The sequence below is a fragment of the Haematobia irritans genome, chromosome 4 (assembly GCF_050003625.1).
Source record: "Haematobia irritans isolate KBUSLIRL chromosome 4, ASM5000362v1, whole genome shotgun sequence".
NCBI lineage: Eukaryota > Metazoa > Arthropoda > Insecta > Diptera > Muscidae > Haematobia > Haematobia irritans.
The window spans coordinates 129,075,159-129,135,396 of NC_134400.1; the positions used below are offsets into that span (position 1 = coordinate 129,075,159).

Here is a 60,238-nt window from a genome sequence, read left to right on the forward strand (position 1 = left end):
TATATATATATATATATATATATATATATATATATATATATATATATATATATATATATATATATATATATATATATATATATATATATATATATATATATATATATATATATATATATATATATATTTACATAATCTATTTTATTTCAATTTCAACAGTAAGTAATTATTCCATATTGACATCGTGCCCATCAAATGTACAAACGCAGTCCTCATGTAACTGCAAATAAAAATAAATGATCCATATAGCAAAATGCAGAACAAAAAACAGGTACATTTTTTCAACTACACTTTCCTTTTTTGCGTTCACATAAAACCACGTGCCACTTTTGAATAAATAAATTAACACAAAACACAGTAAATCCGTATTCTCCGTCCATTTCAAGAAACAATCAACACACGACTGACGCGCAAAATGAAAATCGTGTGCAGCTGTTCAATGTTTTTATAAAATTCTTTTCGCTGCAAAAAAGTTAAAAAATTAAATGGTCACAAAAAAAAATGTAAATGGTCTTTATGGCCATGTAATGATTCTAGACATGTCTATATTTAACCTATAAAAATACTTTTTTCCCTGTAAAAAAGTAAAAAAAAAATTGAATGGTCAGATACATGATTTTCTCGACCATTTAATGGTCTAAAATTCTATCATTTAAATGATAGAACATGTTTGCGATATTTGAGAACCATTCAAATGCTTATTGCCACCATACATTTTTCTCCGCTCGAAAACTATTTTTACATAGACAAAATACGTGGTCTTCGCGGCAATTACATGCTCTAGATGAGCATTAAATGGATGCGGCAACCATGTCCAAACATGGTTTTTCTGTGCGTGTGTCTAACAACCATACAAAAATTGGTCCACATCGGTCCATAATTATATATAGCCCCCATATAAACCGATCCCCCGATTTCGCTTGCGGAGCCTCTAAGAGAAGCAAATTTCATCCGATCCGGCTGAAATTTAGTACATGGTGCTAGTATGTGGTCTCTAATGACCATGCAAAAATTGGTTCACATCGGTCCATAATTATATATAGCCCCCATACAAAGTTCTTCTAAAGGCACGACTTTAAAAGCACTTCCAAAAATGTGCTCCCGAAGATGTTCTCAATTTTAACTACAGAGGGAGGTCATTTAGGTTAAAACAGAGTAAGAATTAATAAATTGGTACAAATTATTAAAATTTTGTCGAAAAAATGCAAATGTCAAAAAATTTTTGAAGTTTAACGTTTCAGACAATATATAAATTATTTATTTGACAAAATATCACAAAATTGTTTCACACCCAAAACACTGAATTCGGATCACACCTTAAGAAGTGATACAAATTCATTGCAACGGCTGTGGACATCCGTCCTATGACAAGCCTATGTTAAATTCATCGCATCTGCGCCAATTTTGCACCACTTCCGGATCCAAAAAGAAAATTTTCACTGCTTTTTTGGCGAACATCTCGAGAAGTTCAGTTTCAGTTTTCATGTTCCTCTTTATTTATTTTAGTTAATAATAACAATCCATTTAATGAGATTTTATCACAGGAGATATAACAACAAATGAGAATCTTATTGAACATATACACTAAAAAAAATATTGTCGTGAGGTCAAAGATTTCATGTCTTTAAAATACGAATACAAATTTTGCTTAGCATAGAAGACGCATTTCTCTAAAATAAAGTTATTTTCCTTGTTCAAAAGTCGATAAACTTTTCAATGAAGTCGTATTGTCCTTATAATTAAGTGATTTGACTTAAAAATGGGTATCTTAACATGAAAGAACAAATTTATAGGCTAAGGTCAACTTGACTTTAATTCAGAAAAATTCTTTAAATTTAATGAAATTGTCTTTAAATTTTTTGTCTTTTTGCATCTTGACTACAAAGCAAAAAATTGTTCAAATATAGGACATGTTTTTCAAAACTTTATTTTAAAGAAGTTTTTTTCAAACATAGCATAATTTCTACTGGAAGTCGAGTCCTAATTTGGAAAATAAAGTTGCCGTTAACTCGTTTTTAAAGGACTTTGATAGCATATGAAGAAAAAAAGCTGAGAAAGGGAAAAATTAAAATTTGCTTTCTAGAAGCAAGTACACAAAACCTAAATTTAAAAGAGAATTGTGTCTTAAAAGTATCCTTACTTGTATTCTCCGCTTCTTTGGCTCGGAATCAATACCAAATTTTTTAAAGTAAAGACAAAATCTTTGGAACCGAGTATGCTTTTTTTTAGTGTACATTATATTAGTTATATATACTAGTTTTAAAGGTAAAAACCTTTATATGAATTAAAAAAAAAATCAAATATTGTTTAAAAGTTATATGAATGTAGAAGATTATTAAGCTTAATAACCTAATACAAACATATATTTTCTATTTCATAATTGTGCTGTATACATAGAGTAAGTTAGTTTGGTCGTTCCACACAGGTTCTTAGTTAGAATCATGCCTTATTGTCATATTACGTTCATATCACCAACATTAAGATTGAATGCATCGTGTTCCATGGCGTTTGCAGCAAGGTGTGCTAACACATACCCAGCAAAAAAATGGAAGTTGTTCCACAAACATTTCTTTTAAAGCGCACCCTGAAATCCCCCACCAATTTTTTCCACTTCCGATGTAGTTCTTTTGGACAAGCCTTAGAAAGTACGGAATTAGGCCGTTTTAAGTGAAAATTTAAGTTTCGGACAATAAAATTTCGCAAAAAAGAAAAGAAAATCAATAAAAAAAGTAAAAAAATAATAAACACATCTCAGGAAGTAGTTAGAACGGTCATGCCGTGGTGTCGTATTACACCCATAGAAAAAATCATGAACGGCGTGGTCATTTTGAAGCGATCCGTTCATGAAAGTGAATCAACACACATGTGTTGTCAAACTGAGAACAGAAGGGGACAATCTGACAACGTAAAAATGACACCATAAGTTTTCAAAACAACAACCAGCGTTCATGATCTGAAAACGTAATGGTTACGAATTTATAAACAAAATTAAAAAAAGATTTCCCCTACCGTGACTCGAACCTGTGTTGCCTGCACGATACACGTTAACAGTCGCCTTAGCACATTGCACCAACGGCGGAGTTGACATAACAACGTCTAACGATTATTTTAAGATATTTCATGACCAAAGAAAAACGAATGCCGTTCATGAAATCGTGAACGCCCGTGGACGAAATCGTGAACATTCCGTTTTGATTTTTTGTGAACGTTTCCGTTTCATTTTGACAACGTCCGTTCACGATTGTGAAACGCAATTTTTTCTATTAGTGTAGGTTCATATCACAATCATTTGAATAGACAGACGTTTTGATGCATCGTGTTCATGGGGTTTGTGGTTGAGTGAGCTAACATAAGGCGTTCTGTTATGGTGCCAAAAGACCCATGTTTAGCCCCCGGTGGAAGCGATAAAGTTTTTCAATTTGTAAAATTTAGATAATAAGAAAATAAAAGTGTAAAAAAAAAAAATACTGATAAAAAAATAAAAGTGAAATTGGAAAAATAATGTCGTTTTTTAGTTTTATAAATTTATTCATCCAAATGAACTTGCAAAGCACAACTTGTAAAGCAATGCAAAGGATCCAAAAATGGAGTACTTCCGTCCTATAACCAGCCCATGTTAAATTCATTGGAGATGATCCAAGTTTGCACTACTTCCGAATCCCGTAAGTTTAAATATGTATGTTAAGTTTACATATGATCGGCTAATACATGTACATTTGAAATTTGAGCAACATTGGATGAGTATTATGGCCAAATTTGAGAAAATCGATCGATGCATATATATGGGAAGTATATCTAAATCTCAACCGATTTGGATGATATTTTCTAGATTTGGTTGATACCACAGAAGGTTAACTTATGCCAAATTAGAGTAAGATCGAGTGGCGATCTTAAAACAGGAAAATGCAACGTATATAACCTAGTAAATAAATTTGTATTACCACCACGGTTGCCACACTTGGTAGAATTCAACCAAAAATAGAAATTTTATTTGTTAAATCTCTCTAGAAATAAAATTTTGGAAAAATTTTCGATAAACAAATTTTTTTTGGGAAATTTTTCTATAGAAATAAAATTTTGAGAAAAAATTCCATAGAAATAAAATTTTGAGAAAATTTTATATAGAAATAATATTTTGAAAAAAATTTCTATAGAAATACAATTTTGACAAAATTTTCTATAGAAATAAATTGTTGACAAAATTTTCTACAGGAATAAAGTTTTGACAAAAATTTCTATACAAATATTTGTTTGGTAGATTTGTGGTAATCTTCAAATTTTGTTAGATTTTTTTTTTTTTGGCACGAGTGGTAACTGTTGTTACCACACATTGTTAAAGATCAAGCCTTGCCGGCTTCTAATTTCCTCCTCTAGAGCCACCAAAATGTAAAAATTATTACAAAATGTCCCTACATTGTGGCCCTACGTCCCTACAAGACGCTGAATATTAGAAAAAACCTACATATAGGGAATTTCTCCTACTTCTAGCAACACTGGCTGTAGTTGATATTGCACCTACGGGGTTAGTATGCCACAAATACTCGTATTGAGCCCATTATTAAAAAAGAGAAAATCGCTCAATTAGTGTGGGTAATAAATCCAAATTTGTAAAAATCTAGCAATATTCTTATGTAAGAGCTATAAGAACGTATAAATACGATCGGCTAGTACATCAAAATTTGAAATTTGAGTAACATTGGTTAACAAATAAAAGTATTATGGCCAAATTTGGGAAAATCGAGCGATGCATATATATGGAAGCTATATCTAAATCTGAACCAATTTGCATAATATTTTGCGGGTTTAATTAATACCACAAAAGGTTACCTTGTGCAAAATTTGAGTAAGATCAGTTAAGAAATGAGGCCTGTATGGTCAAACATAAGGTTATTAGGGGCAAAATTTTCAAAATCGGGCGAAACATATATGGGAGCTATATCTACATATGAACCGATTTCGATGAAATTTTGCACATACCGTTAGTACTATAGAGGACTGGATCTAGCCAACTTTGAGTAAGATCGGTTGATAAATAAGGGTTTTTTGGCCAAATTTGTAAAAATCGGGCGATACATATATATGGGAGCTATAACTAAATCTGAACCCATTTCGATGATTTTTTGCACATATAGTAAGTGCTATAGAAAATTAGATTTGGCCAACTTTGAGGAAGATCGGTTGATAAACAACGGACTTATGGCCAAATTTTGGAAAATCGGGCGATACATATATATGGGATACATATATAATCTGAACCGATTTCATTGAAATTTGGCACACTTAAAGAGAGGTCAATTGGATTACTTTGTGGCAAATTTGATGTCAATTGGTTAGTAAATGAGCGAAATCTGACCCCAATTTATCGAAATCTGGCGATACATATATATGCGAGCTATATCTAAATTTGATCCGATTTTTTCCAAATTCAATAGCGTTCGTCCTTGTGCCAAAAAAACGCCACATACCAAATTTCATCAAAATCGGTTAATAATTGAGACCGGAATCCTGCGGACAACAAGTACATGGACGGACGGACACCAAGCGCTAGATCGATTCAGAAGGTGATTCTGAGTTGATCGGTATATATTTTATGGGGTCTAAAATCAATATTTCTGGTAGGCACATTTTTTGGCAGATCAAAGTTATTATACCCTGACCACTGTGTGATTTAGGGTATAACAAGTATATACGGCCGTAAGTTCGACCAGGCCGAATCTTATGTACCCTCCACCATGGATTGCGTAGAAACTTCTACGAAAAACTGTCATCCACAATCGAATTACTTGGGTTGTGGTATCTTAAAACTTCTTAACGTCGTTTTCTAAATTGTGAGTTAGTCCATACGTGGTATATATTAGACAAAAAAGTTATGTATAGGTAAGTCTACAAATAATTACGAATCGACATGGACTTTTTCACGGAACGTAGAGAGTCAGAATTGAAATATGGGGGTCGCTTATATCGGGGCTATATAGAATGATGAACTTGATATGGACCAATTTTTGTGTGATGGGATCGATTTATCTGAGGGATATATATAACTATAGACCGATATGGACCTAGTTAGGCATGGTTGTTAACGACCATATACTATCACAATGTACCAAATTTCAACTCACTCGGATGAAATTTGCTCCTCCAAGAGGCTCCAAAACCAAATCTCGGGATCGGTTTATATGGGGGCTATATATGATTATGGACTGATATGGACCACTTTTGGCATGGCTGTTAAATATCATATACTACCACCACGTACCAAATTTCAACCAGATCGGATAAATTTTGATTCTCCAAAAGGCACCGGAGGTCAAATCTGGGGATCGGTTTACATGGGAGCTATATATAATTATGGGCTGATAGGAACCAATTCCTGCGTGGTTGTTGGATACCATATAAAGGGTGATTCTTTTGAGGTTAGGATTTTCATGCATTAGTATTTGACAGATCACGTGGGATTTCAGACATGGTGTCAAAGAGAAAGATGCTCAGTATGCTTTGACATTTCATCATGAATAGACTTACTAACGAGCAACGCTTGCAAATCATTGAATTTTATTACCAAAATCAGTGTTCGGTTCGAAATGTGTTTCGCGCTTTTTTATCGACAAATTTTGTTCAGCGATGAGGCTCATTTCTGGTTGAATGGCTACGTAAATAAGCAAAATTGCCGCATTTGGAGTGAAGAGCAACCAGAAGCCGTTCAAGAACTGCCCATGCATCCCGAAAAATGCACTGTTTGGTGTGGTTTGTACGCTGGTGGAATCATTGGACCGTATTTTTTCAAAGATGCTGTTGGACGCAACGTTACGGTGTATGGCGATCGCTATCGTTCGATGCTAACAAACTTTTTGTTGCCAAAAATGGAAGAACTGAACTTGGTTGACATGTGGTTTCAACAAGATGGCGCTACATGCCACACAGCTCGCGATTCTATGGCCATTTTGAGGGAAAACTTCGGAGAACAATTCATCTCAAGAAATGGACCGGTAAGTTGGCCACCAAGATCATGCGATTTGACGCCTTTAGACTATTTTTTGTAGGGCTACGTCAAGTCTAAAGTCTACAGAAATAAGCCAGCAACTATTCCAGCTTTGGAAGACAACATTTCCGAAGAAATTCGGGCTATTCCGGCCGAAATGCTCGAAAAAGTTGCCCAAAATTGGACTTTCCGAATGGACCACCTAAGACGCAGCCGCGGTCAACATTTAAATGAAATTATCTTCAAAAAGTAAATGTCATGGACCAATCTAACACCCAGAAAAAAGTGACCCCTTCTTTAAGTTAAAATGAACTCATTGTGAAGAAAGTTGAACTTCGTATAGCGCCAAAGACATTTTTATTTGTTTGAACGATGTGATTTTCGTAGGAATTAGGAATAATGCATTCCATATATTAGTTAACATTTCCCTATATGTATATACCACTATACTACAGAATGAAAAAATTTAACTAATTTGAATTCATATATGGAATGATTTTATTGAAATTTTTTCATTAATTTCGACAAATCTTACACATTTGTGGTAAAACTTTTACTTCATAATTAGAACTGCTTACCTTCGTTTTTAAATACAATTTTATTTATTTCTATAAGCAATTTTATCTTCAATAAAAGACATGTTTTATTAATATATTGAATATATTTATTAAGAATCAACAGCATCGAATCTCTTTGAAATATTAGTTTATTATTCCACTATTTCCAATTTCCGTGTGATATTATCAACTGTAAAACGCACTTTTTCTTCTTCTTGTACTTTTCACTATTAATAAGTTGCTGCCTAACGATTTTGTCCTCCTTTTACAATTTCAATACCTACAAATATAAAAAATCATAAAACATTTTTGTTGCAAAAGGTTAGCGTCACTGAATATTACCTGATAATTGAAGATTCCAAAATGAAGACAAATGAAAGGGTTGTTATTCTGCTGGCGTTTTCTTTCTTTATACACTATCACGAACATTGATAGATTTATTTAAAAAAAACGACAATTTTTCTCACTAATTTAAAATAACAAATATTTTATATATTTTATTTGTTATTTATTATATTATTTTACCATATTATTTTTTAACAATCTCTCCGTATACCAAAACAACGCGATTCCAACTAAAGAACAACCGACGCGCAAATATATCGATTACACCCACGCGCAAACACATCGATTATGATGACAGGTATCGATTACAGGTAGACAATAGAAATTTAGGAAAATTTCCTATATTCTAACAAGTGTGTTTCCTTAAGTTTTGAAAGGATTGCATACTTCTTAGTATGAATGAACTAAAATATTTTTCTATGCCAAGTGTTGTTCGTATGTATGAAAAACTTTCTATTATAAAGGAAGTCGCTATTATCATTTTATAAGAAATTTTACTAATTTTGAGGAAACTTGGTTTTAGTTCGGTTTTTGTTTATTTTTACGAATGCTTTGTTATCGGTGAATAAAATTTTCTTTTTCAGTAGTAAATTCTTATACCCAGCGAAGAAAATAGTATAAGTAAAATTCCATGCCTTATTCTAGTTAATGAACTATTCCTAACTGCTTACAGTTTAGGATTTTTTTACTGAAACGAGTAAATTTTATTATTTTTCACAAAAATTTACCTTAATGGAAATAAAATGGATAAACTATATTGATGAAAATTTTTTCCTTTAGTTTCGAAGGCACTTTTTTCTGGGTGAACGTTTCAAATAAAGAACCGATGAGATTTTGCAAATTTTATGCGTTTTTTAAAAAAAAAAGTTATCAAGCTATTAACAAATCACCCTTTACTAACATCACGTACCAAATTTCAACCGAATGGGAAGAATTTTGCTCTTCCAAGGGGCTCTGGTGGTCAAATCTGAGGATCGGTTTATATGGGGCCTATGTATAATTATGGACCGATTTCGACCAATTTTTGCATCGGAGTTTGAGGCCATATATTAACACCACGTACCAAATTTCAACTGAATCAGATGAATTTTGGTCTCCCAAGAGGCTCCGGAGGTCAAATCTGGTGATCTGTTTATATGGGGGCTATATATAATTATTGACCGATGTGGACCAATTTCTGCATGTTTATTAGAGCCCATATACTAACACCATGTACCAAATTTCAGCCGGATCGGATGAAATTTGCTTCTCTTAGAGGCCTCGCAAGGCAAATCGGGGGATCGGTTTATATGGGGGCTATATATAATTATGGACCGATGTGGACCAATTTTTGCATGGTTGTTAGAGTCCATATATTAACACCATGTACCAAATTTCAGCCGGATCGGATGAAATTTTCTTCTCTTAGAGGCCTCGCAAGCCAAATCGGGGGATCGGTTTATATGGGGGCTATATATAATCATGGACCGATGTGGACTAATTTTTGCATGGTTGTTAGAAACCATATACTTACCCCATGTACCAAATTTCAGCCGGATCGGATGAAATTTGCTTCTCTTAGAGGCCTCGCAAGCCAAATTTGGGGGTCCGTGGACCGATATGGCCCATTTGCAATACCATCCGACCTACATCAATAACAACTATTTGTGCCAAGTTTCAAGTCGATAGCTTGTTTCGTTCGGAAGTTAGCGTGATTCCAACAGACGGACGGACGGACATGCTCAGATCGACTCAGAATTTCACCACGACCCAGAATATATATACTTTATGGGGTCTTAGAGCAATATTTCGATGTGTTACAAACGGAATGACAAAGTTAATATACCCCCCATCCTATGGTGGAGGGTATAAAAAAAATAAAAACATCTCAGGAAGTAGTTAGAATGGTCATGCCGTGGTGTCATATTAGGTTCATATCACAATCATTTGAATAGACAGATTGGATTGGATGAGTATTATGGCCAAATTTGAGAAAATCGATCGATCCATATATATGGGAGGTATATCTAAATCTCAACCGATTTGGATGATATTTTCTAGATTTGGTTGACACCACAGAAGGTTAACTTGTGCCAAATTAGAGTAAGATCGGGTGTTAAATAAGGCTATTATGGTCAGAAATACAGCTATGGTGGTAAATTTTTCAAAAATGGGCGACACATTTATATGGGAGCTATATCTAAATCTGAACCAATTTGGATTATATTTTGCAGGTTTTGTTGATATTACAGGAGATAACCTTGTGCTAAATTTGAGTAGGATCGGTTAATAAGTGAGGCCACTAATGGTCAAAAATAAGGTTAGGGACAAAGGGGCAAATTTTTGAAAATCGGGCGCTACATATATAGGAACTATATCTAAATCTTAAACGATTTGAATGATATTTTTGCACACATAATCAGTGCTACAGAAGATTAGTGTAAGCCAAATTTCAGTTAGATCGGTTGATAAATAAGGGTTTTTGGCCAAATTTGTAAAAATCGGGCGATACATATATATGGGAGCTATAACTAAATCTGAACCGATTTCGATGATTTTTTGCACATATAGTAAGTGGTATAGAAAATTAGATTTGGCCAACTTTGATCGTCAGATCGGTTGATAAACAACGGACTTATGGCCACATTTTGGAAAATTGGGCGATACATATATATGGGAGCTATATATAAATCTGAACCGATTTCAATGAAATTTGACACACTTAAAGAGAGGTCAATTGGATTACTTTGTGGCAAATTTGATGCTAATTGGTTAGTAAATGATCCATTCAGAAGGTGATTCTGAGTTGATCGGTATATATTTTATGGGGTCTAAAATCAATATTTCTGGTAGGCACATTTTTTGGCAGATCAAAGTTATTATACCCTAACCAGTATGTAGTTTAGAGTATAAAAACACAGCGCTTTGCTTCACATGGGAACCACCGTAACATATGGCAATGGTAAGCATGCCCGCCTGTATTCAAAGTGTCATAGATTCAATTCCATATTCGACCGAATACCAAAATAATCATCAGCGTTGGTTTATCCCCTCTCAGTAATATTGGAGCGATTTCTGAGAGTTTCACAGCTTTTCTAAGTGGTTTCACCACAGTGTAAAAGGTCGTACGGACGGACTTGACGATAAAAACGAGGCACTCATTGATAAGAGAGATGTTCACCACTGTGGTATCACAATCGACCAAATAGCCTAAGTGATCCTAATACAACGGGCACAGTGGCACTATGTTAGGTTAGGTTAGGTATAGTGTGAGCCCGATATTTCAGGCCCACTTAGACTATTCAATCCATTGTGATAGCACAGTGGTGAACTTCTCTCTTAGCACTAAGTGCTGCTCAATTATAGGTTAAGATAAATGACAAGGGATCTCCTTCTTATAGCCGAGCCCGAACGGCGTTCCACATTGCAGTGAAACCACTTATAGAAACTTTGAAACATTCAGAAATGTCACCACCATTACTGAGGTGGAATAATCCACCGCTGAAAAACTTTTTGGTGTTTGGTCGAAACTGGGATTGAACACACGACCCTGTGTTTGCAAGGCTGGTATGCTAACCATTGCACACGGTGGCTGCCATTATACTTAGCCTACTTTGATGCATTACATATCAGCCACCCTGTATGTCCATCCGTTCGTTTGTTAAAATCAAGCTAACTTCCGAACGAAATAAGCCAATTACTTGAAACTTGGCAGTGGTATTTGTAATCGGTCTATGTTAGATCGGATGGTATTGCAAATAAACCATATTGGATCACGGTTTACTTTCATGTAAACCGATCCCCTGTTTTAAATTTTTTGATCCTCTCAGAGTAGCCAATTTCATCCGATGAAGTAAACCGATTTACTTCTTTTTCAGTATAAATCACAGTGCAACTGTTCAACCACAATCTCTTTAGACTTACCTTCGATTAATTAAATAAACGATTCCTTCATAAAAAGCTCATGTTAATTAAATTGTAAATAATTTAATTAAGGCATTCGTCGTCCCACACAAAAATAAAATCCCCAGTTGGAGCATTTAAAAACTATTTGCCAACGATTATTATGATAGTTGGAGCAAATTGGCGGTACAACCAGCTGCTTAACTATTTCGTCAACAAAATAATTGAAAGCAATTACTGGCCACAAAGGAATACCATTTTTAAAGAATTGGATAAAAAGAAGAAAATAAATTTTATTTATTCGTTACTCTAACATGGCATACATTTTGGCTGGTCTCTTTAAAATGGAGAAATTATCAAACATCTGGACAAGGGTCATTATCTGCTTGCTCATCTTCTTCTTGCTTTGGAAATTGTGTAACTTATTGTTTGTTCTAACTCTCATTATCATTTTGAGGTTTCCGGTATCATTGCCTTTGCTTCCCTGAGATGCAAATTAACACTAATAACACCACAGACGTTAGGACCAACATCGATGATGGTTGTCTGCTTAACGCTGGCGAAGATGATGGGACGCATACTTGTCGTATGGATTCAGTGTAAAGGCCGCGTCTTGATAGTAGATTGCGTATACTGCGAATGACCTGCAATGAGACAAAATAAACGCAGATGTGAAAAGCAAATCGAATAGATGAGCAGCTACTATTGAAGTAATTAAAAACCACTTTGGTATGGAGAAGGTTAGATTTAATTAAATTATTTGTCATTTTACACTCAATGTGATGCGAAGAAAAATTAAAGTTTTTATAAATATTATTTAATGAATGATATATTCAACTAAGAAAAGTTCTTGTTTGTATAGTAAACACAACATAAAGGTCAGTTCACATGGAATTATCTAATAACAAGTAAGGAAAGTCTAAAGTCGGGCGGGGCCGACTATATTATACCCTGCACCACTTTGTAGATCTAAATTTTCGATACCATATCACATCCGTCAAATATGTTGGGGGCTGTATATATAGGTTTGTCCCAAATACATACATTTAAATATCATTCGATCTGGACAGAATTTGATAGACTTCTACAAACTCTGTAGACTCAAAATTTAAGTCGGCTAATGCACTAGGGTGGAACACAATGTTAGTAAAAAACAAGTAAGGAAAGTCTAAAGTCGGGCGGAGCCGACTATATTATACCCTGCACCACTTTGTAGATCTAAATTTTCGATACCATATCACATCCGTCAAATGTGTTGGGGGCTATATATAAAGGTTTGTCCCAAATACATACATTTAAATACCACTCGATGTGGAAGAATTTGATAGACTTCTACAAAATCTATAGACTCAAAATTTAAGTCGGCTAATGCACTAGGGTGGAACACAATGTTAGTAAAAAAAAAATATGGGAAACGTTTAAATCTGAAGCAATTTTAAGGAAACTTCGAAAAAGTTTATTTATGATTTATTGCTCGATATACATGTATTAGAAGTTTAGAAAAATTAGAGTCATTTTTACAACTTTTCGACTAAGCAGTGGCGATTTTACAAGGAAAATGTTGGTATTTTGACCATTTTTGTCGAAATCAGAAAAACATATATATGGGAGATATATCTAAATCTGAACTGATTTCAACCAAATTTGGCACGCATAGCAACAATGCTTATTCTACTCCCTGTACAAAATTTCAACTAAATCGGAGTTAAAAATTGGCCTCTGTGGTCATATGAGTGTAAATCGGGCGAAAGATATCTATGGGAGCTATATCTAAATATGAACCGATTTCAACCAACTTTAACACGCATAGCAATAATGCTAATTCCACTCCCTGTGCAAAATTTCAACTAAATCGGAGTTAAAAATTGGCCTCTGTGGTCATATGAGTGTAAATCGGGCGAAAGCTATATATGGGAGATATATCTAAATCTGAACCGATGTCAACCAAATTTGGCACGCATAGTTACAATGCTAATTCTACTCCATATGCAAAATTTCAACTAAATCGGAGCAAAAAATTGGCTTCTGTGGGCAAATGAGTGTAAATCGGGCGAAAGCTATATATGGGAGCTATATCTAAATCTGAACCGATTTAGCTGATATTTTGCAAGTTTTTCGAGACTCATAAAATATTCGAATGTACGGAATTTGAGGAAGATCGTTTGATATACACGCCAATTATGACCAGATCGGTGAAAAATATATATGGCAGCTATATCTAAATCTGAACCGATTTTTTCCAAAATCAATAGGGATCGTCTTTGAGCCGAAACAGGACCCTATACTAAATTTTAGGAAAATCGGACTAAAACTGCGAGCTGTACTTTGCACGCAAAAATACATCGACAGACAGACAGACAGACGGACATCGCTAAATCGACTCAGAATTTAATTCTAAGCCGATCCGTATACTAAAAGGTTGGTCTATGATTACTCCGTCTTGGCGTTACATACAAATGCACAAACTTACCACAGTAGTGGTGAAGGGTATAAATATGGGAAACGTTTAAATCTGAATCAATTTTAAGGAAACTTCGAAAAAGTTTATTTATGATTTATCGCTCGATATATATGTATTAGAAGTTTAGGAAAATTATAGTCATTAGTCATAGGCACGCATAGCACCAATACTAATTCTACTCCCTGTGCAAAATTTCTACTAAATCGGAGTTAAAAATTGGCCTCTGTGGACATATGAGTGTAAATCGGGCGAAAGCTATATATGGGAGATATATCTAAATCTGAACCGATTTCAACCAAATGTGGCACGCATAGCTATAATGGTAATTCTACTCCCTGTGCAAAATTTCAACTAAATCGGACCAAAAAATTGGCCTCTGTGGTCATATGAGTGTAAATCGGCCGAAAGCTATATATTGGAGCTATATCTAAATCTAAACCGATTTCAACGAAATTTTGCACGCATAGCTACAATGCTAATTCTACTCCCTGTGCAAAATTTCAACCAAATCGGAGAAAAAAATTAGCCTCTGTGGTCATATGAGTGTAAATCGGGCAAAGGCTATATATTGGAGCTATATCTAAATCTGAACCGATTTCAACCAAATTTCGCACGCATAGCTACATTGCTCATTCTACTCCCTGTGCAAAATTTCAACCAAATCGGAGAAAAAAATTAGCCTCTGTGGTCATATGAGTGTAAATCGGGCAAAAGCTATATATTGGAGCTATATCCAAATCTGAACCGATTTCAACCAAATTTGGCACGCATAGCTACAATGCTCATTCTACTCCCTGTGCAAAATTTCAACCAAATTGGGGTAAAACTCTGGCTTCTGAAACCGTGTTAGTCCATATCGGGTGACAGATATATATGGGAGCTATATCTAAATCTGAACCGATTTCAATAAAATTTGGCACACTTGACTATAGTACTAATTGTTCTTCTTGTGCAAAATTTAAAGTAAATTAGGGTAAAACTCTGGCTTCTGGGGCCATATAAGTCCATATCGGGCGAAATATATATGGGAGCTATATCTAAATCTGAACCGATTTGTTCCAAAATCAATAGGGATCTATTCTGTGCCAAATTTGTGCCAAATTTGAAGTCGATTGGACTAAAACTGCGACCTAGACTTTGATTACAAAAATGTGTTCACGGACAGACGGACAGACGGACATGGCTATATCGACTCAGGAGCCCACCCTGAGCATTTTTGCCAAAGACACCATGTGTCTATCTCATCTCCTTCTGTGTGTTGCAAACATATGCACCTGCTCCACACTGTTCCACAGTATAAAAATAATATGCATTTAATACTAGCGACGCCATCTATGTGTCAAACCGGGAACTTATCAGCCAACCTGTTATGTAAAACGGTGAATTTTAAGTGTGGTTTGTCAAGGAAAGGTATCTTTCTCCTCAACATATCTGAAAATTAAGCACTATATTATAATAAAATACAAAGAGTTACTGTTTCCCATCCAATAAATCGGAAAAAGCAAAAGTAGTAAAAAATTTTACCACATTAAAATTTGCTAAAATGTTGGAAAATGATGCATCCTTTACGTTGACTGCCAATTTCATGTAAATTGGCAGCCTGTGCACAAATCATAAAATTATGTACCGAGTTCCCATTTACGGACAACCCTCTACTTTCAATTTAAGAAAAAAACGGGCAAAAGGGAACCCTTTCCCCATCTTCGCTCCACTCCGACCTAATATCGGACTATCACGTACCCTATATTAATTTCACAACTACTCAATGGTCCCTATAAATTCTATCGAAGTAAATCGAAAATTGCGCCACACTGTGGAACAGGGTACTATAAGTTAGTGCATATGTTTGCAACACCCAGAAGGAGACGAGATAGACACATGGTGTCTTTGGCAAAAATGCTCAGGGTGGGCTCCTGAGTCGATATAGCCATGTCCGTCTGTCCGTGAACACATTTTTGTAATCAAAGTCTAGGTCGCAGTTTTAGTCCAATCGACTTCAAATTTGGCACAAGTATGTGTTTTGGCTCAGAATAGATCCCAATTGATTTTGGAAGAAATCGGTTCAGATTTAGATATAGCTCCCATATTTATGTATTTCGCCCGATATGGACTTATATGGCCCCAGAAGCCAAAGTTTTACCCTAATTTGCTTAAAATTTTGCACAAGAAGAACAATTAGTACTATAGTCAAGTGTGCCAAATTTTATTGAAATCGGTTCAGATTTAGATATAGCTCCCATATATATCTTTCGCCCGATATGGACTAATACGGTCCCAGAAGTTAGAGTTTTACCCCAATTTGGTTGAAATTTTGCACTAGGAGTACAATTAGTAGTGTAGTCAAGTATGCCAAATTTTATTGAAATCGGTTCAGATTTAGATATAGCTCCAATATATATCGTTCGCCCGATTTACACTCATATGACCACAGTCGCCAATCTTTTACTCCGATTTAATTGAAATTTTGCACAGGGAGTAGAATTAGCATTGTAGCTATGCGTGCCAAACTTGGTTGAAATCGGTTCAGATTTAGATATAGCTCTCATACATAGCTTTCGGCCGATTTACACTCATATGACCACAGAGGCCAATTTTTTGCTCCGATTTAGTTGAAATTTTGCACAGGGAGTAGAATTAGCATTGTAGCTATGCGTGCCAAATTTGGTTGAAATCGGTTCAGATTTAGATATAGCTCCCATATATAGCTTTCGCCCGATTTACACTCATACGACCACAGAGGCCAATTTTTTGCTCCGATTTAGTTGAAATTTTGCACAGGGAGTAGAATTAGCATTGTAGCTAATACATATATATTGAGCGATAAATCATAAATAAACTTTTGCAAAGTTACCTTAAAATTGCTTCAGATTTAAATGTTTCCCATATTTTTTTACTATTATTGTGTTCCACCCTAGTGCATTAGCCGACTTAAATTTTGAGTCTATAGATTTTGTAGAAGTCTATCAAATTCTGTCCAGATCGAGTTATATGTAAGTGTATGTATTTGGAACAACCTTTAGGTCTACAAAGTGGTGCAGGGTATAATATAGTCGGCCCCGCCCGACTTTAGACTTTCCTTACTTGTTTTTACTAACATTGTGTTCCACCCTAGTGTAATAGCCGACTTAAATTTTGAGTCTATAGATTTTGTAGAAGTCTATCAAATTCTGTACAGATCGAGTGATATTTAAATATATGTATTTGGGTCAAACCTTTATATATAGCCCCCAACACATTTGACGGATGTGATATGGTATCGAAAATTTAGTTCTACAAAGTGGTGCAGGGTATAATATAGTCGGCACCGCCCGACTTTAGACTTTCCTTACTTGTTTTTTAATATTATTGTGTTCCACCCTAGTGCATTAGCCGACTTAAATTTTGAGTCTATAGATTTTGTAGAAGTCTATCAAATTCTGTCCAGATCGAGTTATATGTAAGTGTATGTATTTGGAACAACCTTTAGGTCTACAAAGTGGTGCAGGGTATAATATAGTCGGCCCCACCCGACTTTAGACTTTCCTTACTTGTTTTTACTAACATTGTGTTCCACCCTAGTGTAATAGCCGACTTAAATTTTGAGTCTATAGATTTTGTAGAAGTCTATCAAATTCTGTCCAGATCGAGATGTTTGGGACAAACCTTTATATAGCCCCCAACACATATGACGGATGTGATATGGTATCGAACATTTAGATCTACAAAGTGGGGCAGGGTATAATATAGTCGGCCCTGCCCGACTTTAGACTTTCCTTACTTGTTTTTTGTTTTGTTTTGTATATGCAAGTTTTTTTGCTAGGAGGTTATTAAAACTCTAATATAGAAACTTGCAGAAACTGTCAGTAAAATTATTCCACATATCAATCCAATTTAGGTAATTGTTTGTATTCTGTACTAAAATCCCATCTTTCAAACAAGCAAAAACATCTTTGGCGTAATAAATTTATTCAAAATTTTTTTCATTTCAACACTGAAAAAACAGTGAACCCACCAGGAAGAAAAATTTCGGTTAATTTTAGAAAATTTTTAATATTTTTAGAAAATTTTAACTAAACAGTAGAACAAACGCTGGCATCACGCCGATGTCATAAAAATAAGTAAATATTTTTCGACAAATTCAAGAAAATTTATTAGACATAATTAATTTTTTTCACTTGTTAAAGAAAATTTTGTAGTATGAAGGAAAAAATTGGAGTTCAAAATTGCAAGAATGTCTTTAGTGACATACGAAGTTCATGATGAACGCATTTGTAGTAAAATTTACAAATTTAAAGAAATATTGAACTATTTTTTGGAAGACACGAATTTAGTTAATCTTTATCCTTCATTTGTGTATATTTTTTCCACGGTCTTAGTTAATTTAACCACCGTACACAAAAAATTATTAGAGAAAAGGAAACTTTCTCCAAACATAATAATTCCATGAACTAAACGAAAGTTAAATTGGCTTTAGTGAAATAGAGAGTTCACTTTTTTTTTGAGTGAACTTAGAGAACGGGACACTAATCTAAATATCTCATGCATATAAATGAAGTTAGCTATTCCACACTCATACTTACATTTTGACCCAATCCTTGGGGTTCCCGACTTAATACCACCGTGTATATACTATGGTGTATATCACTGGAGCAAAATGTCAACACCAAATGATCACCGACCGCTTTGACCACTTGGACAGAACCCGAAAATTGATTGTATTTATTGCGAGCCACCAAAGATCCTCTTTGTTCACCCAAATTTGTCCAATAGCCTGGATGATTCATGGTATAGTTGAAATTGTATTCGATATTATCATCATTTTCACTCCATATTAAACGCAAATATCTTGTATTTGTATGACGATAACCCACTCCAGCATCATGATGACCCTCCGATGAGGAGGAAACCGATGCTGTGCGAATTCCATCAACTCTTCTATGTGTGGGCTGGTAATAGTCTCGCATCTGTTAAGAAATGAAAATGAAAGGAAAAAAACATGAAAAGCAATATGACAAGTGTTGTGATTGAAATTCCATTAGGAAATACGCTGGTGTTGATAACTGCATAGCAACTGACTACACCACATCCTTAATTTAATATCGTTATTCATCACCAATGCCAGTTAACACAGCATAAGATAGAATGATGCATAATGCATGGGAATATGAATGTAAGTGTGTGTGTGTGTGAGAGTTTTTAATATCCCGTAGATACTTACTTGATCTGTAACGTCGTTCAAGTAGAAGGTGATACAGCTATTATAACGATATACTCCGGGTATATCTTGGGTATGCATGATGATTTCATTGCCATGCCAAACACCAGTTATCTGTAAAATCATACAACAACAACAACAAAATAGGTTAAAATGATATCTTCCTTTAAATGGATTGTTGCTTTAAATCAAAAAAAAAATGTCCTTGTATTTCAAGGATACTCTGTATATGGGCCAGACCAGGAGAAGTGTGGCATAGTGTCACTTATATTGGCCTTTCGTCGATATATCGAAAGGTTTTAACCCATATACAACATTTGTGCCAAGAATGAATGAAAAACTACAAAATGTATTTTGATTTTTCAACAACAAAATGGAGAAAAAATTAAAATATGGCCTTCATTAAGAAAATATTTCGAAACTATACTTCGAATAAGACATGTGAAAGTGAATTGTAGCACCAGCAAAATAAATAACACTAGTTTACCAAATAATTTTTTTCTCATGTACATTAGATGAGATGTGACTTTTCTGCTGAATTCGAAAACATTTTTTTTTTTATTTTTTAATGGAACAGTTTTTGAGATATCCCGTTATTATTAGTTTTTCGCTCCTTTTTCACTAAACAAATTATATCTCGAGTTAGAAATGTATTGAAACAATTTTATTAGACATAAATACATTTTTTTTCACTTGTTAAAGAAAATTTTGTAGTTTGAAGGAAAATTTACAAATTTAAAGAAATAATGAACTATTGTATGAGAAATACGAATTTAGTGAATCTTTATGCTTATTTTGTGTATAATTTTTTCTAGTGTTTTTAGTTCATTTAACTAACGTATGCAAAAAACAAGTAAGTAAAGTCTAAAGTCGGGCGGGGCCGACAATATTATAACCTTCACCATTATGTAGACCAAATTTGTTGGGAGTTATTATCAAGGTTTATACTCCCATATACAAATATTTATATCTGAAACGATTTGGAGACAATTTTTTGTACTTCTACAAAATCGCTAGAATTAAAAATTAAATCGGCTAACACCCTGGGTTGAAACACAATGTTAGTGAAAAACAAGTAAGGAAAGTCTAAAGTCGGGCGGGGCCGACTATATTATACCCTGTACCACTTTGTAGATCTAAATTTTCGATACCATATCACATCCGTCAAATAAGTTGGGGGCTATAAATAAAGGTTTGTCCGAAATACATACATTTAAATATCAATCGATCTGGACAGAATTTGATAGACTTCTACGAAATCTATAGACTCAAAATTTAAGTCGGTTAATGCACTAGGGTGGAACAAAATGTTGGTAAAAAAATATGGGAAACATTTAAATCTGAAGCAATTATAAGGAAACTTCACAAAAGTTTATTTATGATGTATCGCTCGATATATATGTATTAGAAGTTTAGGAAAATTAGAGTCATTTTTACAACTTTTCGACTACGTAGTGGCGATTTTACAAGGAAAATGTTGGTATTTTGACAATTTTTGTTGAAATCAGAAAAACATATATATGGGAGCTATATCTAAATCTGAACCGATTTCAACCAAATTTGGCACGCATAGCTACAATGCTAATTCTACTCCCTGTGCAAAATTTCAACTAAATCGGAGTTAAAAATTGGCCTCTGTGATCATATTAGTGTACATCGGGCGAAAGCTATATATGAGAGATATATCTAAATCTGAACCGATTTCAACCAAATTTGGCACGCATAGCTACAATGCTAATTCTACAACCTGTGCAAAATTTCAACTAAATCGGAGCAAAAAATTGGCCTCTGTGGTCATGTGAGTGTAAATCGGGCGAAAGCTATATATGGGAGCTATATCTAAATCTGAACCGATTGCAACCAAATTTGGCACGCATACCTAGAATGCCAATTCAATTCCCTGTGCAAAATTTCAATTAAATCGGAGTAAAAGATTGGCCACTGTGGTCATATGAGTGTAAATCGGGCGAACGATATATATGGGAGCTATATCTAAATCTGAGCCGATGTCAATAAAATTTGGCACACTAGACTATAGTACTAATTGTACTCCTAGTGCAAAATTTCAACCAAATTGGGGTAAAACTCTGGCTTCTGGGACCGTATTAGTCCATATCGGGCGAAAGATATATATGGGAGCTATATCTAAATCTGAACCGATTTCTTCCAAAATCAATAGGGATCTATTCTGAGCCAAAATACATACTTGTGCCAAATTTGAGGTCGATTGCACTAAAACCGCGACCTAGACTTTAATTACAAAAATGTGTTGTGGACAGACGGAAATGTGTTGTGGACAGACGGAGAGACGGACATGGCTATATCGACTCAGGAGCCCACCCTGAACATTTTTGCCAAAGACACCAAGTGTCTATTTCGTCTCCTTCTGGGTGTTGCAAACATATGCACTAACTTATAATACCCTGTTCTACAGTGTGGCGCATGGTATAAATATGGGGAATATAAAGCTAGAGCAATTTTGATGCAATTGTACAAAATAGCATTTATGATTTATCGGGCGATACATATGTATTCGAGATATAGGACAATTTGAGTAATTTTTGCTACTCAGCAGTGGCGATTTTACAAGGATATTGGTTAAATCTCCCATTGAAAATAGGTCTAAAATATGAAACATTCTACCATATTTCCCCTACTCTGGCGTATATATATGGGAGCTATATCTAAATATGAACCGATTTTGACCAAATTTGACATGCATAGTTATAACAAGTAAGGAAAGTCTAAAGTCGGGCGGGGCCGACTATATTATACCCTGCACCACTTTGTAGATCTACATTTTCGATACCATATCACATCTGTCAAATGTGTTGGGTGCTACACGGATGAAAAAGACTGTTTTTCATATGTTTGGCTATAAACATTATATGTTTGGAACACAAATTTTTAAACACAATATTTTTGAGTGCAAGCATATAATGTTCATAAACTAGCATAACATGTTTGGGACATATATGTTAATATGTTAGAACATATTATGTTTGGGACATAAAATGTTTGTAAATATAATATGCTTGGATGCAAACATATATTAATTTAGAAATAGCCTATAAACATATATGTGTTTAGTAGCTTGGAGCGCTATTTAACAGGGAGCGATATTGAATTAAGTTGGTGGTTGTTGCTTGTTATTACAAAATTAACATTTTATTTTTCCTTGGGCAATTGATCAGCTACTTCTTTGATCCTTACAAACTGTGTGGTCCGCTGTTCGAATCCCCGTCCGGCAAAAGGTAAAATTAAAATAAAAAAAATTGAATAATTTCTTCTACAATGTTTGTATTACAGAAAAAGGTGCTAAGAACTAAAAAATCTCGTGGAAGTGAGAAAGATGTGGGGGAATATACAATTGGGCAGAAACAAAATTTTGAGCATTCAGGTCGAAAACCTATGTTGTTAGCACCTATATTACCTGTTTATTTTCATAATTCATTATGATTGTAAATATATAAATAAATAAATAAAATGTTGAGCACAATATTGTTTGGGAGAATTTTTTTTAAGCATATAATATTTTTGGGTGCAAAATGCTTCCAAACATATTATATGTTCACATAATAACATATTGTTTTTTGGAAGACGACATTATTGAATTTGGATGCAAAAATACAAAATGTTTGGAACTTAGACTACCCAAACATATATTGTTTAGACCAATATGCTTTCAAACATATTATATATTGGAAGAGATCAAACATATAAATGTTTGGGCAATACCCAAAAATATATATGCTTGAAGCAAAATATGTTTGGGAGTATATGTTACAGAAGCGATTTTTTGTGAGCGTGTATATATAAAGGTTTGTCCCAAATACATACATTTAAATATCACTCGATCTGGAAGAATTTGATAGACTTCTACAAAATCTATAGACTCAAAATTTAAGTCGGCTAATGCACTAGGGTGGAACACAATGTTAGTAAAAAAATATGGGAAACGTTTAAATCTGAAGCAATTTTAAAGAAACTTCGAAAAAGTTTATTTATTATTTATCGCTCGATATATATGTATTAGAAGTTTAGGAAAATTAGAGTCATTTTTACAACTTTTTGACTAAGCAGTGGCGATTTTACAAGAAAAATGTTGGTATTTTGACCATTTTTGTCGAAATCAGAAAAACATATATGGGAGCTATATCTAAATCTGAACCGATTTCAACCAAATTTGGCACGCATAGCAACAATGCTAATTCTACTCCCTGTGCAAAATTTCAACTAAATCGGAGTTAAAAATTGGCATCTGTGGTCATATGAGTGTAAATCGGGCGAAAGCTATATATGGGAGATATATCTAAATGTGAACCGATTTCAACCAAATTTAGCACGCATAGCTACAATGCTAATTCTGCTCCCTGTGCAAAATTTGAACTAAATCGGAGCAAAAAATTAGCCTCTGTGGTCATATGAGTGTAAATCGGGCGAAAGCTATATATGGGAGATATATCTAAATCTGAACCGATTTCAACCAAATTTGGCACGCATAGCAACAATGCTAATTCTACTCCCTGTGCAAAATTTCAACCAAATTGGGGTAAAACTCTGGCTTCTGGGACCGTATTAGTCCATATCGGGCGAAATATATATATGTGAGCTATATCTAAATCTGAACCGATTTCAATAAAACTTGGCACACTTGACTATAGTCCTAATTGTTCTTCTTGTGCAAAATTGTAAGTAAATTAGGTTAAAACTCTGGCTTCTGGGGCCATATAAGTCCATATCGGGCGAAATATATGGGAGCTATATCTAAATCTGAACCGATTTCTTCCAAAATCAATAGAGATCTATTCTGAGCCAAAACACATATTTGTGCCAAATTTGAAGTGGATTGGACTAAAACTGCGACCTAGACTTTGATTACGAAAATGTGTTCACGGACAGACGGACAGACGGACATCGCTATATCGACTCAGGAGCCCACACTTAGCATTTTTGCCAAAGACACCATATGTCTATCTCGTCTCCTTCTGGGTGTTGCAAACATATGCACTAACTTGTAATACCCTGTTCCACAGTGTGGAGCATGGTATAATAATAATCCTGCTATCTCAGCAAAAAACGTAAATTGGAGAATAATTTTGGCCTCCGTGGTCATATGGGTGTAAATCGGGCGAAAAATATATATGGGAGCTATATCAAAATCTGAACCGATTTGAACCAAATTTGGCACGCTTAACGATACTATTAAACGTACTCCTTGTGCAAAAGTTGAAGCAAATCAGGGCAAAACTCTGGCTTTTGAGGCCATATGAGTCTAAATCGGGCGAAAGATATATATGGGAGCTATATCTTAATCTGAACTGATTTTAACAAAATTTAGCACACTGAACGATACTCTTAAACGTACTCCTTGTGCAAAAGTTGAAGCAAATCAGGACAAAACTCTGGCTTTTTGGCCCTATAAGTTCAAATCGGACGAAAGATATATATGGGATCAATATCTAAATCTGAACCGATTTGGCTGATATTTTGCATATCTTACGAAAGCCCCAAAATATTTGGCTGCACGAAATTTTGAGAAAATACGTTGATAAATACGTAATTATGACCAGATCGATGATAAATGTATATGGCAGCTATATCTAAATTTGAACCGATTTCAAAATCAATAGCGATTGCCTTTGTACCAAAAAACGACCTCATGCCAAATTTGAGGACGATCGGACTTAAACTGCGAGCTGTACTTTGTACACAAAATTACATATGCAGACAGACGGATGGACAGACAGACAGAGGGACTTCGCTAAATCGACTCAGAATTTAAGTCTAAGACGATCGGTATACTAAACGATGGGTCTCAGACTTTTCCTTCTTGGCGTTACATACAAATGCACAAACTTATGATACCCTGTACCACAGTAGTGGTGAAGGGTATAATTATTAGAGTAAAGGAAATGTTCTCTAAACATAATAATTCCATGAACTAAAATATAATTTAATTGGCTTTAGTGAAATAGAGAGTTCACTTTTTTTTGAGTGTAGGAAATTTGAATATCTTTCAGTGACAAGAGAACTCTTATATCCATATAAAAAATTTTGGTAAAAATTAAAGTAAAATTGCAATTGCAACATCAATTTCAGAAATTTTGCATTTTTCTGAATCACTTAAAATCGCAGCAAAAAAATTTGGAAGTTCTACTAAAGCCACAACTTTAAAACCACTTCTACGAATGTCCTCCCAAAGATGTTCTTTATTTTAACTACACAGGAAATTCTTTTAATTCATTTTTGTCCTAACTGGCTTTTTTCATATTTTAATGGGTAATTTTAACTGTTTTTATAGCCTAAACCACCCCAGCAAAAAAAGCGTCGCCAAAAAAGTAATGAAAATTTTCTTTTTGGATCCGGAAGTGGCGCAAAATTAACGCAGAAGCGATGAATTTAACATGGGCTTGTAATAGGACGGAAGTCCTCGATTTCAACAGCCGTTGCACTGAATTTGCATCACTTCTTTAGGTGTGATCCGAATTCAATGTTTTGGATGTAAATTACAAAATTCTGTGATATTTTGTCAAAAAATAATTTTTATAATTTTTTAAAATTTTTAATGGATTCTAACGTTTGTGAGAAACATTTGACCTCAAATATTTTCAAAAATTCACATTTTTTTCAGATTGGATTTAGCATTTTTTTTTTTGACAAAATTTAAATGATTTGTACCATTTTAAGAATTTTTACCCTGTTTTTAACCTATTTGAAACAAAAAAATGTAAAATTACCCATTAAAAGTATGAAAAAAACCAAGATATAAAAAATTTTATTAAAAAAACTTCCTGGGTTAAAATAAAGAACATCATTGGAAGTGCATCTTCTGTAAGTGCTTTTAAAGTTGTGCCTTTGGAAGAACTTCCAAATTTTTTTGCTGGGCACATAGTGGTCAGGGTATAATAACATTGATCGGCCAAAAAATGTGCCTACAAGAAATATTGATGATTTAGACCCCATAAAATATATTCCGATCGACTCAGAATCACCTCCTGAGTCGATCTAGCGCTTGGTGTCCGTCCGTCCGTCCGTCCGTCTGTCCATGTATTTGTTGTTCACAGGATTCCGGTCGCAATTATTAACCGATTTGGATGAAATTTGGTACAGGGTGTTTTTTGTGCACAAGTACGAACGCCATTGAAATTGGAAGAAATCGGATCAAATTTAGATATAGCTCCCATATATACGTATCGCCCGATTTCGACAAATGGACTCACGTTGCGTTGTTTTACAAACCGATCGTCATAAAATTGTGCACATAGTAAACTTGTTCATCACCCTTGAAGTCTGCAAAATTTCATCGAAATCGGTTCAGATTTAGATATAGCTCCCATATATATGTATCGCCCGATTTTCCCAAATTTGACCATAAAAACCTCATTTATTAAACGATCTTACTCAAACTTGGCTTACTCCAATCTTTTATAGTACTGACAATATGTGCCAAAAATCATCGAAATCGGTTCAGATTTAGATATAGCTCTCATATATATGTATCGCCCGATTTTGCCAAATTTGGCCATAAAACCCTTATTTGTCAACCGATCGTACTCAAAGTTGGCTAAATATGATATTCTATAGCTCTAACTGTATGTGCGAAATTTCATCGAAATTGCTTTAAATTTAGATATAGCTCCCATGTATAAGTATCGCCCGATTTTGCCAAATTTGTCCGTAAACCCCTTATTTATCAACCGATCGTAACCAAGGTTGGCTAAATGTAATCTTCCATAGCGCTAACTGTATGGCAAAATTTCATCGAAATCGGTTCAAATTTAGATATAGCTCTCATATATATGTATCGCCCGATTTTGAAAAATTTGCCCCTAATAACCTTATTTTCGACCATAGGGGCTTCATTTATTAACTGATCGTACTCAAATTTTACACAAGATAACCTCTTGTGGCATTAATTAAACCCGCAAAATATTATGCAAATTGGTTCAGATTTACATATAGCTTCCATATATATGCATCGTGCTAAAAAAAAAATCTAACAAAATTTGAAGATTCCCACAAATCTACCAAACCAATATTTCTATAGAAATTTTTGTCAAAACTTTATTCCTGTTGAAAATTTTGTCAACATTTTATTTCTATTGAAAATTTTGTCAAAATTGTACTTCTATAGAAATTTTTTTCAAAATATTATTTCTATAAAAAATTTTATTTCTATGGAATTTTTTCTCAAAATTTTATTTCTATAGAATTTATTATCAAAATTTTATTTCTATAGAAAATTTTCTCAAAAAAAATTTGTTTATCGAAAATTTTTCCAAAATTTTATTTCTATCGAGATTTAACAAATAAAATTACTATTTTTGGTTGAATTCTACCAGCTGTGGCAACCGTGGTGGTAATACAAATTTATTTTCTAGGTTATATACGTTGCATTTTCATGTTTTACGATAATAAAGTACTTGGAACCATTTTTATTTTGTAAAATTTGTTTAAATTACTATTGTAGGGAAAATTATTTGGGAATGTATGGGAAAGTAGGGAACTTTTTTTGTCCTTGTAGGGTAAACCGAACATTTTCCCTGGCAACACTGACTATAAGATATAGTCAGATTGAGACATAGCACCCATAAACATGTACCCCTTAATTTTCTTAAATATGCAGCTGCGGTTTATCTTCCAGACCTATATCAATGTTACCCACAAATGCTTATAATTACTAATTCGGTAAGGGTGGTTTAGGGTATGATATAGTCGGCTCCGCCCGACTTTCTACTTTACTTACTTGTTTCTAACTCGCTTTTTTCATATTTTTAATAGGAAACTTATTTTTTTTTTTCAAATGTGTTAAAAACAGATTAAGAATTAATAAAATTGTACAAATTATTAAAATTTTGACAACGAAATGCTAAATACTTTCTAGAAAAATTGCGAATTTTTGAAAAAAAAATTGATGTTAAACATTCCAGACACGCGTTATAATGCATTAAAAATCATAAACAATTTTAAAAATTATTTATTTGTCAAAACACTGAATTGGAATCAGTGTTGCCAGGCGATTTTTGATCCTTCCCCCAAATCTTAAGAAAACAACCCCTAAATCGGTCTAGGCTTTTTTCAAAAACCCCCAAAAATTTAAGAATGTAAAAAGTACAAAAAAGGGTCCCAAATTTCGTGAAAAATTCCTGTAGTGGTACACTTTAAAAATTAAATTTAATAGAAATATATATATATATATATATATATATATATATATATATATATATATATATATATATATATATATATATATATATATATATATATATATATATATATATATATATATATATATATATATATATATATATATATATATATATATATATATATATATATATATATATATATATATATATATATATATATATATATATCCGATCCGGCTGAAATTTGGTACATAGCGTTAGTATATGATCTCTAACAACCATGCAAAAATTGGTCCACATCGGTCCATAATTATGTACAGCCCCCATATAAACCGATCCCCCGATTTGGCTTGCGGAGCCTCTAAGAGAAGCAAATTTCATCCGATCCGGCTGAAATTTGGTACATAGTGTTAGTATATGGTCTCTAACAACCATGCAAAAATTGATCCACATCGGTCCATAATTATATACAGCCCCCATATAAACCGATCCCCCGATTTGGATTGCGGAGCCTCTAAGAGAAGCAAATTTCATCCGATCCGGCTGAAATTTGGTACATGTTGTTAGTATATGGTCTCTTACAAGCATGCACAAATTGATCCACATCAGTCCATAATTATATATAGCACCCATATAAACCGATCCCCCGATTTGGCTTGCGGAGCCTCTAAGAGAAACAAATTTCATCCGATCCGGCTGAAATTTGGTACATGGTGTTAGTATATGGTCTCTAACGACCATGCAAAAATTGGTCCACATCGGTCCATAATTATATATAGCCCCCATATAAACCGATCCCCCGATTTGGCTTGCGAGGCCTCTAAGTGAAGCAAATTTCATCCGATCCGGCTGAAATTTGGTACATGGTGTTAGTATATGGTCTCTAACAACCATGCAAAAATTGGTCCACGTCGGTCAATAATTATATATAGCCCCCATATAAACCGATCACCAGATTTGACCTCCGGAGCCTCTTGGAAGACCAAAATTCATCTGAATCAGTTGAAATTTGGTACGTGGTGTTAATATATGGCCTCAAACTCCCATGCAAAAATTGGTCGATATCGGTCCATAATTATATATAGGCCCCATATGAATCGATCCCCAGATTTGACCTACAGAGCCCCTTGGAAGAGCAAAATTGTTCCCATTCCGTTGAAATTTGGTTTGTGATGTTAGTATATGGTATCCAACAACTATGCAGGAATTGGTTCATATCAGTCCATAATTATATATAGTCCCCATATAAACCGATCCTCAGACTTGACCTCTGGCCTTTTGGAGAAGCAAAATTCATCCGATCTGGTTGAAATTTGGTACGTGGTGGTAGTATATGATATTTAACAACCATGCCAAAAGTGGTCCATATTAGTCCATAATCGTATATAGCTCCCATATAAACCGATCCCGATATTTGGTTTTGGAGCCTCTTGGAGGAGCAAATTTCATCCGAATCAATTGAAATTTGATACATTGTGCTAGTATATGGCCGTTAACAACCATGCCTAAGTAGGTCCATATCGGTCCATAGTTATATATAACCCTCAGATAAATCGATCCCCAATCACACAAAAATTGGTCCACATCAAGTTCTTTATTCTATATAGCACCCATATAAGCGATCCCCATATTTCAATTCTGGCTCTCTACGTACCGTGCAAAAGCCATGTCGATTTGTAATTATTTGTAGACTTACCTATACATAACTTTTTTGTCTAATATATACCATGTATGGACTAACTCACAATTTAGAAAACGATGTTAAGAAGTTTTAAGATACCACAACCCAAGTAATTCGATTGTGGATGACAGTCTTTCGTAGAAGTTTCTATGCAATCCATGGTGGAGGGTACATAAGATTCGGCCTGACCGAACTTACAGCCGTATATACTTGTTTCTCATAATACATGCCAGAGTTGTTCGGAATTTGCTTGAGATTTGCTCCACTTTATAAGGTCTAAGATATTTTTTTACCCCCAAAAATCCCCCTAAATAAATTTTACCCCTAAAAATCCCCCTAAACGTGAAAAAACCCTAAATTTGGGGGGAAACCCCCTAACCAGGCAACACTGATTGGAATCACACCTTAAGAAGTGATGCATATTCAGTTCAACGGCTGTGGAAATGGTGGACATCCGTCCTATGAGAAGCCCATGTTAAATTCATCGCTTCTGCGTCAATTTTGCACCACTTACGCATCCAAAAGAAAATTTTCACAACTTTTTTGGCGACGCTTGTTTTGCTGGGTAAGTATATGTATTTGAAAGATTTGAGATACTATCGAAATTTTTTTAGTTTTTGAGATAGCATAGAAAAATTTTAAAATTTTAATATGGCAGAAGAAGATTTTCATAATTGTAAAGAGGTTTGTGGTTTTTTTAATTCTGCAATTTCTCGACTTTGTGGAAAACTGACAGTTTAACGAAACTGTAAAAAAATATTGTCGGATTTCTCAAGAAATAGTTTAGTTAACCAAAATAATATAGACTTTTCAACTTGGTAGAAGTAAATAAACCTGTATGTAGAAGTAAATAAACCATAGATGAACTATATTTAAGGGAATCATAAACTAGACAAGCAAAAAACTAACTTTGGGGGTTAATTTGACTACATTTTAGTTCAATGAAAAATGGTTCAGTGTATATTTAAAAGACAAATGTTTTATTCATCGAATGCTTTTAAAAAATGCTTCTCAGTCTAAGTCTTTTTCATTATTCTCCGATTCTTAAAATTGAAAAAAGAATTTTTCCAATCTCTTTAGCCGTTTTGGAGATATAAAATTTTCAATTTTGAAATTGCCATAACATTTTTAATTTCATATTTGGCACAATTTTATATATAGATATAACCTTTCTATAAACGACTATGCCACCTGACTGACCCATATATAACCAGAAATCGAATTCTTCGCATATGTTCTCATATATAGGGGTTTTATATATGAGAACATTATTTTTTTTTGTCACATCCATAGCATATATTTTTTTTTGTCACATCCATAGCAAGAGTCATCATCACCACCAATACTGCAGCCTATTCGTCATCATTCAAAAACGAGACACAATGGTGCAATTTGAGCTATGGAAGTTATGACGTTGAATTGGTTAAAATAATTGAATTATTTAATTATTTAATTTGTGCTCGTTGTGAATGTAAAGCAAAACGATTCTGGAATTTTTACTTCTCTGCAACACAATGAAAAATTATCACGCCTTGTATTCGTTCATCGCCAACGGAATGGGAAAGTTGATATCTTGTATGTCTGGTTAGACTACATCAGACCGTGAGTCCCTTTACCCTTAGGGTCAATCGATGTCAACAGCGCTAACATGAGTGAAATTGAATTGGTTGTTCGTTACAATTCTTTCAGAAACAATTAAATGTGAATGCGGTATGATGTGGTTGATAAACGATTGAATTGAAATGGAAACCTCTTTAAATGCGAGATAGATAAAAGTTTTTTTTTCTATTGGTTATTTTAAATGGGAAATTTATGACACTGATGTGGGTCACATCATTTCAAAGATAGGTGATAATTTGTTGCTAATTTATAAACAGATCATTTAATGATCTTTGTACATTGAAATCAGATTTTTGATCCACATTAGGCTCTATAGACAGCTTAATTCTAAGCAATATAATATGAATGGGGACATTTGCTCGATTACATTTACCGCAATCATATATCTAGCAGTTAAATTCAAGGTATCCGACACGATTGTTTTGTGAAAATATCTTTTTATATAAAATTTGACTTATTTATTGGTTTGTTTGTTCTGGATAAGCTCGGAAAATACTGAACATTTACTTTAAATTTTCAGGGAACGAATAGTTTTATCAAGGGAAGGGAAACCTCCGCCTTGCCCAAACTGGGTTTATATTCTCCGATTTACTTAAAATTTTCAGATAAGGATAGGTGTGGCGTCTAAACAAAAATCAGTTACACAAACAAAAAAAATATCAACCTATTTCCAATTAAAATTTTAATTGAATTTTCAAAAATATTCAATTAAAAATGTAATTGAATCAAAAATTGTTTTTATTAAAACAAAAATTAATTGGATCAATTATTTTTTTAATAGACTTCATTGATTGATACTACCATTTCTGTGATTGAAGACATATCAATTAAAAATTAGTTGGTTCAATTACTTTCGTGATGGAATCAAAAAAAACAAGTAAAAGCAGAGTTATTTTCGGCCCGGCCGAACCTTAAATACCCACCACCATGAAAATGCAGATTTTTAATTTTTATAACAATGTTTTTTTTTTTTAATTTTTGACAAATTTCTAGATTTCTTTTATTTATATTTATGTATAACAAATATTGAAAAGATTTTAATATTTTTAATTATGTTCTGCTATAAAGATACCGTCGTGGTAACTGTGATTTGTTGCGTATGTTTTACATTTCACATTTTCGATATGGAGTTTTTTTTGACACAAATTTTAAAGACAATCATTATCAAAAATTCCGATTAATTTGCTCTCAATCAAAATACTTTGTACGAAAGGGGAATTTCATTCCGGGGGTAAATATAATTTCTTTGGGTGTACGCTCAAGAAATTAAATCAATCCATATCGATTACCAAAAGGACCGGTAAAAATAAATACGATACAGATTTTTGAGGGTCTAAAATACATTTTAAGACAAACTGGATAATAACCAAGGATTCTAGAAGCCCAAGAAGTAAAGTCGGGAGATCGGTCTATATGGGGACTAATCCAAAACATATACCGATACACCTCAATTTCGGCACACATATTTATGGTCCCAAAATACCCCTTGATTTCGAAATTCAGGGAAATCGGGTAATGAATACAGTTTATAGAAGCCCAAGAATAAAAATCGGTAGATCGGTCTATATGGGGCCTATACCAAAACATGGACCGATGGGAACCATTTTCAGCACATTATTTTATGTTCCCCAAATACCTCTAGATTTTCAAAATACCTCTAGATTTTCAATTTCATACAAATCGGATAGAAAATACTGTTTCTAGACGTGTAAGAAGCAAAATTGGGAGATCGGTCTATATGGGGGCTATACCAAAACATGGACCGATACGGACCATTTTCGACATACCACTTTATGATCCCAAAATACCTCTAGATTTTCAATTTCAGACAAATCGGATAGAAAATACTGTTTTTAGACGCCCAGGAAGTAAAATCGCGAGATCGGTCTATATGGGGGCTATACCAAAACATGGACCTATACGGACTATTTTCGACACACCTCTTTATAGTCCCACAATACCTCTAGATTTACAATTTCAGGCAAATCGGATGGTAAATATAGTTTTTAGACGCCTAAGAAGCAAAATCGGGAGATCGGTCTATATGGGGGTTATACTAAAACATGGATCGATACGGACCATTTTCGACACACCTCTTTATGGTCCCAAAATACCTCTAGATTTTCAATTTCAGACAAATCGGATAGAAAATACTGTTTCTAGACGCCCAAGAAGCAAAATCGGGAGATCGGTCTATATGGGGGCTATACCAAAACATGGACCTATACGGACTATTTTCGACACACCTCTTTATAGTCCCACAATACCTCTAGATTTCCTATTTCAGGCAAATCGGATGGTAAATATAGTTTTTAAACGCCTAAGAAGCAAAATCGGGAGATCGGTCTATATGGGGGCTATACCAAAACATGGATCGATACGGACCATTTTCGACACACCTCCTTATGTTCCCAAAATACCTCTAGATTTTCAATTTCAGACAAATCGGATAGAAAATACTGTTTCTAGACGCCCAAGAAGCAAAATCGGGAGATCGGTCTATATGGGGGCTATACCAAAACATGGACCGATACGGACCATTTTCGACACACCTCTTTATGGTCCCAAAATACCTGTAGATTTCCAATTTCAGGCAAATATGATAAAAACTACGAATTTTATAGGCCCAAGACCCCAAATCGGGAGGTCGGTTTATATGGGGACTATATCAAAACTTGGACCGATATAGCCCATCTTCGAACTTGACCTGCCTGCAAACAAAAAACGAATCTGTGCCAAATTTCGGGACGATAGCACCATTATTGAAGGCTGTAGCGTGATTACAACAGACAGACAGACAGACGGACAGACGGACAATCTTATATCGTCTTAGAATTTCTCCCTGATCAAGAATATATATACTTTATATAGTCGGAAATCGATATTTCGATGTGCTACAAACGGAATGACAAACTTATTATACCCCCGTCACCATTTTATGGTGGTGGGTATAAAAAAAATTTTGTGTATAGGTAGACTTCATCTTTGCCCGTCTTTTTTTAAAGCACATACAGTGAATAAACTAAACTTCTGGGAATTACTTGAATTTTACAGAGGACATTGTGGCAGGTTTTTAAAAAATTATTTTAATCGGGTATCTGGTTATTTAATATTTGGACTGAGAGGGCGGACCTCCCCCTTATACAACCTTTTGAAAATTGGGCTAAAGTTATCCGATTTGCTTCACATTTTCACAGAAGTTTGAAGGGGCTTCTAGACAAAGATCCGCTAAATTATTTTTCGATATTTAGTCGGGGAGAAGTACAGTGGAAGAACTAATCTTGTGCGAATTATTTGAATTTTACAGAGGACGTGGCGGAAATTATTATGAGGTATCTGATTTTTATACCCTGCGCCACACTGTGGAACAGGGTATTATAAGTTAGTGCATATGTTTGCAACACCCAGAAGGAGACGAGATAGACACATGGTGTCTTTGGCAAAAATGCTCAGGGTGGGCTCTTGAGTCGATATAGCGATGTCCGTCTGTCCGTGAACACATTTTTGTAATCAAAGTCTAGGTCGCAGTTTTAGTCCAATCGACTTCAAATTTGGCACAAGTATGTGTTTTGGCTCAGAATAGATCCCTATTGATTTTGGAAGAAATCGGTTCAGATTTAGATATAGCTCTCATATATATATATTTCGCCCGATATGGACTTATATGGCCCCAGAAGACAGAGTTTTACCCTAATTTGTTTAAAATTTTGCACAAGAAGAACAATTAGTACTATAGTCAAGTGTGCCAAATTTTATTCAAATCGGTTCAGATCTAGATATAGCTCCCATATATATCCTTCGCCCGATATGGACTAATACGGTCCCAGAAGCCAGAGTTTAACCCCAATTTGGTTGAAATTTTGCACAGGGAGTAGAATTAGCATTCTAGCTATGCGTTGCAAATTTTGCTGAAATCGGTTCAGATTTAGATATAGCTCCCATATATATCGTTCGCCCGATTTACACTCGTATGACCACAGTGGCCAATCTTTTACTCCGATTTAGTTGAAATTTTGCACAGGAAGTCGATTTGGCATTGTAGCTATGCGTACCAAAGTTGGATGAAATCGGTTCAGATTTAGATACAGCTCCAAATATAGCTTTCGCCCGATTTACACTCATATGACCACAGAGGCCAATTTTTTGCTCCAATTTAGTTGAAATTTTGCACAGGGAGTAGAATTAGCATTGTAGCTATGCGTGCCAAAGTTGGTTGAAATCGGTTCAGATTTAGATATATCTCTCATATATAGCTTTCGCCCGATTTAGACTCATATGACCACAGAGGCCAATTTTTAACTCCGATTTAGTTGTAATTTACACAGCGAGTAGAATTAGCATTGTTGCTATGCGTGCCAAATTTCGTTGAAATCGGTTCAGATTTAGATATAGCTCCCATATATATGTTTTTCTGATTTCGACAAAAATGGTCACAATACTAACATTTTCCTTGTTAAATCGCCACTGCTTAGTCGAAAAGTTGTAAAAATGACTCTAATTTCCCTAAACTTCTAATACATATATATCGAGCGATAAATCATAAATAAACTTTTGCGAAGTTTCCTTAAAATTGCTTCAGATTTAAATGTTTCCCATATTTTTATACCCTGCACCACACTGTGGAACAGGGTATTATAAGTTAGTGCATATGTTTGTAACACCCAGAAGGAGACGAGATAGACACATGATGTCTTTGGCAATAATGCTCAGGGTGGGTCCCTGAGTCGATATAACCATGTCCGTCTGTCCGTCCGTCCGTCTGTCTGTGAACACATTTTTGTGATCAAAGTCTAGGTCGCAATTTAAGTCCAATCGCCTTCAAATTTGGCACATGCTCCTAATTTGGGTTAGAATAGTACCCTATTGATTTTGGAAGAAATCGGTTCAGATTTAGATATAGCTCCCATATATATCTTTCGCCCGATATGCACTAATATGGACCCAGCAGCCAGATTTTTATACCGATTTGCTTGAAATTTTGTACAAACATAACACTTAGTTGTATAGTAAAGTGTGCAAAATTTGATTGAAATCGGTTCAGATTTAGATATAGCTCCCATATATATCTTTCGCCCGATATGGACTAATATGGTCCTAAAAGCCAGAGTTTTGGCCCAATTTGGTTGAAATTTTTCACAGGGAGTAGATTTAGCATTGTAGCTATGCGTGCCAAATTTGGTTGAAATCGATTCAGATTTAGATATAGCTCCCATATATATCTTTCGCCCGATATGCACTTATATGGACCCAGAAGCCAGAGTTTTATCCCGATTAGCTTGAAATTTTGCACAAGGAGTACAATTTGATTGAAATCGGTTCAGATTTAGATATAGCTTCCATATATATTTTTCGCCCGATATTGACTTATATGGCCCCAGAAGCCAGAGTTGTGGCCCAATTTGATTGAAATTTTGCACTAGGAGTACAATTAGTAATATAGTCACGTGTGCCAAATTTGATTGAAATCGGTTCAGATTTAAATATAGCTCCCATATATGTTTTTCTTATTTCGACCAAAATGGTCAAAATACCAACATTTTCCTTGTTTTTTACTAAAGTTGTGTTCCACCCTAGTGCATTAGCCAACTTAAATTTTGAGTCTATAGATTTTGTAAAAGTCTATCAAATTCTGTTTATATCGAGTGATATTTAAACGTATGTATTTGGGACAAACCTTTATATATAGCCCCAACACATTTGACGGATGTGATATGGTATCGAAAATTTAGATCTACAAAGTGGTGCAGGGTATAATATAGTCGGCCCCGCCCGACTTTGGACTTTCGTTACTTGTTTGATATTTAGTTAGACACGGAGGGTGGCTTTTGCTTTGCCAGGCGTGGTTGACATTTTCGGTGAAGACTGGGGTAGCGTCTAAACAAAGATCCACTACTTTATTTTTTATACCCTAAACCACATAGTGGTCAGGGTATAATAAGTTTGATCTGCCAAAAAATGTGCCTACCATAAATATTGATTTTAGACCCCATAAAATATATACAGATCGACTCAGAGTCACCTCCTGAGTCGATCTAGCGCTTGGTGTCCGTCTGTCCATGTATTTGTTGTTCACAGGATTCCGGTCGCAATTATTAACCGATTTTGATGAAATTTGGTACAGGGAGTTGTTTGGGCACAAGGACGAATTGAATCGGATCAAATTTAGATATAGCTCCCTTATATATGTATCGCCCGATTTCGACAAATGGGGTCACATTGCTCTTTTTTACTAACCGATCGTCTTCAAATTTAGCACAAAATAGTCTTCTGCATCACCCTTTAAGTCTGCAAAATTTCATCGAAATCGGTTCAGATTTAGATATAGTTCCCATATATATATATATATATATATATATATATCTATATATATATATATATATATATATATATATATATATATATATATATATATATATATATATATATATATATATATATATATATATATATATATATATATATATATATATATATATATATATATATATATATATATATATATATATATATATATATATATATATATATATATATATATATATATATATATATATATATATATATATATGTATCGCCCGATTTTGCCAAATTAGGTCATAAAACCCTTATTTATCAACCGATCTTACTCCAAGTTGGCTAAATCTAATATTCTATAGCACTAACTATATGTGCAAAAAATCATCAAAATCGATTCAGATTGAGCTATAGCTCCCGATTATTCTAAATTTGGCCATAAAACCCTTATTTATCAACCGATCTTACTCAAAGTTGGCTAAATGTAATCTTCTATAGCATCAACTGTATGTGCAAAAAATTGTCGATATCAGTTCAGATTGAGATATAGCTCCCATATATATGTATAGCCCGATTTTCCCAAATTTGGCCATAGAACCCTTATTTATTATCCGATCTTACTCAAAGTTGGCTAGATCCAATCCTCTATAGTACTAACGGTATGTGCAAAATTTCATCGAAATCGGTTCATATGTAGATATAGCTCCCATATATGTATCGCCCGATTTTGAAAAATTTGCCCCTAATAATCTTATGTTTGACCATACAGGCCTCATTTCTTAACAGATCTTACTCAAATTTTGCACAAGGTAAACTTTTGTGGTATTCCCAAATTTAGCCATAATACTTTTATTTATTAACCAATGTTACTCAAATTTCAAATTTTGATGTACTAGCCGATCGTATTTATACGTACTTATAGCTCTTACATAAGAATATTGCTCGATTTTTACAAATTTGGATTTATTACCCACACTAATTGAGCGATTTTCTCTTTTTTAATAATGGGCTCAATACGAGTATTTCTGGCATACTAACCCCGTAGGTACAATATCAACTACAGCCAGTGTTGCTAGAAGAAGGGGAAATTCCCTATATGTAGGGGCTTTCTAATATTTAGCGTCTTGTACGGACGTAGGGCCACAATGTAGGACATTTTCACTCAACACAATTTGTAATAATTTTTACATTTTGGTGGCTCTAGAGGAGGAAATTAGAAGCCGGCAAGGCTTGATCTTTAACAATGTGTGGTAAATTTTATTCCTGTAGAAAATTTTGTCAACATTTTATTTCTATAGAACATTTTGTCAAAATTGTATTTCTATAGAAATTTTTTTCAAAATATTATTTCTTTAAAAAATTTTCTCAAAATTTTATTTCTTTGCAATTTTTTCTCAAAATTTTATTTCTATAGAATTTATTGTCAAAATTTTATTTCCATAGAAAATTTTTCACAAAAATTTGTTTACAGAAACTTTTCCCAAAATTTTATTTTTATAGAGATTTAACAAAAAAGATTACTAATTTGGGTAGAATTCTACCAACTGTGGCAACCGTGGTGGTAATACAAATTTATATTCTAAGTTATATACGTTGCTTATTCATGTTTTAAGATAATAAAGTACTTAGAACCATTTTTGTTTTGTAAAATTTTTTAAATTTAACGAAAAATGTAGCAGGGAAAATTGTTTGGGAATGTATAGGAAAGTAGGGAACTTTTTTTTTTGTCCTTGTAGGGTAAACCGAACATTTTCCCTGGCATCATTGACTATGAGCTATAGTCAGATTGACACAAAGCACCCATAGACAGGTACCCCTTAATTTTCATAAATATGCAACTGCGGTTTATCTCCCAAAACTATGTGTTACCCCATAAATGCTTATGATTACTAATTCTGTAATGGTGGTTTAGGGTATGATATAGTCGGCCCCGCCCGACTTTCTACTTTACTTACTTGTTTAATAATGGGCTCAATACGAGTATTTGTGGCATACTAACCCCGTAGGTGCAATATCAACTACAGCCAGTGTTGCTAGAAGTAGGAGAAATTCCCTATATGTAGGTTTTTTCTAATATTCAGCGTCTTGTAGGGACGTAGGGCCACAATGTAGGGACATTTTGTAATAATTTTTACATTTTGGTGGCTCTAGAGGAGGAAATTAGAAGCCGGCAAGGCTTGATCTTTAACAATGTGTGGTAACAACAGTTACCACTGGTGCCAAAAAAAAAAAACTCTAACAAAATTTGAAGATTACCACAAATCTACCAAACAAATATTTGTATAGAAATTTTTGTCAAAACTTTATTCCTGTAGAAAATTTTGTCAACATTTTATTTCTATAGAAAATTTTGTCAAAATTGTATTTCGATAGAAATTTTTTTCAAAATATTATTTCTATATAAAATTTTCTCAAAATTTTATTTCTATGGAATTTTTTCTCAAAATTTTATTTCTATAGAAAAATTTCCCAAAAAAAAATTTGTTTATCGAAAATTTTTCCAAAATTTTATTTCTAGAGAGATTTAACAAATAAAATTTCTATTTTTGGTTGAATTCTACCAAGTGTGGCAACCGTGGTGGTAATACAAATTTATTTACTAGGTTATATACGTTGCATTTTCCTGTTTTAATATAATAAAGTACTGAGAACCATTTTTATTTTGTAAAATTTGTTTAAATTTAACGAAAACTATGTTATTATAGGGAAATGTATGGAAAAGTAGGGAATTTTTGTTTGTCTTTGTAGGGTAAACCGAACATTTTCCCTGGCAACACTGACTATGAGACATAGTCATATTGAGATATAGGACCCATAAATATGTACCCCTTAATTTTCTTAAATATGCAACTGCGGTTTATCTTCCACACCTATATCAATGTTACCCCACAAATGCTTACTTACTTGTTATACCCACCACCATAGAATGGTGACGGGGGTATAATAAGTTTGTCATTCCGTTTGTAACACATCGAAATATCGATTTCCGACTATATAAAGTATATATATTCTTGATCAGGGAGAAATTCTAAGACGATATAACGATGTCCGTCTGTCCGTCTGTCTGTCTGTCTGTCTGTCTGTCTGTTGTAATCACGCTACAATCTTCAATAATGAAGCAATCGTGCTGAAATTTTGCACGAACTCGTCTTTTGACTGCAGGCAGGTCAAGTTCGAAGATGGGCTATATCGGTCCAGGTTTTGATATAGTCCCCATATAAACCGACCTCCCGATTTGGGGTCTTGGGCTTATAGAAATCGTAGTTTTTATCCAATTTGCCTGAAATTTGAAATCTAGAGGTATTTTATGACCATAAAGAGGTGTGCCAAAAATGGTGAGTATCGGTCCATGTTTTGGTATACCCCCCATATAGACCGATCTCCCGATTTTACTTCTTGGGCTTATAGAAACCGCAGTTTTTATTCAATTTACCTGAAATTGGAAATCTAGAGGTATTGTAGGACCACGAATACGTGTGCCAAAAATTGTGAGTATCGGCCCATATGTTGGTATAGCCCCCATATGGACCGATCTCCCGATTTTACTTCTTGGGCTTATAGAAACCGCAGTTTTTATTTAATTTACCTGAAATTGGAAATCTAGAGGTATTGTAGGACCCCAAATACGTGTGCCAAAAATTGTGAGTATCGGTCCATGTTTTGGTAGGGTCCCCATATAAAACGACCTCCCGATTTGGGGTCGTGGGCTTATAGAAACCGTAGTTTTTATCCAATTTGTCTGAAATTGGAAATCTAGAGGTTTTTTAGGACCATAAAGAGGTGTGCCGAAAATGGTGGGTATCGGTCCATATTTTGGTATAGCCCCCATATAGACCGTTTTCCCGATTTTACTTCTTGGGCTTCTAGAATCCGAAGTTTTTATCCTATTTGCCTGAAATTGGAAATCTAGAGGTATTATCGGGTCATAAGGAGGTGTGCCGAAAACGGTGAGTTTTCGAGACGGTCCATATTTTAGTATAGCCCCCATAAGAACGATCTCCCGATTTAACTCCTTAGGTTTCTAGAAACCATAGTTTTTATCTGATTTGCCTGAAATTGTAAATATTCTGGTATTTTAGGCTCACAAAATTTGTATCGGATTAAGTTTTTATCGGTCCATTTGGTAATGCCTCCATATAGACCGACTTCACTTCTTGAGGGTGTAGAAGGCGCACTGATCATGAAAATTGCTTGAAACTCAATTTAAAATTTCCAGATTTTACTTCTACAGATTTAAGATTTCAAATCAAGACATTATTTTATAATTTTCTTGCACACTTACAAGAGATGTTAATGATTCCTCTAAAACTCAAACAAAAATGGTTCTTATAAATCCAGAATCTGATATAGTCCTCATAGGTGAAATCTTAAAATTTATCTTCGGGAAGTGTCCTCAAGTCCTCAAGCCCTCCTGAAATTTCAAAGGAAGCCCTAATATTTGGTTCATGGTGGTGGGTATTTAAGATTCGGCCCGGCCGAACTTAGTGCTGTATATACTTGTTTTAATTTAAAGAAGGGGTCACTTTTTTCTGGGTGTCCCATCGGAAACGTTTACCAAAAACCAAGTAATTCGATTGTGGTGACAGTCTTTAGTAGAACTTGCATGATGCAATCATGCATCATCCAGATAAATTCAATTAGTCTGTGAAATTTAATGCTAAATTGAAATTATTGAAATTAATGTTAGGTTTCAGCATTTGTTAATTAATCTCATAGATTTATACATTTGTGAATATTGTATTTCATATCGCTAATACACTATGATATATTAAAGATAGTATTAATTCCATAAAATGCAGATTGTACGTATGCAGTAGACAGGCACCACCGTCGTAATAAACAAAACGCTTCCGAAAATGAGATACAACATTCTGTCCACACTTCTGCTAGCAGACGTGGAATAATTTTGAACATCATCCATTCGCCTAGTGTAAGCAAAAACAAAACGGAATTTTAGACCAACAAAGTTTACTTTTGTTGTAAGAGTTGTTTCATTCAGATCAACCAAAATTCGTTGGGCACCAGCCTAGCAACGGGATTTATTTGCCTTGAAAGAGACAACTTATTGTTTATGCCCTGCTTCACACTGTGGAACAGGGTATTATAAGTTAGTGCATATGTTTGTCTTTGGCAATATTGCTCAGGATCGGTCCCTGAGTCCATACAGCTAGGTCCGTCTGTCCGTCCGTCCATCTGTCTGTGAACACATTTTTGTAATCAAAGTCCAGGTCGCATTTTCAGTCCAATCAACTTCAAACTTGGCACAAGTTTTTGTCCTGGGTCAGAATAGAACCCTATTGATTTTGGAAGAAAACGCTTCAAATTTAGATATAGCTCCCATATATATCTTTCGCCCGATATTCACTTATATGATCTCATTTTGTACAAGAACTACACACAAAAAAAATGATTCTTTCCTCCCAAACGAAATTTTAGACAAACAAAGTTCGGTTCTCATTTGCTTTTCGCTGTAAGGAAGTGTATTTGGAAGAAAAGTATATACTTTTTGTGATAAACGTTTATTCTTTTCCAGGATGTAAAAACAATTTCATAAAGACAAACTCAAAAAAAAAACATTGTTTTCTTGCTAATTGCATTTTCCCTCACATCTTTCTCACATCCACGAGGTTTTTTAGTTCTTAACACCTTTTCCTGTAATACCACCAATGTAGAAGAAATTATACGATTTTTTAAAATTTTAAAATTTTTTTACCTTTCGCCTGGACGGAGAATCGAACCGCGGGCCATGCACTTTGTAAGCCAACACACTAACCACTGAGCTATGTACCTGTTATGGTCATCAATAGATAATTATGCATATAAGTTATATTTATATAGCATAGCTTGCGGCGCCCACGAACCGAATAAACAAAGTTTAGTTAACAGAAGCAAACATTTAGTTTGGCACCGTGAAGCAGTGGTTGCTACGCCCGACTTGCATGCCAAGGGTCGTGGGTTCGATCCCTGCTTCGACCAAAGTTTTTTTGTGTTTTTTTACATATATTCCAGATATGTTCGGAAGATTCCGAAAAAATGTCCAACATTACATTGTAGTATATTAAATTTTGAACTGTAAAATGTGTCTTATTAAAGACCTAAAGTCAGAAAAGAACAGTGTTTGATATAAACGAAATGGACTGTGTTGTTGTTTCAAAAATAACTTTTTTTATTGTAAAAATAAAAATTTTGTAACAAACTAATTTTTTTGGTGATAAAAGTTTAAAATTTTCCAAGCAATTCAAAAAACTCTAACAAAAGAAAAACGTTTTCGGTACACGTTTTCCAAACGTTTTTTTTTCTTTGCGTGTACAATAGTAATATAGTGCGGTGCCCTAAATTTTATTAAAATTGCTTCAGATTTAGATATAGCTCCCATATATATCTTTCGTCCGATATGGACTTGTATGTAAGTCTTTAGATTCTGTAGAAGTTTAACAAATTTTGTCTAGATCGAGTCAGATTTAAATGTATGAACACAAGCTATTATATACATCACCCAGCACATTTGACGGATTTTATCTGGTATCGAAAATGTGGATCTACAATGTGGTGCAGGGTATTATATGTTATAGTCGGTCGCGCCGTACTTTAGACTTTCCTCTCTTGTTTTTGTCTAAATTTTCGTTACGAAGAAAAGAACTATTTTTGTGTGGAGGAACTTGTTAAGCAATCACCAGAGAAAAAAATTAATTAACTTATTTATTTTTTTCATGATTATATTTATAAGTATAAGTTCCACAGTATGGCGCAGAGTATAATTACAAAACCCAAGGAAATTACTTTTGGTTGGTACTACAGAAAATTTAAGGCTTTATAAGCAAGCATATATTTTCTACTAAGTGTATGTCGTCGTCTCCTTTTTTATTCATTACAATTTAAGTTAAATGAGCGCTCTCAATGTTCTTGACATCGATTTAAAAACAAAACTCAGCTCGGTTAAACCAAGCCAATCCAACCCATATGATGAAGGTTAAATTGTTAATGATTTTTAAATTGATTGCAATTTACAAGCAAAACTTTGCTTCCATGGGAAATAATAGAAACACAAAAATTTTCACTTTAAGGTGGATATTAAGTTCAAGTTTAGCAGCTAAAATCGAAAATAAATCCATAAAAGTAGAACAAAATTTTATTTTTTTTTTTCGACAAATTTTATTAAAACTTGCTGGAAAATTATCCAAAACAACAAATTAGTAGAAACATGTATACACAGCGACAGGCCGGGCCGAATCTTAAATACCCACCACCATGAATAAAATACTCGTATAATAGAGTGCTTTGAAAAACTCGTCGTCACGGGTTACTTGATAATATATAGAATTTTCGAGAGGGGGGGGGGGCAGATATTCTCCTAAGCAGATCAGTTCAACCAGTATGCTTCCCGAAGATAAATTTAAAAATTCTACCTATGAATACAGGATCAGATTCTGGATTTTTAACAACCATTTTTGTTTGAATTTTAGAGGAATCATAAACATCTCGTGTAAGTGTGTAACATAAGAAAATGTTGAAATAACGCCTTGAAAACTTAAAAACTAAATCCGTTACAATTTCAGGCAAATCAGATAAAAACTACGGTTTATATAAACCCAAGGGAGATCGGTCTATATGGAGGCTATACCAAAACATGGACCGATAGGCACCATTTTCGGCACACCTACTTGTAGTCCTAAACTACCTCTAGCTTTCCAATTTCAAACAATCGGATAGCAAATACGGTTTCTAGAAGCCCGGGGAGTCGGCTTTTATGTAGGCTATATCAAAACCTGGACCCATATAGCCCATATTCGACCTGCCTGCAAACAAAAAACGAATCTTTGCCGAATTTCAGGACGATAGTGCCATTATTGAAAGCATTAGCGTGATTACAACAGACAAACGAACATGGTTATATCGTCTTAGAAGTTCCCCTGATCAAGAATATATACTTTATATAGTCGGAAATCGATATTTCGATGTGTTACAAACGGAATGACAAACTTATTGCCATTCTATGGTTGTGGGTATAAAAATTCTTAAAATGTCTTTAGCGCCATACGAAGTTCAAGAAAGGTACAATATAAATAAAATTTACTCATTTGAGAGAGTTCATAACTCAATTTAAGCAAACTTCTCCCATTTTGGGAAAATGTGAACTATTTTATTTTATAGTAAAATTGTGCACTATATTTGTATAAAACTTCTTTTCTTATTTTTAGTTCACGTCATTAAAATAAACAAAAAATTATTCAAATAAAGAACATTTTCTCACTTTGGGTAAAATTTAAGCAAAATCAACAAATTTTCATGAACTAAAGTTAAGTTGGCATTAGCGCTCCCTTTTTTGAATGTATTTCTCATTTTAGATTTTTTTTTGTCAAATTTTATTTAACGTTGTTTTTTTTTTAAGAAAAACAGTTTTTTGTCAGGCAATTCTATTTATAGACTAGATTGTTGTGCACACAAAACACATGTTAATGGAATTTATTTAGAGGAATCAAGCCTCTTTGGGCCATCTCTTATAAAAAACATACCAAATACAACTTTTGGAGAAGTAAATAAAGTAATTTTACTTATATTCCAAAAAATGTAGCAGGAATTGAAAAGGACGTTCGACATTACATACTACGAGTACTATTTTAAATTTCTACTACAAATCCTCAAAATGTGTCTTAATAAACAAAATGGACTTCGATTCTAGAATAAAACGTAATTTTTTATAAAAAAGAAATTAAATGTTATTTTAAGTAATTGTAAAAAAGGCCTTTGTAAAGCTTGGTTACATATGATAATAAATTAAATTAAATTAAAACAAGTAAGGAAAGTCTAAAGTCGGGCGGGGCCGACTATATTATACCCTGCACCACTTTGTAGATCTAAATTTTCGATACCATATCACATCCGTCAAATGTGTTGGGGGCTATATATAAAGGTTTGTCCCAAATACATACATTTAAATACCACTCGATCTGGAAGAATTTGATAGACTTCTACAAAATCTATAGACTCAAAATTTAAGTCGGCTAATGCACTAGGGTGGAACACAATGTTATTAAAAAAATATGGGAAACATTTAAATCTGAAGCAATTTTAAGGAAACTGCGCAAAAGTTTATTTATGATTTATCGCTCGATATATATGTATTAGAAGTTTAGGAAAATTAGAGTCATTTTTACAACTTTTCGACTAAGCAGTGGCGATTTTATAAGGAAAATGTTGGTATTTTGACCATTTTTGTCGAAATCAGAAAAACATATATATGGGAGCTATATCTAAATCTAAACCGATTTCAACCAAATTTGGTACGAATAGCTACAACGTTAATTCTACTCCCTGTGCAAAATTTTAACTAAATCGGAGTTAAAAATTGGCCTCTGTGGTCATATGAGTGTAAATCGGGCGAAAGCTATATATGGGAGCTATATCTAAATCTGAACCGATTTCAATCAAATTTGGCACGCATAGCTACAATGCTAATTCTATTCCCTGTGCACAATTTCAACTAAATCGGAGTAAAAGATTGGCCACTGTGGTCATATGAGTGTAAATCGGGCGAAAGCTATATATGGCAGCTATATCTAAATCTGAACCGATTTCAACCAAATTTGGCACGCATAGCAACAATGCTAATTCTACTCCCTGTGCAAAGTTTCAACTAAATCGGAGCAAAAAATTGGCCTCTGTGGTCATATGAGTGTAAATCGGGCGAACGATATATATGGGAGCTATATCTAAATCTGAACCGATTTCAATAAAATTTGGCACACTAGACTACACTACTAATTGAACTCCTAGTGCAAAATTTCAACCAAATTGGGGTAGAACTCTGGCTTCTGGGACCGTATTAGTCCATATCGGGCGAAAGATATATATGGGAGCTATATCTAAATCTGAACCGATTTCTTCCAAAATCAATAGGTATCTATTCTGAGCCAAAACACGTACTTGGGCCAAATTTGAAGTCGATTAGACTAAAACTGCGACCTAGACTTTGATTACAAAAATGTGTTCACGGACAGACGGACAGACGGACATGGCTATATCGACTCAAGAGCCCACCCTGGGCATTTTTGCCAAAGACACTATGTGTCTATCTCGTCTCCTTCTGGGTGTTGCAAACATACGCACTAACTTATAATACCCTGTTCCACAGTGTGGAGCAGGGTATAATGAATTAAAATAAAAATATTGTAATAAAGGTTTGAACTTTATAAAGAAATTCAAACAGCTGTACGTTTGCGATACTCATTTCCTTAACTTGTTTTGCGTGTAGACTATACCGTTCATTGTGATACCACAAGTGCTTTCATATTAACCCTGGAAAGTCATCCTTATTTTTTGTACACTATCGTCATCCTTCGTCATTTTGACTACGGCCTATTTCAAAATGCTATATTTTGCATTATGAGCAAAAATGAGAACCAATATTGAGTTTTGTATACCCTGCGCCACACTGTGGAACAGGGTATTGTAAGTTAGTGAATATGTTTGCAACACCCAGAAGGAGACGAGATTGACACATGGTGTCTTTGGCAAAAATGCTCAGGGTGGGCTCTTGAGTCGATATAACCATGTCCGTCTGTCCGTGAACACTTTTTGTAATCAAAGTCTAGGTCGCAGTTTTAGTCCAATCGACTTCAAATGTGGCACAAGTATGTGTTTTGGCTCAGAATAGAACCCTGTTGATTTTGAAAGAAATCGGTTCAGATTTAGATATAGCTCCCATATATATATATATATATATATATATATATATATATATATATATATATATATATATATATATATATATATATATATATATATATATATATATATATATATATATATATATATATATATATATATATATATATATATATATATATATATATATATATATATATATATATATATATATATATATATATATATATATATATATATATATATATATATATATATATATATATATATATATATATATATATATATATATATATATATATATATATATATATATATATATATATATATATATATATATATATATATATTTCGCCCGATATGGACTTATATGGCCCCATAAGCCAGAGTTTTACCCTAATTTGCTTGAAATTTTGCACAAGAAGAACAATTAGTACTACAGTCAGGTGTGCCAAATTTTATTAAAATCGGTTCAGATTTAGATATAGCTCCCATATATATCTTTCGCCCGATATGGACTAATACGGTCCCAGATGCCAGAGTTTTACCCCAATTTGGTTGAAATTTTGCGCTAGCAGTACAATTAGTAGTTAAGTTAAGTGTGCCAAATTATATTGAAATCGGTTCAGATTTAGATATAGCTCCCATATATATCGTTCGCCCGATTTACACTCATATGACCACAGTGGCCAATCTTTTACTCCGATTTAATTGAAATTTTGCACAGGGAGTAGAATTAGCATTGTAGCTATGCGTGCCAAATTTGGTTGAAATCGGTTCAGATTTATATATAGCTCCAATATATAGCTTTCGCCCGATTTACTCTCATATGACCACAGAGGCCAATTGTTTGCTCCGATTTAGTTGAAATTTTGCACAGGGAGTAGAATTAGCATTGTAGCTATGCGTGCCAAATTTTTGAAATCGGTTCAGATTTAGATATAGCTCCCATATATATGTTTTTCTGATTTCGACAAAAAGGGTAAAGTACCAACATTTTCCTTGTAAAATCGACACTGCTTAGTCGAAAAGTTGTAAAAATGATTCTAAGTTTCCTAAACTTCTAATACATATATATCGAGCGATAAATCATAAATAAACTTTTGCGAAGTTTCCTTACAATTGCTTCAGACTTAAATGTTTCCCATATTTTTATACCCTCCACCATACTTTGTCATTCCGTTTGTAACACATCGAAATATTGCTCTAAGACCCCATAAAGTATATATATTCTGGGTCGTGGTGAAATTCTGAGTCGATCTGAGCATGTCCGTCCGTCCGTCCATCTGTTGAAATCACGCTAACTTCCGAACGAAACAAGCTATCGACTTGAAACTTGGCACAAGTAGTTGTTATTGATGTAGGTCGGATGGTATTACAAATGGGCCATATCGGTCCACTTTTACGTATAGCCCCCATATAAACGGACCCCCAAATTTGGCTTGCGAAGCCTCTAAGAGAAGCAAATTTCATCCGATCCGGCTGAAATTTGGTACATGGTGTTAGGATATGGTATCTAATAACCATGCAAAAATTGGTCTACATCGGTGCATAATTATATATAGCCCCCATATAAACCGATCCCCCGATTTGGCTTGCAGAGCCTCTAAGAGAAACAATTTTCATCCGATCCGGTTGAAATTTGGTACGTGGTGTTAGTATTTTATCTCTAACAACCATGCACAAATTGGTCCATATCAGTCCATAATAATATATAGCTCCCATATAAACCGATCCCCAGATTTGACCTCCGGTGCCTTTTGGTGACGCAAAATTCATCCGATCTGGTTGAAATTTGGTACGTGGTGGAAGAATATGATATTTAACACCCATGTGAGTTGAAATTTGTGGATGACAGTCTGTCGTAGAAGTTTCTACTAGAGGTGTGCACGTGACACGAAATTGTCGTGACTCACGAAAATTTTCGTGACTCACGCGTGAGTCACTTGCTTCTTGGGCTTCTAGAATCCGAAGCTTTTATCCTATTTGCTTGAAATTGGAAATCTAGAGGTATTTTCGGGTCATAAAGAGGTGTACCGAAAACGGTGAGTATCGGTCCATATTTTAGTATAGCCCCCATAAGAACGATCTCCCGATTTAACTCCTTGGGTTTCTAGAACCGTGGTTTTTATCTGATTTGCCTGAAATTGTAAATATTCTGGTATTTTAGGCTCACAAAAACGTGTATCGGATTAAGTTTTTATCGGTCCATTTGAAAATTGCTTGAAACTCAATGTAAAATTTTCCAGATTTTACTTCTACAGATTTAAGATTTCAAATCAAGACGTTATTTTATAATTTTCTTGGACACTTACAAGAGATGTTAATGATTCCTCTAAAACTCACTCATTGTGTTCCACCCTAGTGCATTAGCCGACTTAAATTTTGAGTCTATTGATTTTGTAGAAGTCTATCAAATTCTGCCCAGATCGAGTAATATTTAAATGTATGTATTTGGGACAAACCTTTATATATAGCCCCCAACACATTTGACGGATGTGATATGGTATCGAAAATGTAGAGCTACAAAGTGGTGCAGGGTATAATATAGTCGGCCCCGCCCGACTTTAGACTTTCCTTACTTGTTTTCTAATTCAATTGTTTTTAATTATTATAAAGCAAAAATTCATAAATGTATCTTACATTTCCCAATCAACTATAATGCATTTTAAATCGAAAATGAAATTACACATCGTCATTTTGACGAAGGATGACTGTCTAGGGTTAAGCTCAATGGGCCTCCTTTTTATAGCCGAGTCCGATCCGGGTTTTTAGGGATAAGTCACCTCTGTCGAATCTTGAACCAATGACCTTTTGTATGAAGGCAAACATGCTAACCTTTGAACCACGATGGTTTCCCAGTTTTAGGCCGATAGTTTGTTTTGTTCGGAAGTTAAAGTGATCTCAACAGGCGGACGGACGAACGGACATCACAAGATTGACTCAGAATTTCACCACGAAAATATACTTTTCGTGGTGAAATTCTTGATTTTTACGATTTCAAGTTTATAAGAATTATACCTAAAATTGGGCTGCCATCTTGAAATATTTTTATTTTAAAGAAGCCGAGAATTAATACGAAAGTCCTTTAAATTCATTTGTATCCAATTATACTTTATTGAGCGTATGGCTATAATACTTAATTATTCCCAACATATTCTGTTATTCCCAACATGTCTCAAATAATGAGACGAGGTTGGCTGTAGGTGTACAATACAGTCGGCCTTTCTTCATGTTAATTGTTTATCACGTTTCTTTCATTACCCAAAAAGTGTAATCATAGAATTAATCAAGAGAATAATTTTGGTATTCGCATTTTTTTTCATATCCACATTTGTGACAATAACTATCAACCACTTTTTATTGTACGCACTTGTTTGATATCCACTGAGTGTTGGGGTTTGATATTCATGCACAGCATGGATGAGGGATGATGTTGTCGCATTTCGTTGTATCACTTCCGCTATTTACACCGGGTCGAACCCGGAACATAGCTTTCATAGGAATCGTCATTGTTGCAGTTTACTTTGCCGCTACACACAAAAATCAATATCAAAATTCCCAGATTTTTATAACTATGTGAAATCATTTTTGTTGTTTTTTTTTTTCACTTTAAGTTCAAAACTGCACTGTTATTTACGAACGTGATCGACTTGTAAATATTTCTATTGATAACACGCAACTTTCAGGTGGGGTTATGGCATATTTTTTTCTCGCTGTTTATTTTTATTATTTTTAAATCGTATTGTTATCGTTCACAATGCGCTGCGATGCTGTTCAAACCGTTCCGTCTGCACTACAGTGCGGTAATAAAAAAATTGATCACATGTCTCCCAGTCAATGACCAAATATAATACAAAGAACAAAACTAAAAAAACTGTTCTAATTGACTCAAGTAGAGCTCTGCTCTCAGATATCTACGATTTACTGTCTAAAGACCGTAAATTCGAGTACTTTTATTTTCATTTCGAAGATGAGATACAATCCCATGCGTAGCTTTTGGTGGACAAATAATTCAATGAATTAATATATATATATGTGTGCGTATGTGTGTAAGAGAGTAATGGAGAATGTAACTACGGGGCACAGTGGGTTATTTCATTGAGTAAAGAGGAGGTGTCAAAATGATAGATGAATTTTACATAGACATGTCATATACTATTTTCGCAATACTTTCACAACACACTATTTTTTTTTTTTTTTGATTTAAGGGAAATAAAGGGTGATTTTTTAAGAGCTATTTTTCAAATAAAACATATCCAATTGCATGTAAATTGTTTCCTTCAATGGTACATCGACTTTGATTAAAAACATCAATAATTTGCTAGCGTTGTCCGTTAGTAAAACAATTCATGGTTGAATTACAGACCAAACTGAAGATTTTTGACAGTGCAAAAAAAAACTCGAAACATGAGTCAGCTGTTTAAACCAATGTTGCCAAAAAGATAATAGGTAAAAAATCACCCATAAACTCGATGTTAGGTTAGGTTATGTGGCAGCCCGATGTATCAGGCTCACTTAGACTATCCAGTCCATTGTGATACCACATTGACGAACTTCTCTCTTATCACTGAGTGCTGCCCGATTCCATGTTAAGCTCAATGACAAGGGACCTCCTTTTTATAGCCGAGTCCGAACGGCGTTCCACATTGCAGTGAAACCACTTAGAGAAGTTTTGAAACCCTCAGCAATGTCACCAGCATTACTGAGGTGGGATAATCCACCGCTGAAAAACTTTTTGGTGTTCGGTCGAAGGAGGAATCGAACCCACGACCTTGTGTATGCAAGGAGGGCATGCTAACCATTGCACCACGGTGGCTTCCTACACGCAAAAAATGGAAGAAAAGTATATACTTTTTGTGATAAACGTTTATTCTTTTCCAGGATATGAAAACAATTTCATAAAGACTAACTCAAAAAAAAACATTGTTTTCTCGCTAATTGCATTTTCCCTCACATCCACGAGGTCGCCGCAAAAATATCATATTATTTTGCTCTTCGAATATGATTGCGACAATCATGTTTCTTCTCTGCGTGTAAACTCAGAAATATCACCAGCACTATTCAGAGGTTATTAACCACCGCTGTCAGCAAGGCGGGTAAGATTGCACTTTGGTGGCTCCCAACCATTTGGTTTGTGATACAAATTAAAACGTTTGCGATAATCAATTTCCAATCGATTTTTTCTTTCCGTCTTGTCACATTCTCAATAAAAATATGTCTGCATGGTACTAACATTTTCAGAAAAATTCCCCCATTGTATTTGGTGAAAATGGAAAAATCAAATAAAATATACAACAATAACACAACACCATAATTAAACTTAAACGATGAATCTTTCGTTTTTTTTTTAAGTCTGCCCTTGCAGTTACTAATGTTGCTGTTGTTGTTGTGTTGTGTTCATTTTTAGGCGGGGGTAGTTGAAATGTCAATAAATGAAGTGCACAAAGCGATGAGAGTTATATGTTATTATGCGACACGAACAACCGAACACTTGTTGCTACAACAACAATGTTCTATAGGTCGATCGTGTTGAGTTTCGGAACGCACACTTACGTTAATATAGGCGATTTGTATAGGGCATTTTACGAGTATACTGTAATTTACTAACATATCACACGCTCTCATTCTATAAATCCCCACCCACACCATACAAACATCTCTCACATACTCACTCATTCACACTCTTAGTCAATTAAAGTGGTTAATTGCCAAGATATTGTGGGTTGGAAATTTAATGGTGAATTTTCAGCTCGAATTCACTTCGATAATGCTCCCAAAGACAGTTTCGTAATCCTCACTCGACGTTTTTGAGTTTTATTTTTATTGATTCTTTAAGACATTGTTTACGTCATTTTCACTACGAGTGGAATGAACAGTACCCTCATCACAATATGAAGGAAAGGCTAGAGATCTCTAGGGTTGTGTGCAGTACGAACCAAATCATTTACAAATCAATTAATTAACATGAGTACGTAAATTCTAAACTCAAAAAACTTGGTTTTGAGGGGTCTGAGTTTAGTATGTTCGATAGAATTACACTCAGAAAATATGAGTGCGACATTGATGCATACACGCAGGAGAAGAAACATGATTGTCACAATCATATTCGAAGAGCAAAATAATATGATAGGAGCCATTTTTGCGGCGACCATGTAACATTTTCACCTGCAACCATGTTGGGTCAGTGAACATGGTTCTAAGAAAAATAAAATTGTCCTCATCTGAAATGTTATATTGATAAAAAGAATTTTGTTTCCATTAAAAGACAATGATCACGATCTCAAATGTTATGTTATTCGTCAAAAATGTTATTCTTCCAGTTAAAAGAACATGGTCACAACCTAAAATGTTTTGATTTTTATGAAAAAAAAAACTTTTTTCGTCGTCGAAAAAAGGACGCCGCTTGAGAAAAGAAAACACAAAATCAACTTTATTTATTTGTTTTTATTTATTTATAAACTAATTCATTGTTTATTTGTATTTATAATGTCGTGCAAGCAAACATCACATTTTTTTACACACTCTAGTTTGGTTCAATTTCAACAATAAGTAATCATTCCATATTTACTTCGTGCCCAATAAATGTACCAACGCAGCCTTCGTGTAACTGCAAATAAAAATAAATTATACCATATATCAAAATGCAGAACAAAAACCAGGTACATTTTTTTCAGTTACACTTTCCTTTTTTGTATTCACATGAAACCACGTGCCACTTCTAAATAAATAAATTAACACAAAACACAATAATTCCGTATTCTCCGTCCATTCCAAGAAACAGTCAACACACGACTGACGCGCAAACTGAAAATCGTGTGTACCTGCCCAATGTTTTTATAAAATCCTTTTCGCTGCAAAAGAATTAAAAAATTAAATGGTCACGAAAACAATGTACATGGTCTTTATGGTCATGTAATGGTTATAGACATGTCTATATGTAACCTATAAAAATACTTTTTTCTCTGCAAAAAAGTAAAAACAATTGAATGGTCAGGTACATGATTTTCCTGACCATATAATGGTCTCAAATTCTATCATTTAAATAATAGAACATGTTTACGGCATTTGAGAACCATTTAAATGCTTATTGCCAACATATATTTTTCTCCGCTCGAAAATTATTTTTACAACGACCAAATACATGGTTTTCGCGACAATTACATACTCTAGATAAGCATTAAATGGATGCGGCAACCATGTTCAAACATGTTTTTTCTGTGCGAGTATAGAAATGAAATAGTAAAGTTTTCAGTGGTGGTACAAAGTGGTGACAATAAATTAATACAAGGGTGTCCAAGACCAACACCAGTTTTAGTGAAATGTCCACCCACACTGAAAAAACACATGACCGGTTGCAAAGATTTTGTCTTTACACTAATGATTTTTGTATTGATTCCGAGCTAAAGAAGCGGAGAATTGAAGTAAGTTCACATTTAAGATACAATTATCTTTTAAATTCGAGTTTTGCGTACTTGTGTCTAGGAAACAAATTTTAATTCTTTCAGCTTTTTTCTCCATGTGCTACCAAAATCCATTAAAAAAGTTTTAACGATTATTTAAATTTTCAGTAGAAATTATGCTGTGTTTCAAGTAAAAACTTCTTTAAAATAAAGTTCTAAAAAACATCACCTATTTTTAAACACTTTTTAGTTTTGTTACTAAGATGTAAAAAGTCAATAAATTTAAAGACGATTTCATTAATTTTGAAGAGTTTTTCAGAAGTATTAAAGCCAACTTGACCTTAGTAAAGGGAAATTTTCTTTTATATTAGGACAGGCAATTTTGAGTCGAATCACTTAACTATAAGGTCAAAACGACTTTATTGAAAAGTTTATCAACTTTTGGGCAAGGAAACAACTTTATATCAGAAAAATGTGTCTCCAATGCTAAACCAAATTCGCATTCGAAATTTAAGGACATAAAGTCGTTGGTATCACAACAATATTTTTTCCGTGTACGTTGTCACAGTTTTCCTGCGAAAAAGTGAATCAGCTGACTTCTAACAACACCTTTTCACAAATTGGCACTAAAATTTCCATCGAACGGCCGATTTGAGGTCATCGACACTTTGGTATTTGTAAGATCCGGAGATTTTGGTGGCCATTGTGCGATAGAAATGTAGCGAGAAACTGCCTTTCTAAGTCATTATTGTGTGACGGGTGCTGAGTGCGATGGTGCGGAATCCTCTTTGAACGTCCATGGTCTACGGTCCCGAAATGTTAGTCTGTCCAGTGCTTCAACACTACCAACAAAACAACTTTAAAATCATTTCCAGATGATGCACTCTCAAAGATGTTCTTTATTTTAATTACACAAGAAGTTATTTTGATTAAATTTTCTATAAATCGTTTTTTTCTTATTTTTAATGGGTAACTTCTTTTGTTTCAAAAAGGGTGGGTGTCTTTAGAACATTTTCTCGATGATCTCCGGAAATTATTTTCGATGAATACGAGCGAGGAACAACCATCAGCATTTCTGGCGGCTCACACCGTTACCATCTACGGTGTTTAAATCTACACGCATGATTGTCACAATCATATTTGAAGAGCAAAATAATAGGAGCTATTTTTGCGGCGACCATGTAACATTTTCACCTGCAACCATGTTGGCTCAGTGAACATGGTTCTAAGAAAAATATAATTGTCCTTATCTAAAATATTAGTATATTGATAAACAGAATTTTGTTTGAATGAAAAGACAATGGTCACAATTTAAAATGTTATGGTATTCATTCAAAATGTTTTTCTTCTAGTTAAAAGAACATGGTCACAACCTAAAAGGTTTTGATCTTTATGAAAAAACTTTTTTCATCGTCGAAAAAAGGACGCCACTTGAGAAAAGAAAACAAAAAAATTAACTTTATTTATTTGTTTTTATTTATTTATAAACTTATTTATTGTTTATTTGTATTTATAATGCCGTTCAAGCAAACATCATATATTTTTACATACTCTATTTTATTTCAATTTCAACCATAAGTAATTATTCCATATTTACATCGTGCCCATCAAATGTATAAACGCAGACATCATGTAACTGCAAATAAAAACAAGTAAGGAAAGTCTAAAGTCGGGCGGGGCCGACTATATTATACCCTGCACCACTTTGTAGATCTAAATTTTCGATACCATATCACATCCGTCAAATGTGTTGGGGGCTATATATAAAGGTTTGTCCCAAATACATACATTTAAATATCACTCGATCTGGACAACAAAATCTATAGACTCAAAATTTAAGTCGGCTAATGCACTAGGGTGGAACACAATGTTAGTAAAAAACAAAGAAAATGTTGGTATTTTGACAATTTTTGTCGAAATCCGACAAACATATATATGGGAGCTATATTTAAATCTGAACCGATTTCAACCAAATTTGGCACCCAAAGCTACAATGTTAGTTCTACTCCCTGTGCAAAATTTCAACTAAATCGGAGCAAAAAATTGGCCTCTGTAATCATATGAGTGTAAATCGGGCGAAAGCTATATATGGGAGCTATATCTAAATCTGAACCGATTTCAACCAAATTTGGCACGCATAGTTACAATACTAATTCTACTCCCTCTGCAAAATTTCAATTAAATCGGAGTAAAAGATTGACCACTGTGGTCATATGAGTGTAAATCGGGCGAACGATATATATGGGAGCTATATCTAAATCTGAACCGATTTCAATAAAATTTAGCACACTTGACTACACTACTAATTGTACTCCTAGTGCAAAATTTCAACGAAATTGGGGTAATACTCTGGCTTCTGGGACCGTATTAGTCCATATCGGGCGAAAGATATATATGGGAGCTATGTCTAAATCTGAACCGATTTCAATCAAATTTACCAAACATTGGTAGAATGTCACTTCTACTCTTTGTGTAAAATTTCACGAAAATCGGTAGTAAACTTTGGCCTCTGTGGTCATATGAGTCTAAATCGGACGAAAGATATATATGGGAGCTATATCTAAATCTGAACCGATTTAGCTGATATTTTGCAAGTTTTTCAAGACTCATAAAATATTCGGATGTGCTGAATTTGAAGAACATCGGTTGATAAACACGCCAATTATGACCAGATCGGGGATAAATATATATGGCAACTATATCTAAATCTGAACCGATTTTTTCCAAAATCAATAGTGATTGTCTTTGTTCCAAAAAACGACCCTATGCCAAATTTGAGGACGATCGGACTTAAACTGCGACCTGTACTTTGCGCACAAAAATACATGAACAGACAGACGGACGGACAGACAGACAGACAGACAGACAGACAGACAGACGGACATCGCTAAATCGACTCAGAATTTAATTCTAAGACGATCGGTATGCTAAACGATGGGTCTCAGACTTTTCCTTCTTGTCGTTACATACAAATGCACAAACTTATTATACCCTGTACCACAGTAGTGGTGAAGGGTTAAATATGGGAAACATTTAAATCGGAAGCAATTTTAGGGAAACTTCGCAAAAGTTTATTTATGATTTATCGCTCGATATGTATGTATTAGAAGTTTAGGAAAATTAGAGTCATTTTTACAACTTTTCGACTAAGGAGGAAAATGTTGGTATTTTGAACATTTTTGTCGAAATCAGAAACACATACATATGGGAGCTATATATAAATCTGAATTGATGTCAACCAAATTTGGCACGCATAGCTATAATGCTAATTCTACTCCCTGTGCAATATTTCAACTAAATCGGAGTTAAAAATTGGCCTCTGTGGTCATATGAGTGTAAATCGGGCGAAAGCTATATATGGGAGATATATCTAAATCTGAACCGATTTCAACCACATTTGGCACGCATAGTTACAATGCTAATTCTACTCCCTGTGCAAAATTTCAACTAAATCAGAGCAAAAAATTGGCCTCTGTGGTCATATGAGTGTAAATCGGGCGAAAGCTATATATGGGAGCTATATCTAAATCTGAACCGATTTGGCTGATATTTTGCAAGTTTTTCGAGCCTCATAAAATATTCGGATGTACGGAATTTGAGGAAGATCGGTTGATATACACGCCAATTATGACCAGATCGGTGAAAAATATATATGGCAGCTATATCTAAATCTGAACCGATTTTTTCCAAAATCAATAGGGATCGTCTTTGAGTCGAAACAGGACCCTATACCAAATTTTAGGATAATCGAACTAAAACTGCGAGCTGTACTTTGCACACAAAAATACACCAACAGACAGACAGACAGACGGGCAGACAGACAGACGGACATCGCTAAATCGACTCAGAATTTAATTCTAAGACGATCGGTATACTAAACGATGGGTCTCAGACTTTTCCTTTTTCCTTATTATACCCTGTACCACAGTAGTGGTGAAGGGTATAAACATGTACATTTTTTTAATTACACTTTCCTTTTTTGCGTTCACATAAAACCACGTACCA

The 60,238-nt window shown here is 34.2% G+C and overlaps 1 protein-coding gene across 2 annotated transcripts; it reads right to left on the reverse strand.

Moving 5' to 3' along the window:
* Positions 1-12,031: 12,031 nt before the first annotated feature.
* On the reverse strand, positions 12,032-52,718 carry LOC142235026 (uncharacterized). 2 transcript variants are annotated; one of them, XM_075306245.1, is made up of 4 exons: positions 52,204-52,718; positions 19,422-19,532; positions 18,784-19,167; positions 12,032-12,407 (listed from the first exon to the last, which is right to left on the reverse strand). In XM_075306245.1, the coding sequence occupies exons 1-4, from the start codon at positions 52,273-52,275 to the stop codon at positions 12,231-12,233; spliced, it is 744 nt and encodes a 247-aa protein (XP_075162360.1). In that variant the 5' UTR covers positions 52,276-52,718; the 3' UTR covers positions 12,032-12,230. The 2 variants fall into 2 exon arrangements, with proteins under 2 accessions (XP_075162360.1, XP_075162361.1); XM_075306246.1 differs by lacking the exon at positions 52,204-52,718 and adding an exon at positions 37,662-37,666.
* Positions 52,719-60,238: the final 7,520 nt, after the last annotated feature.

Coding starts and splice junctions, on each gene's coding strand:
- LOC142235026 (XM_075306245.1), bottom strand. CDS start 52,275: ATGCGACAACATCATCCCTCATCCATGCTGTGCATGAATATCAAACCC. Junction 19,533..52,203: donor ACTCAGTGGATATCAAACAA/GTGCGTACAATA, acceptor ATGATTTTACAG/ATAACTGGTGTTTGGCATGG. Junction 12,408..18,783: donor CCCAAGGATTGGGTCAAAAT/GTAAGTATGAGT, acceptor GTCTCATTGCAG/GTCATTCGCAGTATACGCAA.